The following is a 72,089-nucleotide window of genomic DNA, read 5'->3' as shown; positions in this document are numbered from 1 at the left end:
TATCTTTCTAATGATACCTAACAAGCCAGGTTATATTCAAAAACAAGCTCAGTAGATAACTTATAAGAAGACAGTTTTAACAAAAATGCATGCAAATCTGCTACACTGTGATTTTGCGGTACCCTTCAAAATATGACTGTTACAGCTGTAGATTCCCAATATTTTTTCTGTTAAAAGTCTATTTCATATTTCTGACATGTCCCTGTACCAAATAAAACAGATTTAATAGCAAAAACGGCCAGATTTTTTGTGTCAAGCTAAAAAAATTGTAGAATTTGGTTTTAGCTATGACAGAAATTTTCAATGTAAACTTTGGGGTATGGGGTAAGTTTTGGTTATATATCATGAAAACTATAGAAGATATTGCATGTTACAATATGTCATTTCAAAGATTAGTGATTTATCTTTCTAATGATACCTAACAAAGCAGGTTATATTCAAAATAAGCTCAGTAGATAACTTATAAGAAGACAAATTTAACAAAAGTGCATGCAAATCTGCATACACTGTTATTTTGCGGTACCCTTCAAAATATGACTGTTACAGCTGTAGATTCCCAATATTTTTTCTGTTAAAAGTCTATTTCATATTCTAACATGTCCTGTACCAAATAAAATAGATTAAATAGCAAAAACGGCCAGATTTTTGTGTCAAGCTAAAAAATTGTAGAATTTGGTTTTAGCTTTGACTGCAATTTTCAATGTAAACTTTGGGGTAAGGGGTAAGATTTGGTTATATATCATGAAAACTATAGAAGATATTGCATGTTACAATATGTGTCATTTCAAAGATTAGTAAATTCCCTTTCTAATGATACCAAACAAGCCAGGTTATATTCAAAAACAGCTCAGTAGATAACTTATAAGAAGACAGTTTTAACAAAAATGCATGCAAATCTGCTACACTGTGATTTTGCGGTACCCTTCAAAATATGACTGTTACAGCTGTAGATTCCCAATATTTTTCTGTTAAAAGTCTATTTCATATTTCTGACATGTCCCTGTACCAAATAAAACAGATTTCATAGCAAAAACGGCCAGATTTTTTGTGTCAAGCTAAAAAAATTGTAGAATTTGGTTTTAGCTATGACAGAAATTTTCAATGTAAACTTTGGGGTATGGGGTAAGTTTTGGTTACATATCATGAAAACTATAGAAGATATTGCATGTTACAATATGTCATTCTAAAGATTAGTAAATTATCTTTCTAATGATACCTAACAAGCCAGGTTATATTCAAAAATAAGCTCAGTAGATAACTTATAAGAAGACAAATTTAACAAAAATGCATGCAAATCTGCTACACTGTTATTTTGCGGTACCCTTCAAAATATGACTGTTACAGCTGTAGATTCCCAATATTTTTTTCTTTAAAAGTCTATTTCATATTTCTAACATGTCCCTGTACCAAATAAAATAGATTTAATAGCAAAAACGGCCAGATTGTATGTGTCAAGCTAAAAAAAATTGTAGAATTTGGTTTTAGCTATGACTGAAATTTTCAATGTAAACTTTGGGGTAAGGGGTAAGATTTGGTTATATATCATGAAAACTATAGAAGATATTGCATGTTGCAATATGTCATTCTGAAGATTAGTAAATTCCCTTTCTAATGATACTAAACAAGCCAGGTTATATTCAAAAACAAGCTCAGTAGATAACTTATAAGAAGACAGTTTTAACAAAAATGCATGCAAATCTGCTACACTGTTATTTTGCGGTACCCTTCAAAATATGACTGTTACAGCTGTAGATTCCCAATATTTTTTCTGTTAAAAGTCTATTTCATATTTCTGACATGTCCCTGTATCAAATAAAACAGATTTCAGACAAACATTGCATTTTTTATTATGCCTAGCTAAAAAATTGGTAGAATTTGAGATTTACTGTAATTTGCAATGTTAAATATTGGGGTAAGGGGTAAGTTTTGGTTATATTTGCAAAAAACCGTAGAAGATATTGCATAGTGCAATATGTCATCTTAAAGAAGAATAAATTCTCTTTCTAATGATACCAAACAAGTGAGGTTATGTTAAAAAATGAGCTCAGCACATGACTTACAAGAAGACAGATTTGACGAAAACGCATTTGGCTTGGAAAATCGTGATTTTGCGGTACCCTTCAAAACATGACCATAACAGCTATTCCATCCCTATATTTTTTCTGTTAAAATTCCATTTCGTATTCTAGGGATCCCAAGGCTTCTGAAAAATACAGGTTTGTTATCCTGGGGGGGGGGGTGCACGTAGACCCCCTCTAGCCCCTATAGAACATTTTAACCATTCTCAGGGTGGAAAAAGAACCATTCCATCATTACGGATACTCCTTTTGAGGTAGGGCATTGGCCACATTTAGGCCAAACTCAGCCAATCTGTGGTCACCGTGTCTATTTATAATACATGGCATGAAAACATATGAGATTGGACAAAATAGGAAAAACCGATGTTTACGTTGTTCTTTGCTGAAGCCTTTCCATTCGGTCTTCAACATTTCGAAGTTTCTGTCCGACGAAGTTCCACGTCTTCCTCTGTTTACAAAAGCAGTCTAATCTGAAGTGTCACACCAGGGATTCTTATCGTCGCTAGCCATGCATTTGATGATGTAGAACACACATACAGCTGTGGCCCGGCAAGACAACATCGTCAGTCTTTTTGCAGTGCATACCCCCCAAACCAATGTTGAAATACCACAATGAACTCTTCGTAAATTTGCATCCACAATCTTGTTTTTATTAAAATAATGGAATAATTACGGGACTAAATGTTATAATTGACTACTGTTGACATTCAAAAAAGTCTAAATGAACCGATTTCCATGGTAAATTGAAGAAAATCCCAACCCAGACTGCATGAGTTGACACATTATATCAACGATGTTCGACGACTGAGATGTCATTATTGTAGGATCAACTAAAATGTTTCAAACACTGTCATCTCCCAGTGCCCTCATAGGCGAATTTACTGTTTCTTTCTCTTTGCCTGCAAAGGAAAATATTGATCACATCTCACAGCGTTTTACAGGTATTTCGAAAATAAACTCTATTCGCTGCCTCGTAAAGGTATGTGATCTCCTGATAATAGTGTCAGTTACCATTGTTGGGAACCACTGTGCCATGAAAGGTGACTTGACTTATTTTTTCTCAAGGACATTTCCGCGTTGCAGTGTAACCATGAGTAGCTGCTAGAGGCTGTGCGCACTGAGCTGAGTGGAAACGTGCAGACGGCCAAATAGTTGTTGCATGGTCTTGTATTTACTAATTTTAGATATTCAAATAAATAAACTTACTTTGGCGTCCAATGATATATGGTGTTTTTAAGAGATATCGCTCAGCTAACCTCCTAAACGGATGCATTGTTGGTTCTATTTTAAATATCTGTGCAAGGTAGTGTTCATTGCAGAAATGTTGGGTCAGTTTATTTTAATATCACTGACCCATTTATTTAACATTAACAACATGTCATCCAGGTCGACAATTTAATGACCGGTAGCTTCGTATGAAAACAGCTTTCTTCGCGCCATTTACCAATTTATTACGAACTGCATAATCCACAAAATATTTACATGAAAGAGACCAACGAAAATTAGACAGCAAGACCGATATACGTATAATCCGAACATGGATGTTTTGAAATTCCAAGTTTTTGTAATAACAATTATAAGTATGTTTGCAGTCAGTGAACAACACGGAAGGTGGTCGGCTGTCGGATAAATATCACTAAATTAGCTCTTACTGGGTGACAACGCTTTTTGTTTGTTCAAGAGGTCATCTTCTCGGGCCTTCAAATCATCTTAATATACAATGTAATCTTTTTAGTAGAAACTCAGGCGTTGAAGCACTATCTGGAGCTACTTTTGACTTTTCTTGTCGCACTGGGTACCAATGCTTTCAGAGTTACCAACGCAGCTTTCGTTTTGGGGGATCGTTGTTGTTTTCGACAGCTTGTTCCTTATTCACATCTGAACGGTGTTCCAATGTCAATGGAGTTTTTTTCACTTGTTTGGCCTGCTTAGAAATGAACGTCTTCATGTGAGTAAACTTGTCTATGTGAATAAACACACGACAAGTTGGGCCTTTTAAGTGTAAACGTGTCATTGAAAGATTCCTGACGGTAGTCATCAGAATATTCAAAACCATTTCATTTCCCTCTACTTTGCTTAATTTTGAACCGTTTGCAAACGTACATTCTAAAAATATATATTGTACAAGTTACATACATTTTCGAAGAAATTCATGTACTTTCTTTCCAGGTAGGATAATTTTAACAAATTTCCACATTTTGCCTAAAGCTTTCAAAATTATCAGTATCCTAATGCAGTGTCAATTGTAAAAGAACATCGAAAATATAAGGACGTAACCTTTTAATTTAAGCATAATAATCGAACCTCGTACAATTTCCATTATCTAAAATACAAACATAATCCCATAAATGTTTGGCGCAGTTTATTAACTGAACTTCAGTTGTGTAAAAATCATAAATCTTATTCCTACTATGTGGGTTGCCAAACATAGAGGCAGATTACAGTTTAAGTTTGAGCAAATCTAATGTTGTCATGTTAAACATGGCAACATATATCAAGGTGGCCTAGATATATTTTATAGGTAGTTTTTTTCAGTGTATTTAGACACTAGCTAGGTGAGATTTCTTTTAATCATAAAATACTAATTTTACCCTCTATATTTATCCGGCTAATAAAGGGAAATGAATATATTTTATTGTAAAGTAATACAATTTTAATTTGTACCGTAAAAGCTAGAATATTGCTGGTTTAATGAAAGATGGTTTGTTGGTATATATTCGGATATAAAAAGTAAATCTTTACAAAATTATCCATGCGTCCTATAGTCATTTCTTTCGGTTCTGTATGTGCACCCTATTAACAAAAAATAGTTTCAATTTTCTACCAAGTACAACAAATATGATTGTGATAAAGAAAAGAAGGCAATGGTAGCACAGACAGCGATAATGATAACTACCGTGCTTGACTGTCCTGTATGAAAAGAAGTAAAACAAATATCAATTAAATGTGAAACTTTAAATCAGTAACGGGAGATACAACGAATTACAGACAGACAGACAGACAGACAGATAGATAGACACACAGATAGATAGACAGACACTGACAGTGACAATTCAAACTAGAAATAAGAGGATGCGAAATAAACAAGGGGTCAGACTGTGGCAATTGCAGGAAAATCAAAGTCACGGTGACGGACATGAATTTTCGCTTCGTATAGAGTCACGGACTATCAATCACTCTCAGTTTGTTTTCTTATATATCATGCAATGAAGAAAATTTACTATCGTCGTTCTACTGACTTTACATTTTTGCCTTCCATGCCCCTTCTTTTCACATCACAAAGTTTAAGAGATCAGTTATATTCGTCCAGTTGAACAGTCAAGTCACATTAAACGTTTGAGTGATATCGCCTTTGAGCTGAGGGATCGGGTATCGTACCAAGCTCGACTGTAAACAGATCTTATCACGTATTCAATTAGCAGACAGCGGGGGATTAGAGTCAGTCGGGCCTGTACCCCCTTCAGTTTATTGGGTATAGTTAATGCTTCAACGACTTCAAATTTCGTCTAAAATGTATTTCTGTGACAAATTCTGGTGTATAATTGTTTCCAAAATGTTCTGTTGAAATATAAGGCTACGGTTTCGATGCAAAAGATTTTCCTCTTATGTAACAAAAATTATGTTCAATGCGGTAGACGTGGGGGTCATAATGTTTTTTATCCGTCGTCTTGTACATCACACTGGTCGCCATTCAAGATGATGCATTCAAAATGATAGCGTAATAGTCTGTTTCTATGGAACTTACCTATTTCGTTAATGGTCATAAACTGGAAGTCGCTTGGTTTTATAAAGTTGTAAGCTTCACATATGTAGATACCGAAGGAGTTACTACCAATCTTTAGCGTCAACACACTTGTAATTTCACCAGCCTCGACGTTTTCTATTCTGATGTTGTCGTCACCGTTAGACAAGGTTTCGTTTCTATTGTTGAACCATCGAATCGTTGGACTTGGATTTCCGTCGGCTGTACATTCCATGCGTACGTCATCGCCCACGCTCGCTTCGTACACACTGAATTCTTCAGAAAAGATGCGAGCTGAGTCTGAAAATAATATACCATCAGTGTCTTTTCTGTGACAAACGAACAGTTTGACAGTTTTACAATTTGTTTTCTCACAGTAAAAGTGGTCATATGAGTTTTCCTATGTGCTAACATATTAGGTGACTATACTGAGCTCGCAACCTCAAGGTTGGAAAGGGAAGTAGATGCTTTCCAGAACGTAACGCATTGATAACGCATGATAATTTTTCGTTCATGTTGTTGCATATGAATATTTCAACAAATACCAGTATTGGTACATCTCAGTCATCAAAGAACAATAAAGTGCAAACAAACACAACTGGACAATAAAAAGAAGACTTTATTGTCCTTTTATCCTGCGACCAACGTCAAACAATGATATATGACAAGTCTCAATTATTTTCCTCAACTCATAACTCAAACTGGTGGGGAGGGACCTGACATCGCCGCCCAGTATAAGATTGAAACATGGAGTCTCGTAATACCTGAGTACTTACAAAACACTGTGATTTGCATTGCGTCAGTAGACAAGTCTTCTCTCTGGTCGTAAAATTGTGTCATTGCATTGCACTGGTAGTTGCCATCTTGTGCTCTGGAAATACTGCTGAGGTCATGGTACAACGCAAGTCTATTCGACTCTGCAATGATTTCGCCTTCAAATGTTAGATAGACTTTGTAAGGGTTCGGGTTCCCATTGACAGCCTGACAGTAGATGGTGACGTCACTTCCTTCTGTGATGTTGTACAATGGAGTGGTTGCCATTGTGACGTCTGACAAATCTGGAAGAAGAATTATGGTAACATCTAGCTTGAGTCGTTTTCATAAAACGGTATTCCAACCAAATGAATCTCAATCTTAAACCCTACAATCTGATAGTCTCATGCACAGTATTTCCAATGTACACGGTGCATTAAAGGCATTGTCGGCTGACATACTGAGATTGCATTACGTTTTATGTTTAATTTTCTATGGTTTTCTACGGCGCGTTTTCTAAAAAAATATTGAACAGCAATATACAGCAAGTGAACAATTGAAGGATTCCATTTGATAAAATTCACTCTCGTCCTCTTTCCTCCCTTGACAGCAGGATGCAGGAAACGACACAACATCACTTTCTCCCTGAGCTCGTATCATGTTCCTGATGATGTCACGCATTTCCATGTCCTTTTGCATTTTGTTCCAACAATTTTATTAAAATCAGTAACAGATGGCATGTTCAAATATCGCTTCTTTGAGCAGCCGATCGGGTTACGTTTTAAATGCTATAGTCGATGGATCGGTGTTCTTGCTGATGCAAGAGATTTGAATATAGTCTCCTTTTAGTGTGAAATCAATTAGTTAGCCTGATTATATTTTCGTTTAGGTCAAAACAAGACGTTTGGTATCAAGGGTCACCGCTTTCAAGTTGCCAATTACATACATTACAAGCTGCCGGACTTACGTTGAACTGTGAGTTCTGTAACACCGCTGTCAGTGGCATTAGTTTAATCATAGAACACACTTGTTGCTCTACAGGTGTAATTGCCAGAATCGGATCGATTCGCTTTGTTGATGACATAGGTGTGTTCATGTACGAGCAAATCGCCATTCCTTAACCACGCGTAAAATGAAGGCGAAGGATTCGAATTTACATCACAAGACAATCTGACATCTAAGTCGTGTTCGACACAGAACACAGTCTGCTCGTTTACAGAAGGCGGATCTGCAAAACAATAAATGGGGAAATGAGTTGTTAGTGAGGACAAATTCTATTTGTAAGACCTGTCCTCAATAAACCAATATATCATTTGTGCAGACACAGATATACTGCAAACTGCTTTACTCATGTTATGCTCATATTCAACGTTTAACTGTACAAGTACAACGAAATAAACGCCGCCGGGTACGGCCCCTTAAAGTTTACTTTAAAAATACTTTGACTTCCATCTTTGCTGAGACTGACAGCCGCCTTTAAACACTTTTATCAACATAGTTCAAACACTGTTGTATACTTTTTTGCATGTTCTGAGTTAATGTGTGCATTCCAAGGGGTATCATAAATTGATTTCAACCGTAATTCATTCAGTAAAGGAGTGATTCTAAATAAAGCCAGCAAATATCAGCTCAGCTTGATCCCCGAACTTTGTTGCAATCTCGCGCAAAAAGTAATCTCGGTTGTCATGATTCAAATTGAATAAAAGTCTTAGCGTGTAACTAACATATGAGTCTGTCTCTCAGAAAACAAAAGATATTATATAAAAAAGTCTGCTTCTTACACTCTACATCAACATTCATGATAGCAGTACCAGTTCCAGTGCGTCCATCCCAGAAAGTGTTTGTTGCAACGCATGTATAATTGCCTGACTGACCCCTGCTGACGTCATTGAACTTCACCAATTCATCCAGGGAAACAACAGTACGATCACTGTCGAACCATGTTACATTGTTGTGCAATGGATTAGACTCTAGGACCTCACACTCAGCCACAAACGAATGACCTTCAATGGCCGTTCCTGTTGAACTAGCATTGTCTGTAAAAGTCACTTTCACCTCAGGAATATCTATGGAAAATGATTAAAAATTAACTGACAATGGTCAACAAGCAAAAACCCATGTGATAATCTTGATTGTTTCGAATCATTTAAGAAATGTTAGCGTGAAGTTTTATTCAAAAAAGCATTGAAAGTTATCAAAATAATCCCGAAAATATACGAGTTACCCTGCTCTTACTTTGGAACAATTACTTGAACCGTTATTATGTGATTTATAACTGTCGGTGCAATCTGCAATTCCAAATATTTTGTGCGATCTGGTCAGAGGTGGGACTTTGGTCGCCCAGGAGGGGATTTAATCATGGTATCGTTTGAATTTGTTCAGACAATAACAACGCAAAGCTGATAAACAGCTGTCCTTCCTCTGTAAAATGTGTATGGAGAAAGCAAGTAGTCAGGGTCAATAATGTGAGATTTGTTGAGTCCAAAGGTCCGAAAACACAATTGGAAATAACTTTGAATTTGGATAATTTGAATACTTGGATCTTTATATTTTTCTTTTTTTTCAAAAATGATAGGTGCCCTATAGCTGAATGTTGCAATATTACATTTTACTCATAAAACAATTACTGAAAAAAGCAGATGAGCTTATATTTTCAGATTCAACAGACATCACTTCACCATACAATTATCACAACCGTACAACAATTATCAAAAGTTAATGTCAAAATACAATTTTCCCTTTGAGGTGACACACCCTGGTTTGTATCTGACGATAAATAACTTTTTTGCTATAGAGTTTTTAATCTAATACTTACATTGCACAAATATTGAAATTCGGTCGTTGCGTTTCCCATCGTTCCATCCCAGAATGAATTCGTCGCTTCACAAGTATAGTTACCACTTTGATTTCGCTGTACTGCATTGAATTCAACCACTTCGTTTGAGCTGACCTTTGTTCCCTCCCAGTCAAACCACGATATGACGTGTGGTTGTGGGTTAGCGTCTGTAACTATGCACTCGACTGTGAGTGAGTCTCCCTCAACTGTCAATCCATCTTCGCTCGCCATCCCGTGGTTTTTCATATCGAGGGACGGGGAGTCTGAAAAGCCAGGAAATAAGATTGAAATATAGGCGGTATGTAATGGCAACCTCGCTATGACGTCACATTTTGTTATAAAAAGTTTAAGAACTAAAAAAAAATTATAAAGAACACGTGAAACAATCGTCACACCTTACTTAATTGTGGGCAAATGATTACAAAATTTTATCTCAACTGCCGGTTAAAAATGAGAAATTTGCTTACATTGCACGTCTAATAATAGCGGAGCCGATCCTTCACCCATCCGTCCATCTGCATATTCATTACTTGCTATGCAAGTATAATTGACGTCAAGTTCTCTGGTGATGTTTTCCAGCGTCAAAGTATTTGTATTATATATTCATTATTTGGACCACGCCAATAAAAATCTATGATTTCCGGGGGATAGCCAATTTCTTCTACCTTACATGCTGCTGCTAAACTTTCTCCTTCAAAGACGACATTCCCAGTTGCAAAAATTATTTTCACTGTCGGTGGATCTGGAAACAAAGACGATCACTTTTAGTAAAGCCAAGCCAAGGCCTCACTATAGGACATGTTGGTTTTGTAGACACTGAAAGTGTAAACGGCAACGCAACGTTTCGTTGTCTTTTTTTCGTGTTACTTGTTGATTTCAAAACTGTGATGATGATAGCATTTTTTTCCGCCAAACATCCGCTTTCAAAAATATTGCTTTTATATAAGTGTATAAGTGTGATTTGTACATTCTTGATCGCAGAGAGGTTACTCACAAGTCCACATGAGATTTTGTGTAAACTCAAAAGCTCAATTTAATCTGTTGTGTTGTAAAATTTAGACTTTGGAAAAGGCAAATTGTACTTGAATGTTGACGTTTTACGGACAACAATTTGAAGCTTTCACTTGAATCATGTGCTATAATATAGCGTTCTAAATATTACAAAGATTATATTGTGGTCACATATCAATAAGCAGCTGAATCACCTTAAAGATTTTTTTGATCGTAAAGTGTAGATCGAAAACCAATATTCGTGACTTATTCGTAATTCATGATTTCACGCACCCCAATATCTTGTAGCAGAGTCTACATTTCTACAGTTTATCTCTTACTGTCCGGCTCTCCTAATGATGTGTGCTAAGAGACTGAGACTATACAAATCAAATCGGTAACTCACATTGTACGACTATAATTATATCTTCGCCACAGTCTGCAGCTTCTTCGGCTGAAGGCAAAATCGATTCATGTTCAATGTGACAGTTTACTGCTGTTCCGTTGTCTTCTATACGGAAAATAGGATACCACAGATTACTCGACGAATCCTTTTCTCGCTTCTTTTGTTTTTCGTCAGCATACCATACAAGTTCACCAGGTGGGACTTCCATTTTCTACATAACAGTTAAATGTGGCTTCTTCATCAGCAACGACATAGTTGACGGTGTCAATTCACAAAGTGGACCATGGGCTATGAGGAAGGGGATCATGCATTCATTGTAGCTTATTTTAGTATTTTTTACCTTATCCACGCCAACTGTTACTAATGTAAATACACTGGTTACGCTTATTTCATTAACTAACTCGATGATCAAAAATATAATTTGCTTAAAAATAGTTGACAGTGGTTAAAAGTCATTTGGTACTTTTGTTAATAAACACGAAATATATACACATCAACACTTACAACACTTCTTTCTAATTTGCTTAATCACGTTCTCATCTAACAATATCTTACCCAGTCTTATGGATATTTTTGCTTTGAAAAGTATGGTATCTGATGACAAATAGCTGGACTTATTGAAATAAGCTTAGGGATATATGCTTCGAGATAACGAGTAGGAAAGACTGAGAGACAGACAGACTTGTACCTAGAACGTGTAACATTGCCTCTGCATTTTCTGTTGTTATAAGTACGTCACAGCGATGAGTTGTGTTCAAAGAAATCGTCACGTTCGCCATATAGATATTGTACATGAATTCATCACTGGTCTGACTGTGGGTAATGTTATATATATCCTTGTAAGGGTTGAACACCGTAGTCCCAATGGATATAGAGAGCCAATCCGTATCTTTAGTAAACTGCCATGCCAGTGTAAATACTTGAAGTTCATCTGTAGATAGAGTACAGTTCATTGAGATGGGTAGCCTACAAACGATATCGTGTCGATAGGCCCACTCTTGATCTTATCAGAATAACCTGGAATAAATACAAAAATATGCCTTCTTTATAAACTGTGAATAGCTGTACATGCTCAAGTTAGAAGCATAAGCTCCCTATGAAAACTGTAATGACTGTTTAACTTCTCATAACCAAACTTACCAACTTGAAAGTGAGTAACACACATAAACTATCATATAGACTGCCACTCCTTGTTGTTCTTGGTATCTGCACATGCCATAGTCATAGCGGATTTCAAATAACCAGACTGGACAAGGAAGTTCCGCAGAGCAACGTAGTACTTGTCAGTCATAGCCCGGATAGAACATGAACTACACGGAAAACTCAACACAATGAGGGCTTGTCCGAGGGCGCTTTTCATGATAAAAGCATTCGCCATTCCCTTTCCGTGCGATCACTTCATGTGATGGGATTGTCATTTATGTGTACTGTGCTGAGTAATAGAAAACATTGGAAACAAATGGAATGTTACTCTGGAAACGCAGGCTAATTACCGTTGACCAATAATTCAAACTATTCAAAAACATCACTTCTTAATTTTCGTTTTGATCTAATTTGATCATATTGCATTCATTTCGTCACACAACTAAAAAAATGAAGATTGTTATCGTTATACCTGCCAGTAAGCTAACACGATTGAGGTCAGTCCAATGATTTTGCCATACGACGTTGATCTCAGCCTACGTGAATCGGCATTTCAGGAATTTGAAAGTGTAAGCTTACACGCAGAATTTGAAATTTAAAAACACCATTCGAAAAGTGAGGCATGCGTAAACTTGAGATTTGAAGCTTCTTTCCCTGCAAATGACAAAAGCAAAACAAAACAAAACTGCGTGAAATCTAAAGTCAATCATAATAGATGCAGGAATACAAAGAGCAATATATGCATGTATAAAATCTTGTAAAGTCGAGCTATGAACGAAAAAGCAATATTATAAGGTCTCTCCATTTACAAAAACATCACCATTAACCCTTCAAGCACACATAATATCATTACACGTAACATTTTATTAATGGTAACCACCAAAATTACTCTTTGTAAAGTAAAGCTATTACATATGACAATGATCAGTTGTCGTGGTTTTATCTTTGTCATCTTACATCTTTTGGTCAATACGTGACCAAAAGACACCGATTTAATTTGGAAAGAAATCGCAAACATACTTAATTTCATATGGTTTGAATATGAAAGAAGCTACATGGAACAGTGACATTTTGACGACTGTGCGTGATCAAACAGGTGGGATTGCGCATTTCGAATCCCAATTTCTTTATGAAGGGCGCCATTTGCAACACTCTCGTTTGTTAGCCTTACCTTTCTCGAAGATAGATATTTACGACTGCAGAATTAAGTTTACAAGATGAAACTAAGTTGGTTGCAATAAATTAAATATAGTGCTACTGACTACCGAATGATAACAGATGAAGGCTACGACTACTGCTGCGTTGAACTAAAACCAGTTGTCAAAATCAAGCGATTTTGGTTATCATACCTTTTCTCATTTTTCCTATAGCGCTTGATAACAGTGAATTTTGTTCATATCAATAGCTCTTTCTGTCAACTATATTGAAAAAGTATACGCCCTGTCCCTGTGAAAAAGTGTGAGTCCACTTTGATTTATATTTGAGTAAATTACGAGTTGCCAACGGTAACTTAGAACTACTGTAGACAACAGAATGTTTGGCCAGTACATAGGCCTAGGGGTAATTACAAATGCTCAGAACAGCCATTTTATCCAATCACATACGCACTTCGTGAAAGGTGTCAAAACATTGGGCTGATCTAACATTTGTAGATAAACATCGAGAACAATAGTATTATGCATGTATTATAATCCCAAGCTGGACAGTTTCTTTGTGGGGAAATGTTGGAAAATTAAACGTATGCTAACGGTAACCGATCTTGCTGTGCTTAAATACCGCCCTCAACTTTACTTCACTTACATATACCTCGTTTGTTGGAGTTATCATATAGTTTTACGATTCATTAATACATAGATAGATATTTGAAATAGATTGCCAGGAGTTCGGCTAAATGTACTTGACACAATATGCCTATAGATGCAGATATATTAATTTAATATCGATGTCGAAGTGCTCAGAACTGAACATGTAATTGCAATCAGAGATTAACTGCCATTGTTCTTCTCAAACTTATCACCTTTTATCGGTGTTGAAACATTGGTAGTTACATAATGCGATTTAAATTACCATTCTGAGAATGTGTGATAAGATAAAAATATCGGGAGATAGTCCAGGTTATAACCCTTATATCTGTTCTACATTAGATACCTTTCCACTGCGAAAAACACATTTTAATTTTTACTTTAAAAAAAAGTATCTCAGCAACATTAATTAAGTACGTTAAGATCGGAGTGATATGTATCTCCGACATTTAATTTAATAATTGTCAGGACGTCGGACGAGCAAAAATGTCATATCCTCATTTGTCATTTATTTATCTCTGTCACAAGATTCACCGAGCCATCCCTTGCTGATATGCATTAAATACGTATCAGATACCCTTTGCAATCACCAACCTGTATGTCTACGCTAATTGTGGTCAGATATCACCTGGCTATCAGTGCATGGCATGTGACTAACGTATATTTGCGTTGAGAGAGCACCCTTCATATGGTACACTCAATCTGTAAAAATGAATATTGGCTGAGGAACGTTAGTGAGTCAAGCTTGGAAGTTTCCATCTTTATCAGGAACTTCTTACAGTGTCTAAGTGTTAGGCATAATTGCAATAAAACAGTCACTGCTGGTCAAACACAGTTTTTTTGAAATGCATGTTTGGCACCAGTTTTGATTAATGATGTCATTTTTTCATTTTGTCATCTTGAGTATGTTCGCATTTGATCTCAGATCGCATCGAGGCCAACATGTGCTAGGTACCTTAGATCTTATTAACGTTTTAGCCTTTGTCAATGTACTAGAAGAAGCCACCAGTTGCAAGATTCGAAACTGTTCTCTGTTTACTAGCTCGCTCGTCTTTTTGTTTGCTTTTTTCATTTCACCGCATATATCTTTGTCTCTGTCATATATTCAAGTTTGACAACACATTATAGAAGAGACCCAAAGGTTATCATATCGATATAAGGAAACTTTAGCTACTTTGATTTCGGTTAACGGATATCACATCTATTTATTATGCATTTGATCTTATGCAACAAACTTTTGTGTATCTGCATAATTTTGTGCACGAAGATTTGTGCCATTGTTTCTCTACATCTCTCTCTTTCGCTTACGGCACGTTTTCATGTCTCCCCACGGTTTTTGTCTTGCGCTTCCCAATACGGTATGATGTAATATCTCACAAATTACTCCCTCGCTTGATCAAAACTTAGCCACAATACCTGTACAATGGGTGGTAAAATTAAAGAATATCGGTATGTCAATGTGTTATCTATGAAACAAGATTAGTCGTGGCGTTCCCAGCTGACATACGTTGAATACATAGCAGGCATTCGTCACAATCATCACACACTAAGACTTTTATTGAGTGTCTAAATTTAGAGCAGTATTTCACTCAGATATCATTAGGTTATCACAAGTCTTGTGACAATGAAATCTTGTTGGAAATGTTCCATCTTTGTGTTGCTTACTCCCCTTTTTCATTTTTTAGTTTTATTTGATCATGTCATTCACAGTATTTCCACAGGATTTCTATATATCTGCTAAGGGTGTGACGTGCCATAGCTGGTGGGTTTTGTCTTATTGAGCAGGTGGACATAAATCTTGGATCATATCGAAGCTAAGGTATGCAAGATACAAGTAATCTTATCGACACATATAACCTGTGTAAGGATAAGTTGGCAGAAACCAACGGTTGCACGTTTCGAATCTGATCCCAGTTACATAAGTGTTCCTTTTTTAGTTTGCCGTAAGTAATATGATAGAACTCTCATCTTTGTCGGGTTTGACAAAACGAAGCATAATTATTTTTAAAAGGGGTATTACTAGGGTGTGGAGGGTGTCGGGGAAATTTTTGTAGCATGCGTATTTGCTCGTGTGTAGGTTAAGTGCCCGATAACCAATATTAGTAAACACATTTCTGCATTCATTGAATAAGTTTATTTTCTCATGTGGGTTTACACAATTTGTTTGCATCATTTAGTAGTGCAGCCCTGTCGATATTTGAAAATAAAAATGGTTGTCATCCCGGTGTCAATTCCATCCAGGAAATTATTTTTTTTTATTGATAAACGAAATAAGACTTTGGAAGGTTTTCTCACACCAAATGAACCCCAACAAGTGGTATATCGTAAACAAATTGTAAAACTTTGAGAGTCCGAATATCTGTACCAGAAGCGCATTCAACCTTAACGAGATACCGGTTCATAGTAATAAGGCGCCTGGTTACATCTATCTAGTACCACACTCTGGTGCTACTTCAACAGGAGACGCGCATCAAAACTAACGAAATATTTTAACACAGATGCGCTATCCCGTTGACATGCATTGGTAAAGATTCGTTCCCAGATCATACAGTGTACATTAACAAGAAAATCAATTAATATGAGATACATTTGTCAGACCTAAAGATCACTCTTTGACCTAATGACAGACACGCCTCCCCCGTCGTTATAAACATACACACACACACTCTCTCTCTCTCTCTCTCTCTCTCTCTCTCTCTCTCTCTCTCTCTCTCTCTCTCTCTCTCTCTCTCTCTCTCTCTCTCGGCACTACCATTTGCCTTCGCTACCGTAAACCCATCGTTTGACCATAAATTCACCGCATTGCTTTAATGATATATCGCTCAAGATATTTATAAGTCTTAGCTAGTGTATGGAACCATGTCATATCATAAAGTAATTGCTGATAGAACAAGAATGGCATGCCAATCAACTGGGAATAAAATATTCCTGACAAATAAAATGTACACGTAAATGTAAGTATAGGTCTAAATTTCTGAACACAAATAAGATCGTTCCTGTCAAACTGTCTTCTCCAGATTCATGACAAAAATAAACAGCAGACTTTTTAACTCACATTGTACAACTTAAATTACATCTTCTCCATGGAATACAGCTTCTTCAGTTGAATCCAGAATCGAAGTGATAGTTTACTGATGTACCAGTGTCTTCTTTAACATTGTCTTCTTTGCCTAAACACGATACAAACTGCTACCCGATGAATGATATTCCCTGCTTACATCAGTTCCGTCTGCATACCAGACAAGTTTGCCAAGGTAATTCCATTTCCTATTCTTCAGATAAGTCTAATATTTCTTAAGCATAGAGGGCAACTGACAGTTGTTGTCTCGAACCCTACCACCTGTTATGGTACTGTAACACAGATAATTACATAATGCGATTTTAATTATCATTATCAGGTGTGATAAGATATAACTATCGGGAAATAGCCCCTGGTTATCAGACCGCAGGGATAAGGCAAGTTAGTTTTCGAAGCTTCCGTTGTCATACTTGTAAAGCGTGAAGAATTACAACTCATTAAATTATGTTTAAATTTTAACTTTTATCGTATTAGTCATTCTTCATTGCGTTCCTCGACCTATATATTTGCATCTATATACCCATCACTGTAAACCTTAGTTGATCTCTGTCTCTGATCATGACTTTGTGTTTGTCTTGTCTCCTCACCCTTATTTCTGTCGTTGCATTGTGTACATATCCACAGCGAAAAAAAACATTTTTAATCTTTAGGTTTACAACAACATCTAAGCAACTTTTATTAGGGCATGGTACATAAAGATCAGGGTAACTTTTATGTATCTCAATTCCCCTTTTGTAATATCAGATTTAGTAATTGTCATGGCAACAGGCGAACAGAAATAAGATATACTTGTCACAAGATTCATCGTGCTATCCTTAACTGACATGGATTAGATACCTATCAGACACTCTGATCTCTGCAATCATCACGCTGAAAAAGTGTAAGCTTATCTTGCATATTTGACCTCATGATTGATGATGTTCAGGTATCATCAGGTACTCACAAGATATGTGAAATGACTTTCTGCGTTTAAAGAGCAGTCGTTACATGATACACTCAGGCAGTACGAAAATTGAATATTTGCTGAGCAACGTTAGTGAAACAAGTTTTCGAGTTTTTTTATCACAATATGGTCCCCTCTTACAGCGGGTAACTGTGCAGCACTATTGCAATAAATAGTCACCGGTCAAACAATATATCCAAGTTTATAATTTTAATTTCCTGTGTGATTGCAGTTTGATTTTATCATCATGATGTTGCTTTTTAGTATTTCCGCATGCTTCAAAAGTTAGCATGTTTTGCTATGGCCTATTAAAGGTTATGGTTTAGTGACATTTGTCAACTTGAGCATGTGTACATCTTTATGCCAGATTACATCTAGGTCAACATGAACCAGATACCTGTAGGATCATCGAGATTTATGACCCGTGGCAATGTAATGGAGGGAGCAACCAGTTACGAGCTTCGAAAGTGCTCTCTGTTTACAAGTGCGTTCGAATTTCTATTCGTCGTTTTCATTTTGCAACAAATCAATTTTGTCTCTGTCGTTCATTTAGCTTTGACAGGACAAATTTTAAGAGACCCAAAGCTTATCAAAGAGATGTGAGAGTAGGTTTGCGGCTTGAATGTTGTTATGTATTCATGATGATTATGTTGATTGTCTGAAGCATGTGTTATGTGTTTCTGATTTAGTTTGTACATCTAGGTCTGTATCTTTGTTTGTTTTACTTCAATCTCTCTCCTCCGCTTACTCCGTGATTTTTACATTTCTCCATGTTTTCTGTATTTCACTTCCCAATACTGTCGGTATGTGATTTTTCACAGCTTAAACCAACCCTTGATCATAACATAGCCACAATACCGGAACGACGGTGATAAATTAAAGAACGTGTATGTCAATTTGGTATCTATAAAACAAGATTAATTGTGGTGTTCCCAGCTGACGTCTATTAAACACATATACATTCGCCGCAATCATTAGAGGTTACAGATGAATTCTGGGTGTCTTAATTCGTGGCGAATTTACTCAGATATCATTAGTTATAATAACAAGGAAGTTATTCGAATTTTTCCATATTGATGTGCTACATGTAAATCATAAAATTCCCCTTTTATTTAATTTCGTGTTTACAATTGGTTTAATTTCATTATGTCAGTCACATTATATCCACCCGCATTCAGTATTAGTATATTTGTGCTACGGTTGTGACACTGCCATGGCTAAAGGGAACTTGTCTTATTGAGCAGGTGAACATAAATCCAGGATTATTACGTCAAAGCTGACTATTCCACTGCTCTGATACCCTTTCTGTGATACATGATTGAGTTGTGCCATGGCTAAACCAGAAATAAGCTAAGTTTGCCCCTTATCTGTTTATGTCTGTCATTAGATTTTCCGTGCCATCCCTGTGTGACTCGACCATCTATCGCATCCTCGTTGCAACCATTACTCTGTACAGATGTAACTTGATGTGTGAGCTCTGTTGGGTTATCACATGGCCAATGAAATATCACATATCTGTTTGAAATTTGAAAGTTTTACAATCTGATGTAGTACCTCTTACTGCGAGAAATCGCTACGCATAACTTGATTGCAGTGAAAAGTCCAGTGTAGGTCAAACACCTCACACCATTTTTATATTAATTTTTAATTACATGTGTGATTGTACTTTACATACATTATTATATCGTTATTATTATTCCATATACAAGTGGACCAAAACAAGTGTATATTTCTCGTATGTATCCTTTCTATGGTTACGGATTCATTAGATTTATCATCTTTGGTATGTGTGCATTCGTATCCCAGATCGTATCGAGGCCAGGATGTGCAAGGTACCTGTTGGCGCATCAACATTTATAATCTGAATCTATCTGACATAATGGAACAAACGGTTACACTTTTCGAAACTGATCTCTGCTTACGTGTTCATTCATCTTTGTTTGTTCGTCTTTCTTAAACTTTGCCGCGTAAAGCATTTGTCTCTATTCTATATGCTGACTTGAAAAGACAAATTATCGAAAAAAAAAGATCAGCAAGTTATCACATGACTGTAAGGGGACCTTTGCGGCTTGAATTCTGTCGCCCTTGATTATGAATATTTCCCAACTCTTCATTGCAGTTATGACCTCATCCATGTTTGCGAACATCTGTGTTTCTGCAACATTCACATCAGTGCCTTCGTTTAGCCGCATCCTCTCCTTTGCCTACATACTCCATAGTTACAAATCTTTAACAAGTTTCTGTCTTTCACTTCCCCCTACTGTTTTCATGTCATTCAATTCACAATTTAATCAATCATTTGATAATACTTCGCCACAATTCCTCCCAGTGAACGACAGGTGATAGAATTTAAGAATATGTGTATGAATGTATGTCTGTTTTATTCCTAAAATAAGATCATTAATCGTGGCATCCCTAGCTCGCTTGCATTGAATACATACCAAACATACTTTCCGGTCATTACAGATTACAAATGACTACTAGGTTCCAATTTAGGCTGAATTGTAGATATCATTAGCTTATCACAGTCCTCTCCGCGACAGCAGAGGCTGAGCTGGAAATGCTCAATCTTGATGCTGTCAATCTTAGAGCAGATAGTTTCGCTTCTTTATGATTTTGAATGCCTGTGTGGCTGTGGTTTGAATTTCTCATGTCATTCGCATTATTTCCACTCGCATCAATCAGTGTATAGATTTGATAAGGCTGAGTCAGCGCTCTTGCTAAGCAAACTTTTGTCTTGTTGCGCATACAGACATTACTCCCCGACTGGGGTCGTATCGCTGCCAACATGTGCAAAGAATAATTTAATCTAATCTCCAGCTGTGTCAGTATGATTTACGAGAACCACCGATTGCACGTGCCGAACTGACCTCCATAGGGCAATATTGACTTACACATTTGGCGATTATATACCATGAGATATTTTGTTTGCAACACTCAGTACTCGCAGTCCTAATTAAGTAGGTTTGTTTGTCTCTCTGTCAGTCTGCCCCCTATTTTCATGTGTCATATAAGACACAGTGTGTGACTTTGACCATGCCACCTTTTTGACGAAGATCGAAACAAGGCCATAACAACCAAGTAAAAATTCACAATTTCACTGGAAATATTCTCTCTCTCCCTCTCCCTCCCCCCCTCTCTCTCTCTCTCTCTCTCTCTCTCTCTCTCCTCTCTCTCTCTCTCTCTCTCTCTCTCTCTCTCTCCTCTCTCTCTCTCTCTCTCTGCACTATAGCATTCCCCTCACTGTCTTTGAATTTATTATTTGTCAAATAAATCCATCGTTTCATTATAACTTCACCACAATACCTGAATGATTTGTCCCACACATGCATCAGACTACATTTTTATGTCTTTGCTAATATTCGGAACCATGTTAATTCTCTAAAATCTTCATAGCAGAAATTCCAAGTAGGGAGTTAGATTTAGTCCGGCTGGTGATTATAATTTCATTGGGACTTTGTGCTTTAATTTACTATTAAAGGTAAAGTAGGTGCCTCGAAAGTGAAAGACTTAAAATTTTGCTCACTTTAAGGAAGCGTTCGTCAATTCATATCTTTCCAAGTCAATAGAAACGGGGGATTAAGGTACAAAGTGTTAAGCCACGTCAAATAACCATTTTCCCCCTGTGACATGCCCTGTACAGACCCTTGACACAACCCTGTGGCACAGGTCTGTGTCAGCAAAGACGTCCCATTGCTGTTACAGGGGCTGATGTACGGGTCTGTGGCCAGTGCTGTGATGTAACCAGTGCTGTAGACACAGTAATGTGACAGGTCCCGAAATTTCTGCCTGTCCAAACACTGTCTTTACAGGACTGTACACGGCAATGTGAATACAGACCTGTAATTCTCTTAATGTGCATACAATTTTGCCTGTACTCATAATCGGCTCATTTATCTGGAAATTTATACCTCTGAAATCACTGTTTCTACACCAGTATTTCGGCCATGAGGTCACAGCAATGTATACAATCACAATTACATCACTGTATACATTCCTGTTATACCAGTCCTGACACGGACTTGTTCATAAACCCCTGATATCTGACCAATTTTGAAGGTCCTGTGACAGAGATTATTTCTCGGGGACTGTTACAGGTACTGATCAGACCCTGTTACAGGCATGTTCCGAATTCTGCCTGTAGTTTTCTTGCTGTGTAAAGAAACAAATTACCAAACATTTTGCGATATTTGACATTCAAAATGCCCGCCAGCAAATTAAATTAAAGTAATCGAATTTTGGATTGACGGAAAACAAAGGCAATGATTTTTTTTTCTTTTTCAGAGAGTTTTAAAATGAGCGCCAACAAGTGGTAGATCAGAAAAGAACTGTAGAAATTTGAGAGTTCAAATATCTCTACCCGAGACGCTTTCTGCCTCACCATCGTCCTTGATTAAACAAATATGAAACGTAATTTGTTTTGTGACAGGCTTTATGCTGTTCCTATGGACCTAGTTTATAACGTAAGAAAATCCTACACCATATTACACCGAAAATCATTTCACGTGGTGCCATGGTTTTTGTCTTTCTTTAAGGTCTTGATAAGGTAAAACGTGACTACTGTTAACATTATATCGATTGAGCCATGTATTCTTAATTACAGACAAAAGATTTATTCAAAATACACAAAATTACATGTTCCGGAACAAAGACTGGCTAAACGGCTCTTTCATACGCTTTTGTTACTTCAAAATGTCTATTGTTCTCCCATGTCGGTGTGGTCTCTAGGTTGTCAACATAGCAATATTGATTATTCAGTCAAAGTTCGAAATTCATTTTGTATTTGGATATACTTGGGACCACTGCTGGACTGGGGCTTCAGCCCAAAATTTAAAAATATAAAGCACCAAACCAAAAAATGTCCATCTTATATAACATATGTACATAAAACAGTGAACTGTTATTTAGCCTCACAAATACACCCATTCTTGTTCTCGTGGAATACATTCGAAAGATATTATTTTAAAAAGGTTCATGTCCAAATTCATGGTGCAGTTTTTAATAAAAGATGTTCAGTAACTGTATAAGGGTTTACAGTCTGATATATCACTCAATTAAAGAACTGCGTCCCATACTCTGATAATTTACCTGTCACGTCATCAGGTCAAGCGAATGCTATTCTCAGTCATTTCATCATTTTTACAGCACTCAATTTTGTACATGATGGGGAATAATTAACTTGATAAACGAATATAAGTAACATATTTCTATTTCAGACTCTCAGACTCTTTAAGATTGCTCTCTTCACCAATGCTCATTTCTTGGTCTTCATAGATAATGAAGCATGTTTACCCAATGTACATGTTAATGCTTACATAATCATAGCTAGGCAGTTTCTAAACTCTTCTAACTTCACATAATTCCAATCTATTTATAGCTTCGTACATCGGATTTTTCATGTATCTTACAATCGATTTCCAACACACTTGACGAAAACAAAACAAAACAAAACAACATGTATTCTTCAATTCGAGCGTCTTACTCCACTGAACTTTTGTTAAAATTCTCGTCCGTTGGCTTTGCCGAGCTCTCTGCCTTTTCTGCACTTGTCTGGCCATCACTGTAGGAAAAGTAAGTGGCGTGTTATGTAACTATCGCAAAGATAGATTGACTTTTGTGTGTTAAAAATGAAGCAATATTTGTATTGTTATGGTCCATGAGTAGCTATTAGGCAAAAACTGCACACCACTGGCATCTTCGGCATAATACCGGGAAAGTACATTTGATAATCGACCAATGACAAAATAACGAAATTGTAACAATATTTCCGCAAAAACTCATCAGTTGTTATTAGCGATTAGTTGCATCTTTCGCAGACCAATCAAGGCAGAGGGTACATGTACATAAACATTAACATAACGGAATTTGGGATAATTGGATCTTCACATTTTCAGATTTCTCAAAACTGTAAGGTATCACATATCTGAGCATTGCTATATAATTACAAATTACTCGGTGAACAAGTGTATAACTTAACAAGCGACCTAGCGGCCGATATAGTTCCGCTGTATTTACGTAGAAAATACTATTTTTGACACATGTTGATGACGAAGGTGGAAATCTTTGACAGCTCATTTAAGTGAGCAGAAAAAGTGGCTAAAATAGCTGCAAAAATACACAATTGAAGATTTCATCATAATTTGAAAATATCACATCGGATCATCCCTAAGAACACGTCAACCAAAGCTATCTGATGAGTAATGTTTTTGAGCATAAAATATTTTGACCAAAAAATGGCAAAAATTGCCCCAAAAATACAAAATTGCAGATTTCATCAGAAATTCAATATATTACTTAGTTTATCTGTAGAAAGCTGTATACCAAATTTCAAAGCTAGTAGAGCAGTACCTTTTAAGAAATACATTTTTTGACCAAAAATGGCAAAAATTGCCTTAAAAATGCAAATTTGCATATTTCTGCACAAATTGAACAAATCTTATATAGATCATCCCTAGGGACATATGTACCAAATATCAAAGCTATCTGACGGGTAGTTTTGAAGTAGAAGATGTTTAAATATTTTTTTACCAAAAACGACAAAAATTGCCTTAAAATGCAAATATGCAAAATTCACAACGATTTGAACAAAATCTGACTGAAGTCACCCTAAGTAAACTGCATATCAAATTTCAAGCAAGCGGACAAGCGGTTTTAGAGAAGAAGATTTTTTACTATAAACGGCGAAAATACAAATATGCAAATTTCACCATGATTTGAACAAACTTAAGTGAGGTCACCCCTAGTAAACTGCATGTAAAATTTCAAAGCAATTGGACTTGCGGTTTCAGAGGAGAAGGTAATTGTTGACGGACGACGGACGACGACGACGACGATGGAAGACGACGGACGACGACAGAAAATCAATCTATTTAATAAGCTCCGCGTCGCTGACAGCGGAGCTAAAAAACAAAGCATATTTGCAGATTAAGCCGACGTAATTTACACTCATATTATCCCGAATTCGTTACAATCGTGTTTCATATTAATTTCTGGTTTTCAAGATGCAGCAAAAAGATATAGGAGCCAATCCTAATAATTTTCAAAGGCACAAAACACCTTCATTACCTGACTGGCATGTTTTCTCTCCATGTTGTCCTCCGGCGGTAGACATAGATTGCAATAATAATTATAATCACTGCTATTGCAATTACCACGCAGAAACGGTCCCTGCTACCGCACCGGCGTTCACTCCATCTGCATGGGATAGAATAGCGGAAAGGTAACAACACTAAAATTGATATCGGTAAAAAAATAACTAAAAGAAAATTTAGAAGCTCGGTAAAACGATGTCATTATTATTATCATTATCGCCATCATCATCATCATCATCATCATCATCATCATCGTCATCATCATTATCGTCATCTTCTTCTTCTTCTTGAAGGTCGTTATCAACGTCTTCGTTGTCGTCGCCATCGTTGTCGACACCAAAGCAATAAGAGCAATAACGTAATTATGCACTGCCACCACGACTACCTGATACGACCTGCTCCTACATGTAAATCTACGTAGTCTATGATCACATGCACAGCAATCTATTTCAGTGGCAGCACTACATATTCATCGGTCAAATAGACTCACAATGAACAATACACAGATATATTTCCTTTAAGCAAAATGTATCATTTTCCCACCCTTGAAAATCTCTCACTACATTTCAGTGGTTTATCGTCTGACTGATTAGCAGAAACGTTTCAGTTTCATTTGTGTTAAAGAAGAGTAATAAGGACAACAGTGTGAACCTAACGTCACCGAAGATTCTTATAGATCAAAATCGAGGTATGGGCGCACGTTGAGTTCTATGTATAATTCCTGGCTTACCATCAGGCTTTCTGATTTCAAATTCCCGCTGATCTTCTGGCGGGACCCAATTCGACGCTTCGCATGTGTAAGTGCCATAATAGTCGTCGTCGGCGACAGTAACAGACAGTGTACTGGTCGAGCTGGTATCCCTCGTCGTAGTCCCGCTAATCACGAGATTGTCGTCCTCGCCCGTTATTTCCTCATCGTTGACATCTAACCAGATAATATCCGGGGTAGGCAACCCTTCAGCTGTACAGCCAAGGGACTGCGTATCTCCGATACCGACTGTAAATTCAGTGGTGCTTTCTGGCAATATGCTTGCAGAATCTTGAGAGAAAGACCAAGAGAGACAGACAGACAGACAGACAGACAAGCAGACAGACAGAGAAGGGAGATGGAGTGAGAGACAATGACAGACAGACAGACAGACAGAGTATTAAGTGAAATTGCCCATTGCTGATTGGTTGCTATTGCCTTATTTCGATCTTTGCCAAAATGTGGAATAGTAATGAAACATTAAGTGTCATTTCAATGACAAATGAAAATATCGTAAATGAAGAATGGCATCTACTGTTAACTTTGCCTACATCGAAAAGGACCGAGCCTTGGCTCATTGTTGAAGTCAAGAGTCAAAGTCAAGTAGTGAAAAGCTGATGCGAGGGCTCTCTCTCTCTCTCTCTCTCTCTCTCTCTCTCTCTCTCTCTCTCTCTCTCTCTCTCTCTCTCTCTCTCTCTCTCTCTCTCTCTCTCTCTCTCTCTCTCTCTCTCTCTCTCTCTCTCATATTCTACGTACTTACAATGCACGACTATATCTTCCAATCATGCCTAACGTCTTCGTTATCATCGTAAAATTTCGTGTAGAAAGTGCATGTATAAACTCCGGCGTCTGATGTACGGATATTGGTTATTTCGTGCGTTAACTTGGTACCAGTATCCTCCTCGATGATTGATTCGCCATAGGTCAAAGTTGACCTGTACGGGTCTGGATTGCCCTCCCCCGCATTGCACTCAATGATGACATCGTCCCCTTCTGCGATATCGGATGGTGTTGTCGTTATGGTGACGGGTGAGGAGTCTGAACAAAAGAAGACAGTCGTATGAGAAGTCACTTCCTATATTACGTTTTTGAATATTATTCAAACAATTACAAAACACATACTATAATCTTTTTATTATTGGTGAAATATAAGTTTCTATGCTTAGGAATTGCTCCCTGTCCAAATCATATCAAGGTACAAAAACCATACTAACACTGGACATCAACTTGAGTCGAACCACTATCACTCTCTTCTGTACCGTCATATAACACATTGGTAGCTGTACAGATGTAGTCCCCCGAGTCGGATCGATCCACAGCGGGGATGTTGTAACTAGATTCACTCGAGAGTTCACGTTCGTCTTTTGTCCACGTGTAACTTGACGGTGCTGGGTTAGCATCAACCTCACAGGTCAGGGTAATGCCGTCACCTTCCTTGCACACGATTTGTCCATCTTTGACGCTCGGCGAATCTGGGAACAGAAAGAAGACGCGATAGCAGCTGGCTGAAATGTTACCAGTGATTAAATTGGACAGAAAGAATTGCAACACGCCTCATCTAAAAAATCTGTCCCCATTCGTACATTAACTGTTCCTTGGTCTAGACTTATTGTGGGTTGAAACGCCGGAAGAGACAGATGACGGCTGACCGATTAGCAGACTATTCTGTGGCTAATAGTCCAGAATAGCTGTTGACTGGATAAGTTTTAAAGTATTGTCTACGCTCGCACTCGCCCTAGAGCGCACTGAAAAGACGAGCGGTGTGGGCGCCTGAGGAACTCTGTATTTTTTTGTGAGAAAAGACGATACAGTGCGTTACAATCTGAAAGCATATTTTCTGGCTGTATTTAGGTAACATAATGCGTTCTCAGGCTTGAGAGTCAAACATAACACTGTTTCCCATAGTGTATGATATAGTGAAGGAGACGGTGTCGGGCTAACCTCAGGCCCTAGGACAAGTAACGTATGCCTTTACCCTAATTACCAGTCATTATATATTGATGCCATTACACAAAATGAAAGCATTCGTCTATGTATATTGATTTCTGTGAAACAGGGCTTCGTGTATATTGTATAATCCGACACCTTTTTAACCCGAAGATATACAACAACGACTCCATACATTTGTCAAAAGTGTTAAATGAAACAAGAAACTCGATATTGTTATTTCAAAAGCGATCAATTTATTCAACAGTTAGAATTGGGAAGAATTTCGTGTGAATATAATTTTTTTTCATCTTGTTATGTTTAACATTCATTTCTACATTTTTGCTGATCTAAAGCTTTACGATTCCAGAAGTGATTAATTCGTTGTTTACAAACGTTGTTTTGCCAGGCTGCATACTGGCGCCGCTGAGATAAGGTCTTGTCTCAGAGCAAACATAATTATGCTATCCCACACTGGGCGCACAAGCGATAAGTCAGTTGCTAGGGGCAGTGAGTCCTTGTTAAATCATTTCAATAAACTCTGACTTCTGTTTTTATTAAGTCTTTTTGTCACTCACGGCTCTCACGTTGCTATGTTTATACGTATGGCGTAGCTGATCACAGTTACCTAGGTCGAAACTTCATAATCAAGCTTTCATTTCTTGAGCAAGGCTTTTAAGCTGCATTTTTTCCGAGCGCGACAATAATGTCAACCTGAATGATGTTCACTGAACGCAGAAAGCTTCAGGTTTTTCCATGAATCAAAATATATTATGTCTGCTTTTATGTCGGCACAACCCATGGTGTCGTTCATCCGTAATCTGAGTTCGTGTCTTGAATAGAGACCACAATGCGGAAGACAATTCTTGCGAGATCGTATTGTAGATGTCCAAAGCACATTTGCCCTGCAATGTTCCTTCATCACTTCTTCTTTCGATGGGATCGCCAGTTACCTCAAAGTGTATTTTTGTTGGACTACTCAAATGTGTATCAGATGCTTTTGATTATCATCTTGACATGTGAGGTACCTGCCTACCGCCATATTGTGCTCTTTTGAGCGACGTTCGGTTTAACCCTTTTGTCAAAGCCAACTTGCGTTCTATAACTTGCACGTGGCTCTTAGTTGTGTAACACCATAGGCCAGTGGTTTTGGTACAGTCTTAGAACATATTGGTGGCAAAACAAGTGTAGTTCCCGGTATCGGCTGGATTAACCTTGTCGATGTGGTAAGTGCGTCTGTTTGACAACAACGATGCCACATTATGACCTACAATGAAACACTCGAAACACAATTCAGAGTAAACGATTCGTCTTCCTTCTGTATGACGTAAGTATTTCCACAGTAGGGGTATCTGAAATGAGAGGACAATATTACTGTCTTTTTGTCGAGTTTCAGTCCTGGACCGGGTCCGAGTAATTCGACAGCCTGCTAAAGCAAATTTTTACGTGTGATTCAATGTTTCTAAACGTCCGTACAGATACCAAAAGCGCCAATTTTCATTTTTGTCACGGCAGGGGCACTAAACTTGGTCTTGCAATAAAGGTTTTCATACACAAAGGGCATACAGTACTTTTTTTCCCTCAAACGTTTGCCCTGAATAGAAAACGTCCATCGAATGAGAAATGGACAGAGAATGAAAAACCAGAATGTCATGGTGATTGCAGTGAAATGCAAAGTACATTACAGAAGGCTTATACTCACCCTGAAGTTAAAACACAAATAACACCACCAAGCTAATATAAAATGTGTTCTTCTTGCTCTGTATCAAGGGTTAACCATCACTGCCGGCCGGGGTCTCCTGAGTTTTGCGTGCCAGGTCAGAGTAACATTTTTGGCGGTCTTGCACAGAACTGTCTGGAGTACTTCGACTTCTGAGGGGAACTGCGGAGTAAAATGCAGAGCACATTTTTATTCTAGGCAATGATTAGTAAAGCGTGTTGAATTAACGAGAAAAAATAAGAGATAGAAGTGTATGCACTTACGCTTTACGTCAAGATAAAATTATACATTTGAGGATACGAGGTAGTCGTCAGAAAACGTGTTTTTCGTAAAGCAAAGGTAGACACCAGCTTCAGTTCTCAAGATGTCGTGAGCTGTTTCAATGCCGTCCAATATGTTTACACTGTAAGTCCGGCAGGTCTTGTCGGAAGACTAAATTCTTTGTAACATGCGATCTTTCTACGAGCAATCATGCATAGCTGAAAGGACTAACACAATTTTAGAACTGACAACCCTTGATACATTTCAGATGGAGACATTGTTGCTGTAAAAAAGTGCAGATTTTAAAAACTAACGTGTCACCGTGTCGACACGGTGGCAGAGCAAAAAGAACACATTTTATATTAGCTTGGTGGTGTTATCTTGTGTTTTAACTTTAGGGTGAGTATGAGCCTTCTGTGATGTACTTTGCATTCTAATGCAATCACCATGACATTCCGTCTGTTATTATCTGTCCATTTCCCGTTCGATGGACGTTTTCTATTCACTGCAAAAAATTGGGGGAAAAAGAACTGTATGCCATCGTCGTTGTTATCGTCGTTGTCGTCGTCGTCTTCGTCGCCGATGCTGTTGTTGTTGTTGTTGTTTAATACCGCCATTGAATTATGCCGACCATATACAATTCACATTTATCGCGAGATTAGCTTTTATTTTGATTGATACTTCTTAGCTCAAGTAGTCGCATCAGACTGAAATATTGTCTTATTTTCAGGGTCAAATGAAAACGATGGCTGTAACGAATCCAACATTCATTAGCCGTATACAATAAGCGAAGTCACCGGAACCAGCTGTATTTTGCGCTTTTGCAAGATGCCAGGCCCTCCACCACCCTACACCATGAAATATATATTGATGTGTGATCCCACGGAAATATGTTTCCTTCATCGCTTAAACTATTGAAAAAAATTCGACCACCGAAACTTGGTATCAATATTAGCAAACGTCATAGTATCAAAGGTCTGACTCTGGCTATTTATTTAAAATTTATCTTATCACGTTTCAGACACATTTCGACCCTCGGTGGAAGACCTATCAAAGTATTTGATAACATTTCAATTACTCAACGTCATATTCCATTCGCCTAAGTAACTGTGACATATGACAAGACCAGAGTTCGAGTTTTGTGTTTCGTCTTCTTTCTTTCTATAGGTTTCAGCGAATGTCGCAGCAAGTGTATAAGCCCTTATTTTTGTCATTTGATCCCCTCCACAATCAGTGTAAATATACAAAAAAATAAATCAAATTCGCATGGGGTTAAATTTGAGACCCCCTGGTAATGTATTTGCGAGCTTTAAAGTGCATGATTACAATATCTTTAAAAAGGCATTGTTCATTACACCTACGTAAGATGGTTATATGATTTACTAAGTGTGACGCACACCGCACCGTAAATATATGAAATTCCTCGGAGTTATAAGATCAGAAGGAATTTTAAATAGCATACAATGACAGCATTTACATCCGGGGAACACAACACTTCGTACGTAGGAACCTTACGCTGATAGAAACAAGAAGATTGGCAGACAGGAATTCAACAGAGTACCCTAATCATACGATGTCATCTATTCGTAAACTTATCGACTTAATAGCAAATTGGGATATATCTACTTGTCTATCTCTTAATCAATCAGTCAATCAATCAATCAATTATCTATCTATCTATATCTATCTATCTATCTATCTATCTATCTATCTATCTATCTATCTATCTATCTATCTATCTATTTATCTATCTTTGTATCTATGTATGCATGTATCTATCTAGCTAGCTAGCTATCTACCTACCTACCTACCTATCTAGTCACCAAGTCACCTACCCACCTACCTACAAATACCTACCTATCTATCTACCTGTCTGTCTACCTACCTACCTACCTACCTACCTACCTACCTACTGGGCCATTTAAACAGCGTCAGAGATAATCTAAAGACATCAAAACCCAGTGAGAATGCAGATTAACATTGCACCGTTTCTCAAGTAAGCAATACTTCGCGACACAAAAATACTGGTTATCGCAGATATCAAAAATAACACATGGTGTAAACACTTAGTCATTCGGTAAAATACTTACACTGAACGTCAAGGTAAGCAACGTCATGGCCAGAACCGCTTGTGTCATCGTAGAATTCATTGGTAGCTGTACAGTTGTAGTCTCCTGAGTCCAATCGATTCACATTCTCTATGAAGTGAGTAGATTCATCAGAGACAACTTCATCGTTTCTATACCACTCGTATAGCGAAGGCATAGGGTTGGCGTCCGCATGACACTGCAAAGTGACCGACTCGGTTTCCTTGCAAACTGCGTCATCACTCTTGACAACGGGAGGATCTGCAATGGAATGGTAAATTATTGACATGCCGATTTAGGTGTTTTATGTAGCCTGACTTCTTCTGAACGATCGGTGCATTACTAACAGAATGAACTGAGGCCAAAGGCCTGAGTGTTTTACTCAATCACATGACAAGCGTATTCAGCATATACAGCATGTTAGATTAGTTCAATAGAAAGATCTTCAAAATAGTGAAAAGAAAGATAAACTCACACTGTACGTCTAGGAACAGCGTCTCGCTGTCAATTCCTCTTGACTCATCGTAAAAAGTGTTAATAGCTGTACAATTTTGTTCGCCATGTAAATCTAATGTCACGTCAGGTATATCTACGATGTAATCGTTAATGATGTCTCCATTGACAAGATACCAGGTGTAGTCGACTTCTTCCGGGTTTGCATCAGTGACCCCGCAGGTCAGTGTGACCTCTTCGCCAACCTTGCGTGTCACAGTGTCAGCTAATACCACTTCCGGGGGAACTGTGGTGTACAATATAGTACAATATCATTTCCACAAATTACAGTAGTTTGGGTATCGAAAGGCTGAGACAGAAATGTATTAATAAGGTAGTATGCGCCTCTGTAGTAGAAGACTTAAACTTTTGCTCAAACTTTTCAGAAGGAATCTTTCAATAATTCTTTTTCACAATCAATAATAAAAATCGGCAACAATTTTGCAACTCGAGAAATAAATCATCCAAAATGTACCCGTACTTTAAATTCAAAATGGCCACCATCCGCCATGGTATTTTCGTTTTTCGAAAAACAAAAGCCGTTGAAATGTTGGGGTTTTTTTTTCGCCAGAAGCTTTAAAATGAGTCCCAACAAGAGCAAGATCAGAAAAGATAATAATTTTTGAGTGTCCAAAATTTTGTCTCCGAGGCTAGTTCTACATTTATAACAAATATTTAAGCAAGCCGTATAAAGAGGCAATATGAAATTTTTGAACTTACATTGTACGTCAAGATAAAATGAATCAATGGATGATCCAACCGAACCGTCCCAATATGTGTTATTCGCAAAACAACTGTAGTTACCATCGTCGCTCCTGAGTACATTTACGAGCAAAAGATCACGTCCAATAACCGGGCCACCGTTCGGGTATTCCCAGTGTACAAACGCTTCTGGATTTGCGTCAACTTCACAAAAGGCTCGGTATGTCCTGAACTCGACCGTGGTATACCCCGTGTCGTCGACAATTGTAATGTCTGGTCCGTCTTTTGAAGAAAACACATGCAATACCATAATAACTTTTTTGACGTGTAACCAAAACGTCCCCGGATTTTCTGTGGCTGCATCGAAATGAACTAAATTTGTTTTGAGAAAGCCCACTCACACCTCCTTGAATAGATATCTCGTCGAATAGATTTTTGTTTCGTTCAAAAGCTCATATGGTTTGAATAATATATAAGTGTCATCTTTTAAGGTATGTAAAGATGTAATTCGTTAGTCGAGATTTTCTTTTGACATTAATTTTTGCTCAAAGACTTTGTAAGAGACCATTCTTTTTTTAAAAAAATCAAAGAATTAAATATCAGTGGCATCAGTGTTAAATTTGGCAGTAGAGAAAAAAATAACTGATTGAAATTCAAAAAAACCGCCATTCATTTGTTAACTCTATTGAAAAAAAATTGTTTGCAGCAAAATAAATCACTGAACGTTGTGTTATTGCTTGGTACTTCTGCTCATATGCAAATGTTATACTTATTTGCCTTCCGTGCATTTACGGCGTAAGTGATATATCAACTCACTCCATAACACTTACATTGGACATCAAGCTGTGTGACACCGTAGCCAGTGGCGCGTGAGCCGTCAAAGAACACAGTGGTAGCTGCGCACGTGTAGTTCCCTGAATCAGAGCGACCGAGGCTGTCGACGACATAGGTAGATTCAGTCCCAATGACGTCACCATTTTTAGTCCAACTGTACTCCGATGGTGTCGGATTAGAATCCGTTTCACAAGTTAAAGTGACGGATTCGCTTTCTTTTTCTACTATTTCTGCGTTATCTACCAAAGGCGGATCTACGATGGAACGAGATACGTGAACTATTATTGATGCCTGCCAAAAATAGCAGAAAGCTTGTCGTACAACTTATATGACAAGACTTCGTTCGTTCCGGGCAAAACAGGCTAATAAACCTTACTGTTTGTTCTCCGCGCAGACAACTTCAAATTTTAGTTATTCTATCTAATTCCTACATACACGAAATCATTTTAAAAGGGGCAATTTTGTCAAATACTGGTAGAGTACTGTATGTGAGGCTTCTAGTCAGCGTCACGTGTTCTGAGACCAAGAAAATAAGATGGCGGTTGTCTTACAACATTACGGACAGTTATTTGCATTGTTAAAGTCAAAAATTCTTTAACTTCAGAAAGTTAAGAGACAGGCGGTAAAAATAATTGATTGACGGACACAAAATTGAAGATCAACTTACACTGTACGTCTAGGTAAAATGATTCGTTTGAAGATCCCTCAAATCCGTCCCAAAGTGTGTTATTAGCGAAACACGTATACACCCCACTTTCGATGCGAGTTACTTCTTCAAGTAGAACTTCACTGCTGACAACGATGGAATCATCCGGGTACTCCCAGTACACGGAAGCTTCCGGATTCGCGTCTACGTCACAGGAAGCCCGGTAGTTCATTCCTTCGATTGTGAAATGATCTGTCTCGTCAACGATGGTTATGTCAGGCCCATCTTTGTAATAGACGAACAGAGGCAACCATGTGTAAGATGGATTACTCCTAAACGATTCTCACCATCAACAAAGACGCCCTCATTCGACATCTTTTTTTCTTATTCAACATATTTACTATAGGAAAATATTGGAGCTGGAGCGAGAAAGAGACGCTTTCTCGCAATTGGTGAGAGTCACTTGTTATTCTCATCGCTATCAGTGAGAATTCATTGCTCACTGGTAACAAGTAAAAATATACACTCCTTGGTTAGAATCCAGTATGGTAACATATTCTCACGGTTAGACTGGAAAATTCTCACCAAGCACAGTGAGAATGACAGTACGAAAAATATCAGACTCACCATTTCACTTGTGACAATCAACCAGACTCGCCGTTCATTGGTGAAATTCAGCCAATCTTCTGCTCCGCCGCTGGTGAGAATTGGTCTGCCTAATTTTCACCAGTGAAAGACGAGGGAGGCTACCCTATTCTCACCAATGAACGGCAAGTCTGGTTAATTCTCGCCTGTAAATGAGGAGTATGATACATTCTCACCGTGAAATTGTGCTCGGTGAGAACTTCCAGTTTCACCGGTGATAATCTGTTATAACTTGATTCTCACCGATGAGTGCATTTCTCACAATGTACCAGCGAGAATTTAAATAATTCTGTCTGATTGCTGTGGGAATAATAAGATTTCCTCAATTTCTCGCTCCAGTCGCGCAATTTATTTTACCTGTACGCATCTGTCCTCTTGATCTTTATCTCCTACCATTGCCTGCATTGAAGCAAGGCTCCAAGCATTACCTCAAATACAACCTTATGCTAAGTTCAATTGCACCTTTGCACTTACACTGAATGTCAAGATGCACGACACCATATCCAGTAGCATCTGTACCATCATAGAAGATATTGGTAGCTTCACAGACGTAATCCCCCATATGAGAACGATCGACGTTTTCGATGACAAAACTAGACTCGCTAGATACTGTGTCGCCATCTTTTGTCCATGTGTACTCGCTCGGTGCGGGGTTAGAATCCACCACGCAACTCAACGTCACCGTTTCACCCTCCCTGTGTATGAGATGACCATCCTCAACGATTGGTGGATCTTAGAATTATCAAAAATAACATGCAAAAAAGTATAACAATAAAGCACAGCGTGCAATTTTAGCGATACTGTATTAAGTTCAAATGCAATGTTTGGATTTGTCGAGCATTTTGAAATTTTTGCAAGATTTTCATGATTATTGTTTTTAGGAAAATCCGAATACTAAAAAAAACCCCACAATTATGACATAATACCGAGAATGTCAAAAGTTAGACATACTTTTGCTCGAAAAAGGACAGAACTGACAGAGTGAAAGATAATTAAACCTACACTGCACATCCAAAAATGTGGTACTTCCTCCAATGCCCACCGATCCGTCATAGAACGTATTCCTAGCCGTGCAGTTATGTTCGCCGTGCCAGTGTACTGTTACGTTGTCAGTCTCAACCCTGTTACTGTGGATAACGTCTCCGTTCGCCAGGTACCAGGTGTAATCGACTTCCGCCGGGTTCGCGTCCGCGACCTCGCACAGCAGCGTCACAGACTCGCCTACTATGCACGGGAGCGTTTCATTCGTAACCGCTTCCGGCCGATCTGTAATTTAAAATTACATTTTTTTTTTTAAATCACGCCATTGCATAAATAATGGAAATGGAAAAATCATGAAATGCAAAACAAAATTATATATACCACTTACACTGTACATCAAAATAAAACGAGCTACTCGAAGACTTGACCGAGTCATCCAAAAGCGTATTGTTTGCGAAGCACGTGTAGTTGCCATATTGGTTTCTGTGAACGTCGTCGAGGTGAAGATCATTTCCGATGGCTACCACGTCACCTTGATACTCCCAGTGTACGAATGCTTCCGGATTAGCGTCGACAATGCAGTTGGCCCGGTAGAATTCGCCCTCGACGGCGACATGTCCGGAGTCGTCTTGGATGGTAATGATGGGACCATCTTTGTAATAGATAGACACAAGTTTGAACTTTGCTACTGCCCTTTAAATAAAGTCTGTTGTCGCAACTGAGCGGAATTCGGAGAACTCTTTATATTGTAGACTTCACCTCGGGGACAAACATTTAACAACCGCTTAATATACTTTGGGTTTCGCTCGTTTAGTTTCGTTGATAGGGATCATCAAAATCAAAAAATAGGGACAAGAAAAAAATGCATCGCAGCACGGGTGCATATACAAATAAGTCGAGCAAATATACCGTTGCAATATTAATTTGCATTGTTTTTTGCATTTAATCATACTTCAGGTTAGATGGCTCTGAAAAAATCTATGTGAGCGAAACCAATTTGAAAATAATCGAGCGGTTGATATGTGCGCTCTCAAACGAATACAGTAACTTTTCGGTCTGTAACTTGTAGCGGGGGTCATTTTGAAACTCATGAAGTACACGTATATAACGTTTTCTCCGACTTAGTTTTGTGTAAATCGAAAATTCTTTTTCCCATCGAGTAATCAGGGGATGGCCGCACTTATGAATTCCTAATGTCGGTAAACATTTGGTGCATTGTTTTTCTTGCACAAAAAAAGTGCATGGGACACCCGATTTTTATTCTTGATTTCAACAGGTAGTGATTTACAATTTTTATGCTGACAGATTCAATAAAATGTAAGTTTAAGTATGTTAATATCGATGCACGTACAACCGTCAGTTTACTATTGTTGTGCTTGGAACTCGAAGGTACAACGGTTAGAAGCTTAAATCGCCGATCTTATAAACAAATCGGCTAAGTCGCAGTGAGAGAGAGAGAAAGACAGACAGACAGACAGAGAGAGAGAGAGAGAGAGAGAGAGAGAGAGAGAGAGCCGCATTGGATGCGATAAAGTTATAGTTTGGGAATATTTATGGTACTTACAGTGGACACTGATGACGATCGTTTCTCCACAGGCGAGTTCAGGCCACTTCCACGGAGGGAGAGTGTGGTGTTCCAGTCGACAGTGGAAAAAGGCGTCGTTGTCACCGCTGTACAGTGTAGTCGTCCACGTGTTCACGTGTCCGTCGATTCGGTAACCTTCCAGACCGTCGTTGTACCAAACCAGTTCACCAGGACGTTGTCGTCCAACATATGGTACAATTGAAGACGACTTCGTCTCCGGTAATGACAGTGAAATTTGTCGTCCCGTCGACGGAGCACTCTGGTATAGTATCTGCAAAGAATGCGAGTTTTTAGGGTCACCAGACTAACAAAACGATCGACCACAATGTACGTAGCCATATTACGGTACTAAAACCTAAACGATGGACCGCTTGCAATATATCGAGTCTCATATTTTATTAGAAGGCTCACATTTACCGACCCGCTGACATACTACAATTCTTTAATTTTAGAGCACAATGCTCCTATTACAGTAGGCAACAGCCCGCACCAGGCGTGTCATGATTGCACTCTTGATCTTCTGAGCGCAATATCCAATGGGCAACATGTTAATTTGTCTCATATTCAATGTCTAAGGTTAGAGTTTACGTTTTCTGATCCAAATATCAGATTGCTTTTCCTAAATTCAATGCACCAATTACAGTCAGCAACGACCGGCACCAGGCATGTCACTGCAGTCTAAATCTACGGACCGCAATATCCATAGCTGTATAGCTTCACCATTTGCATACAGCACCTGCTGTACTCACCTATCACAAAGACTAGAGCAGTATCACTGAAGTGTGGTCGATCAACATCCATACACTCGTACATGTCCTCCGATGTCTCTGTTGTGTTTAAAATCCTGAGGTTATATTCATGACTATCTATGTCACCGATAACTTCATATTCACGCGGCCATGGGAAGTTCTCCCCGTCCGTTTCCGCTGCTGTGCCTCTCCAACACCTACATACCACGATGTGCCAGGTCGTCTTCGGTAAAACTACAGTTCAGCTGAGTGCTATCGCCAAGGATGACTAGTGTATCGTTCGGTTTCGTAACCCATTGCGCGTTCGCTGTCGCCATTGAAGGGTGCCGGATATATGAGAGAGAGAGAGAGAGAGAGAGAGAGAGAGAGAGAGAGAGAGAGAGAGAGAGAGAGAGAGAGAGAGAGAGAGAGAGAGAATTTAACAGATGGTTTACATTGTTATGCTTGTTTGTGTAAGAAATGGACTATACTAACTCTACCTTAACTTACTGTGTAAGTCATAAATCCGTGGCTCCCGCACAGGCTGTGGAGTTGTATATAGTATTTTTCTTTAGCACATGAAGTCCTTAAACAACATCAAACTAATGTGTTAGAAAACATTCTGGTATCCAATAGAATGGCATAATGTCATCATATTCTATACTCAAGTACAGTTTTCGCCTTTACATGTACAGAACCTTGTGGCTTAAATGTCTCTTTCCGTCCTTAAAGGTACAGAGGCAGCAAAGCTAAACTCGCGTCCATATATGCTATTTGAGGAATGTCTTTAAATGTTTCAACCTAGCGCACCGATAAAGTAAGGATATATCAGACATGAAAAGTCTGGTCGACCAAAACACAGTCATACAAATGCGCAGTACGAACGACACTTTGCAACAGGTTCCAGTATGCCATTCGGCAACGAGCAGGTTATTTTAAATTGTTCGTGTCTATCGTGCGTATTTTCAATGGCAACTCACCCGTATGCACAGCCAACAAAAGCAGTAGTAGTTCAAACATGCGAGACAGTAACATCATGGCATCCGAATCGGCTTTTCTTGAACAGCGTTTTTGACGTCAACACCCCTCTTAGCCGATTTTATGTCCTTACAGCGACCTGAGAGACTCCCAACACAGCTGCTTATTGCGTGCCCTCCACACGCTGAATGGAGCGCTTTGGATATTATAGAGGCAGGTGATATTTTATTCTAGGAATTTTGCAATATTTCATTAAAGATGAGATAACCTTAAGGTTACATGATAACATAGTAATACGACGGCGGTAGCTGCAATTCCCACCCCCGTAATAGAAACACGGCAACTTCTGACCAGGTTCCAGGTACTCGTCACATAATCCCATTGATGTCTGCCCAGCACATTACAAAATTGAATCAATACGATGAAGGACCGTTAAGTAACATTCAAATTAGCGTGAAACTTAGCGACAAAGGGGGATTCATAAGAGTTCATTAGTCTGGTTATGAAATTGCAGTTTCGGGGCTACGGAACGGTACTGACGTTATGCAGTTCTCAAGCTATTAGCCAATGGGATTGCTGAAACTCAGCAATGTCGTTCTGTTGAATGATTTCCAAAATCAGGAAGAGAACAGCTTCGGATTCAGACTCTTTAAGATCCCGTACAATGGTAATTTGCCAAATAGTTATAACCCTTCACAGCCAACGCACATTGCAGAACGAAATAAGCGCACCGCAGACTTCATTAGAAAATGCGATTTTGAGTGAATGTTGAAATAGTTTGAATTGATTTAGATAAACTTGTAATGCATATTACCAACTCAACGCCACCGTAAGATGTCGGCAAAAGGCAAGATGCTACCCTTGGGGTGTGTATGAATCGTACAAGGCCAGTAGAACAAAAATTAGGTGAGGGAATTCTAAGAGTTTCGGTAAGGTTAATCAACAACAATGCAATAGTGATGTCACCATAGATAAAGAATGTAAGAGCGAGAATTTGAAACCATTCTGGAATATTTTACCCTGCCGTTCTATTTTAAACAAATTGCAGATCGTGTTATAACAAATGATTTGCTTTTAACGTTGTGTGTTTTTACTACTTTGACAGAACCATTTATTTGTCTCTTGTTAAATTTCATCTCGAATCACTTCATTGCCAATTAAAGAGTGTGTATGTGTTACAGGTTCAGGCAGTTAATTTTGGCAAAATGAATCAAATAATATCATTTTGCTAATCGAGTTTGGCTCAGTGAAGGTGGATTCAGCCATTGTCGCGGGCATTTGTTCAAATGCACTCAGAATCTATAGAACCAAAAATTATAACGATTTAGCGATGTATTGAACATCATGCGTGACCTAATTTTTAAGCAGAGATTGTCGTCTTTTTGGGGTCTCTCGTTCTTTTTATATACAGTGATAGACATACCGTAAATTAGAATACCTCGCACTCACATGCTGTGTCTATCTGCAGAGGGCTAAAGGTGTCTAGGTGACAATGCAACCATCATGTTTGAACATGAAAAAAAGTAACTATGAGTATCTTTGATAAGAATATACAAGCTAATCTTTATCTATCAGCCGCGGTAACAGACAATCAGGTCACCTCTACAGTCACCTTTTCACCCGATGGGGTGACAAGGGTGCACAGTTCTGTCGATTGCCAGCACATCTCATTTAGCATGTGGAACAGATATAATCAAATATTTGTTAAACATTTAACAAAAATTACATAAATACATATTGTAAGCGCAACAATGGCTGTTTATTATCGCTTTATTCGCTTCCACTACTGGGCACTGGCAGAGAGAGAGAGAGAGAGAGAGAGAGAGAGAGAGAGAGAGAGAGAGAGAGAGAGAGAGAGAGAGAGAGAGAGAGAGAGAGAGAGAGAGTATATTTGTATGTTTGTAATTCAAAGGCCCGGTTGCCAAGAGGTCAAAGAGTGATCATTAGGTCTTAAAAAGTATCGCATTTTAATTTGTTTTCTTCTTTGATCTACACTGTATGATCTGTCGGCGAATCTTTGCAAATGCATGTCACTAGGACAGCGCATATATGTGAAACTATTTCATTAATTTGGATGCCCGTTTCCGTGCCTTTGAGAGTAGCGGTAGAGGTGAACATGATAACTGTGACACCGTGTTACCGTGAACACTCAAACCTCTGTAATTTGTAAGATCTACCATTTGTGTGTATTCATTTTAAAGCTCTTTGTACAGTCACTTATTTTTCTCGATTGACTTAACAATGGGATGGCGACCATTTTTATTTTCAAATATTGGTAAAGCCCGGTAATGTTTTTTCTCCAGTATCTAAAAAATCTGTACTGTGACCACCGATTTTTATTCATGAATTTGAAAGAGAAGGGTTTAAATATTCCTATAAGTTTGGGCAAAAAAATTAAGTGTTCTACCTTCGAGGTGCATACTACCTTAACATGAAGTGTTCAAGTGAACAGTCAACAAATTGATTCGGTCATTAGAAAGTTAGATGCTTTTCAAAACAAAATTTCTGGTTTCTATAAACAAAAGCAAAGCCGCAAACTCAACAATCTGATACATAAACAAGGTAAAGATATAAATAACACTTGTAAATCTAATAGGCGATACAGAACACATCGCCGTAACAATAGAGGTCATAAAAACAAAATTATCTCAGATCCTAAAATTGTTTTCAACATTTCTTCCAAACAACTTACTGATTGTGAAACACGTGTTCTCTCCAAGGGGCTTTCTTTTTGCCCAACCCCAAATAATATAAATATGGTTACTTTAAAATCAGACATACACGAGTTCAAAAGGAGATGCAGATTAGCATATTTATTTCGTGATGAAAATTCATCAGAACAGATAGACACCCCTCCCGGCCCATTTCCCAAAGAAAAAACGGAGTACAACCCTCCGCCCTGCTCCAATCCTAACTTAGAAAGATTTCTTAATATGGTTGAAGGGGATATTCTCAATTCTCATAATTGGAATAATTGTTGGCCCAATTTACCTGAACAAGAAAGAATTTCACTTCAGAAAATTCGTAACAGAGATGATATCGTTATCAAACCAGCTGACAAAGGGGGCAGCATTGTGGTAATGGATAGCGATTGGTACATATCTGAGTGTAAGAAACAACTCAATGACACAAAATTCTACGAGAAACTCGCATCTGATCCCACAGAAGAATACACTCTTAAATTACAAAAGAAAATTACCCGCTGGAGAAGGAAAAACTGGATCTCGAATAAAACTGCTCGGAAATTACTACCCCAAGAACCCAAACCAGGCCATTTTTACGGCTTGCCCAAAATACATAAAAAGGACAACCCTCTCCGACCAATAGTTCCCCAATGCCAATCCCTCACCACCCCTCTTTCCATGTACGTCGACTATTACCTTCAACCCATTGTTCAATCACTCCCCTCCTATATCAAGGACACTAATCACCATTTACAAGATATCAATCAGATCAATATCCCCGACAATACCCTCCTGGTCACCCTTGATGCTAAATCCCTCTATACTAACATTCCGCATGATTTTGGTATCAACTCTGTCAGAGAATTTCTTACAATGCACAAACGTCGAAAATACAGATCTATTTATTGAAATGCTCCAATTCATTCTTGAACACAACTTCTTCACTTTCCAAGGCAATTTCTACCTTCAAAAACATGGAACGGCTATGGGTTCTAAAGTAGCCCCGTCATATGCTAACCTCGCGATGGGCAAAATTGAAAATACGATCCTTCATAACACACCCCTTCAGCCCACACAATGGCGTAGATTTATTGACGACGTCCGCTTTATCTGGATCCATGGCCTCTCCACCCTCCTGAAATTCCACCAGCACTGCAATGAAGTACACCCAACCATCAAATTTACCATAGAACATAGCTCCAAACACATTGCTTTCCTAGACACTGATATGTCGATACAAAACAACTCTATTCATACTTCGATCTACAGCAAACCCACAGATAAACATCCCTATCTCTGGCCACATCCTGCCATCCTAATCACACGTTCATTCAGTCATTTGGAGCCAAACTCTCCGTTATCGACGTATCTGTTCAGACAATTCAACTTATGACAAAGCAACCAAAGAAATGACCCATCACTTTGCGAAACGAGGCTACAAACCCCAAACTGTCAAAACTTACATTGAAAAAGCCAGAAACATAGAAAGAAACCACTTACTTACCACAAAACCCACTGATAAGCCCCAGCACAAGAGAATCCCCTTTGTCACCACCTTTAACCCCACTCTCCCTAAGATTTCCAACATTATCCCAGACACTGGGGTATCATCTCCGAGGACAAAGAAATAAACAAAGCCATTCCGGAAGTACCTATCACAGCCTTCAGACAACCTCCAAATCTTAGAAAAATTCTTGTAAAGCAGACCTCAAAAAAATACCTCATCAGCCCACAACAGGTGAAACTAAACGCTGCGGCAAGTGCAATCAATGCCAATTCATTACAGAAACAAACACAATCACCAGCTCCACAACAGGTAAAACCCACAACATCATCGGTAAAATCTCATGCAACACCTGTAACCTCATTTACATTATCACCTGCCAAAATGTTCAAAACAATACCTTGGGGAGACGAAAAGGGAACTCAAAAGACGAATATACGAACACATATACACAATCCGCAGTCGTAAACCCACCCCAGTCTCAGAACATTTCAATCAACTCGACCACAGTCCATCACACTTCCAAGCTACTGGTTTACACAAAGTTCACACCACAAATACCCGAAAAAGAAGACTATGTGAACAAAAATACATTGCAGATATTGACACACTCACACCCAAGGGCATTAACCAAAGAGAAGGATAAAGCTACTTTCCCGCGTTTCAACTCTTCCCCTTTTCCAACCACTTAGGGGACCCCTTAGTTCAGACTATTTTTTCCGTCTTAGGAGTCCCTTCACCATGAACTTGCCCATTCCGACCCTCCCCTTCAGCTGGTACAGTTCCACTCTCCGCACCCAGGTCAGTTTCAGTCCATTGTTCCTTTGTTTCAACCACCATTCTTGTTTCAAAGGCTTATTGATCTTTAATTTTTATAGTCATAGCGCTTTTCACTGTTTTTTTATCACTACTGGTTTTTAATTTCGCCTTACAACTGTAGTTGTGGTTTTTTCACTCACTGTAATTCCAGTTTTCACAAGTATTGTAATTCTCATTTTATTTCGTTTTTACTCTCAGTTTACTTTTTATCAGCCCGATTTTTACTTCTGTTTGTGCTCATTTTTATTTGTCAGCTTTTGCCCTGAAGAAGGCAACTTGTGTGTTGCCGAAACGTCGGTATTTTTAAATAAAGATCATTAGAAGACAAGGAGTACTGGTTGAACTGCCTTCTTTATTAATTTATCTATGCCATGATCCTGGTGTGTTCCCGCACTCTACGTGTTGCTTCTATGGTTGTAGTTGGACTGACTCTTTTGAGAACACTCTGTTATTTTAATTAATACATTTGATTGTGACCAACGCCAGAAGGAGAATTGTATGTACAGATCGGCAGGTATGTTCAAAATATTGAGTCTGGGGCAAACCATTTCAAAATTGGATATGGTCCAAACTCGATGAATGAGTTTAAAGAAGTTAGAAGAGTTGCCTGCGACCCTTTTAACACCGAATTTTATCCGGACCAAAGTAACAGAGTTCCTGATTGAGCAACTAGTCAGTTATTGCCACACTGAAGGATTAACATTACATCACATATAGGCTGATAAAATACCAGTCTTGGCATGATTATTAATGAATTGCATATCTTGGTGTTATCGGATTTTTTTTACAGAATTTGATCGTTTCACCTATAATCGCCATCTAATTATTCGCTTATAGTTCCTTTCATCTTATTTAATTGGAGTTTTTGTAACACTATATGGCCTGAGAGAGAGAGAGAGAGAGAGAGAGAGAGAGAGAGAGAGAGAGAGAGAGAGAGAGAGAGAGAGAGAGAGAGAGAGAGAGAGAGAGAGAGAGAGAGAGAGAGTGAGTGAGTGAGTGAAAGAAGAGAGAGAGAGAGAGAGAGAGAGAGTGAGTGAGAGAAAAAGAGAGAGAGAGAGAGAGAGAGAGAGAGAGAGAGAGAGAGAGAGAGACGAGAGAGAGAGAGAGAGAGAGAGAGAGAGGTTATTTTATGTCAAAGCTAAATCCTAAATTATACTTGTCGTACAAATGAAACGTTTTGTCAGTATAGCACACCATAAATAACCGTCGCCACAATATTTAAAGTGCGATGACTGACACAGAAATTCTTTATTAAAAAATCCTTTAACAGTTTGAAAACACCCCACAAAAGAGGCAAGGTATCTGCATACTCGGAGGAAAGGAGCGACAGATTGACAGGCCGTCAGAGGGAAACATACAGAGAACATTAGATGACCTTGCTGTAATAGTTCTTGTGAATCATGCCAGTTTATGAAATATGTCGGTCTTCAAGTAAGAGTACTACCAACATAAAGTAGAAGATTTCAAAAAAATGTTTCAGATTACACTGACTGAACAGCTTGAGACGAATCTCATTGTTGTTAAGTAAAATGGACAACGGAGGTATGTAACAACAACTAATTAGTGTACGATTCTCTACAATATATTAACAGATGCCATTCCAACGGTCGTTTTACTGGCCAGACAGAATTTGTGAATGTCACGCAATCTGCAGGTTTCGACTTTTTGAGAATCTCAGCACATAAGCCGGATGTGCAATAACTGCCATGCAGTTGCACTTGTGACGATTGTGTGACATCAAACAGCAAGTGAAGCAGTTACCTCCAAAGTCTTCGCAGGCTAGTTAATAATCACACAAGTTTGATGAAACAATACGTTTCGCTGGCGAGTAAGTCAGTAAAATTGACAGCAATGAGCTGCTGAATGGAATGTCTTAAATAAGATATGAAACACTACTTCAACTTTTTCAGGGATATTTTTAGCAGACTACCAGATTTCGAAATAAAAAAAATCTTGGAAAAAGACCTAGCCTTGAAAAGTATGAGAACCTTTGATTGTAACCGTGTCAACGTAACTAGCTATCAGCTATGTCCCAGGAACCGGGTTACTGCTGGCAACAAGCCTGGGGCTTGATTTGGTATCCCATGGAATTTCCAAATACCGGTCAAAAAGTCAGATAAAAGTATCATCAAAATGTTTGAGGATGCGTGCTTTACTACTTAATTAATAACGTTAACAGACAAAATGGCCCAGGTTGACTGTACATGTTGTATCGGCAAGTATTCGAGTTTAAGGCCACTTTGCTTGCTTTGAAACATAAATATATCTCAGCAATATCAAAGGTTTCATCTTTGCAGCACTTTCCATCCGTGTCAACGGAATGCTCTATTTGACTGGATTTAGGATGGTCTAAATAGTTTTGTTGGTGTGGCTGTACGTCAGGTACCCTAGGAAATGAGATGTGCAAAGAGGTTTAGACTTTGACAAATGCACTGTTTACGCTGAGAGGTCGCAGAATACGGTTTCTCAGTGCCGATGAAATAAAGTGGCACATTTTCAAAGGTAATCCAGTCGGGTCACCCAAAGAGTTGATTAATTTAAGAGTTTGCTTTTGCCATAGTGACCTTTCGCTCCTGTTACCTAATGGTATAGTCTAAAATTATTAAATCGTTACTGGGGTTTCTTGACAGAAAAAAGAAGACGTGACCATAGGGTTCTTCCTCTCATAGTTATAAAAGTTTGCCTTTGGAGGGATGGTCAAGGACAATAGGAATCCCCTGACGATTCAATGCTGTCGTGCGAACCCTACAGTGTGTTAGCATTGGATCTGAAAAGTAAATACAATATTACCTGTAGGGGAGAAAAGTGTACTGACTGTATAACGCTGTCTTCTGTCCATTTTCCGGGAATAATTCAAAGACATTGTACCAATTTGTAAATGGCAGTCGTTCGCATCATTGTTCATCACTTAACCTCGTGTTAAAATTGAAAACAAAAAAGGACAGGTTCTAAATATATCATTGTCGTCGACACAACAAGCAAGGTAACGGGGATCCAGAAGTCGCCGCATAGGTTTTAGCTATCATTTGACCCGTAACGGTGTCCCAGAGCCATGTCGTCGGCTCTGTGGACATATTTCATTATTGAAGAAACGTATACGTAACGTGGCTGAGATCCGGGGATTCTCACTGCAGGAAAATGTATCGTTTCAGTGGTACCATTGCCCTCCATGGCTAAGTTTTAATGACACTTCAGGTATCATGCAGTCAACACTGTTAACAAGACTCATGTTGATCGGAGAGTACCTTGACCTTGCCATTGACCATTGCCATTGACCATGAATAGACGATCGACTTTCGTTGGTAATGGGATATTTAAGTTTGGGAAGTATGCACAGGGTATGCATGTTATCAACGTAGGTCTACTCATGCTTCAAATAAATAAAAAAGGCTTTAAAATGGTTGAATTTGAAAAGAATGCATACGCTTATTATTGCAAATGAATATTTAAGTTTTCGAGTACACGTGCTTGTTGTTTACTTGTACACGCGTACAGGGACGTCGAAGCCGAATGTTGATTGACACACACTCGATGGCAAAGCTTATGAAGTGTCAGGGGTTACCGTGCATTGAGACTTCAGCGGTTCATTAAGTTCATGTTGTACAGATGTTGCGACTTCAATGTGTGAGTACAATTTCTGTCGACCATATACCAGATTCAGATTTATTTATTTCGATACAAGGCCTCGGCCCATCGTACATTTGAATTGAAAGTAATATGAGAAAGAGACTGTCATTTACAAGACATCATACAATAAAAATTAAAAAAAAAAACAAATTACAATGATGAACATACAATATTTAAGACAAAAACCAGGTATTATTACTCCAAGTTAGATACCGTTTCCTCCCTTCTCTTAAAGGCTTTCCTTAGATAAATTGCTAAATTTCTAATTACGTGAATATTTTCTGTGGCTAGTATATGGATAACCTTTCTTTCAGATGGATTTTCGATGTATGACCTTGAAATATACTGTGATCGTATGTCTTTATACAACGGACATATTAATACAAAATGAAATTCATTTTCAACAATATCAACACCACGAGCATTTTTACAGTATAGACAGATCCTGTGTTCACGTGATATCTTTAAATGGCGACCAACCTCAACATTAAGTTTGTGACTTGAACAACGGAAATTTGCAAGAATGATTTTATGAATACCTGTGAGATGATTTAAATATCTTTCTGGTTCAAGTTGTGACTTAAATTGACAATACAGACTTAATCTTGATGAATGTGTAATATCAAAATGCCATTCTTGTCGATAACAATCCTGTACTCTCTGAGAAAAAACATATAAAAATAGTTCTGTATTCCCAACCTGCTGTTCTATCCAAACTATACCGAATCCATATCTGAAAAGCAGATTTTTTACATGAGTAGCCCACGTTGTTCTACCAGCATCATCCAGTCTTTTTAACAAATTATAGCAAGCTTTTGATTGTCTATTTTCTCCCATTTGTAATAATTTTAACCAGTACGAAATACATTTCTTAAAATAGAAACAACATAAAGGTAACCTGCCACATTCACCAAGAACTGCTTGTGTGTTTACACTACTGTTCACACCAAGTAAGTATCTACAAAATTTTAAATGTACCCGTTCAATTACATCTGAATATTCATATCCCCACAATTCACTGCCATAACAGATGGCTGGGGCAATAACAGAATCAAACAATTTGAATGAATTTTGTATTGAAAAACCGCCGAGTTTTCTAATAATTGCTTGTAATGAAAAAAGACCCTTTAAACCCTTTGCTGCAAGATTTTTCTTGGCGGGGGACCAGGACAACCTTGAAGAAATTAAAAGACCCAGGTAATTGTAATGTTTAACTACATCCACTTTCTTTCCACCAAAGACCCACTTTTCGTAATTCTCAAAATACCCCCGTTTCTAAATACTATAATTTTTGACTTGGATAAATTTATTTGCATAGCCCATTGCTTACAGAACTTCTCCAATTGATTTAATTTGCGTTGTAATCGAATGGGCGAGTCAGCAGCATCTGCAACGTCATCTGCATACATTAGCATGCCAACCATAGGAAATTCCTCGTTTATGTAGATACCACTTGATTCACTCCCCATGTAAGTTGAAAGTTCATTTATAAAAAGCGTAAATAAAAATGGGCTCAGCATACACCTTGTCTGGTACCAATATTACAATCGAAATAATCTGTAAGGCCTTCCTTGCATCTTACACAGGATTTACTATGTGAATACATAGAGCGTAAAACCCTCAATACTTTGCCATGGATTCCATATGTGATTAATCTGTGCCATAATAGTTCATGATTCACTCTGTCAAACGCTTTCGAAAAATCGATAAAGATTACATAAAACCGACCACCTCTGACAGTTATATATTTTTGGACGAAAGACTGCAGACAAAAGATTTGATCAATTGTAGAGTACCCTTTTCTGAAACCAGCTTGTGCTTCAACAATTTTGTTATTTTCAGATGCCCAGGTCACCAATCTGGTGTTTAAGATTTTAGTGAAAAATTTACTGCACACAGATAACAATGTGATTCCCCTGTAGTTATTCACATCTGTGGTTGGCCCTTTCTTGTGTAGAAGACAAATAACCCCTCTGCACCAATCTGTGGGAAATATACCAGTGTCAAGAATAGCATTGAAAAATTGACAAAGATGAGGTGCAAAAATATCACAAAACTCTTTAAAAATTTCAGCTACAAAACCGTCTGATCCCGGGGCTTTACCATTTGGGAAGCTTTTGATGGCTTTCTGAACCTCATGAATGGTAATAACACTATTTACAGTTGTAGGATTATCATTTGTACACAATAAACAATCTTGATCATGTCTATATACTTCTCTACAAATACAATTTCCAAATTCGACAACTTTTTCAATGTCACCATCATTATTTAACAGATTTTTAAAGTAATTATACCATTGTGTTGGTGATATACTAGGATGATCACAAGATGTACCCCGTAACTTCTTTATTATTGCCCAGAAACTTTTAGGATCATTGCATTTTGCCACCAAGAAATCTCTCTGTTGATCCTTGTAGGACTTTAACTTGGCTGTACAGACAGTTTTATAATGATTTCGAAATAATTTATAGTTGTTTAAGTCTTGAACGGAATTAGAGAAGCGAAATTTCTGAAGCAAATCAAATTTTTTCTTCCTCATAGCAGTGCATTCATCATCCCACCAAGGTTCAACAGTATTTCTTATGTTTCTGGGATTACTACCTCCTGCACGTGATTTCATATCTTTACATGTTTCGGAAATAATATCATTCAATACATTAAGTGCCTTATTTACATTTCCATTTTCAACTTCAAATGAATAATTATGAAACTTATGCTGGATGTTTTCACTAAACAAATTCATTCGAGCATTGTCAGCCAGTCAGGTTTCCATATGTATCTAATTTTGTGAAACCTTGATTTCACTCTCATTGACAGTGTTCGGATTTATCTTAAACGATAGCTCACAGTGTACAGGAAAATGGTCTGAGAGGTCAAATGTATTAACCATGAAGTTTTCAATATTGTCAAAAAGTGTACCTGATGCGATTATATAATCTACAATACTTGCTCCTTGATTTGCGGTGCATGTGTATTCACCATTTTTATCCCCTTCAAAGCGACCATTCAACAAATGCATACCAAATTTACAACAACATTCAACAAGACTTCTACCAAAATTGTTAATATTGTCATCTTTAGCAATTCTTTCTAAATTAAAGTAATCTACCCCACAATCAAATAAAGCGTGCTCATTTACATCAGAATCATCGATTACATAATCCTGTAGATTTCCAACTCTGGCATTAAAATCCCCCGCCAAAATAATATCACGCGTGTTACAAGTATCAAAAATCTCTTCAAGACAATTTTCTAAACGCGTGATACCGTTGGTTTCCTCAGTTCTATAAACTGGAGATCCTTCAGGTGGAACATAGACAAAACCAATTAACACATCACGTGTAAGATTGAATATATTCTTGTTTAGGACTAAAAACACCGTATCATCAATACTTCGAATTCTTTTAACGTGTGATGATAAATGTGATTTAACAAAGACACTTACACCACCTGGAAATTTGCCTACATTTGATCGCCGTTCTCGGCATGTTGAGAAAGCGACATAGCCTGTTAAAAAAGAATCAAATTCAGAAACAGATTTCGCAAATGTTTCGCAAATACCAATTACATCGAACTTTAACAGAAATTTCTTTACTTCGGTGTTAAAAAGGTATTTTTAAGGCCATTTGCATTCCATGACACTGTTGACAATGTTTCTGTCTTTTGCTCATCTTCTTGAATTTGACGTCCTACAGTCCGAGCCTGGCCAGTTCCCTATAGTTTAATAATGGTCTGTTTAACGTCGTCAAACTTGTATCTTTCGCCGTCTATCAGCAGAGTGTCGTAAATCAAAGTTGCCTTCTTTCCCTTGCTGATAGCTTCCTGTAGTCGTGGTACTAATTACGGCGTTTAGCACGAACCAGAGGTGAAAAGTCTTCTTTATTTTGAAACTTGAGTTTTTGAGCAACCTTCTACCTTTCTGTAACAGGGACGAACGGACCTTGTACGACATAAATTTGACAATGACACGTCGCGGGTTATTAGCGTCAGCACGGTCGGGCAGCCTGTGGGCTCTTTCGATTCTAATTTCAGTTTCGTCGAGGGCGTTCTCAATATTAAGTTCATCTCTTAGCATGTTACGAACCTTTTCTTCGCATTCTTCCCATGTCTCATGACCACCTTCACTTTCGGGTATACCTTGGAAGATTAAATTATTTCTACTGCTATGACCTCTTAATTTATCACAACTTCCTTCCAATCGTTCTATTCTCCTCGTTAAATTTTTATTTTCTTCAACTAGTTTCTGATGACTTTCACGGAGTGCTGAGACAGAGTCGTTTATGTTACTTATCTCTTTTCTTGCATCTTTCAAGTCTGCTTTCAGTTCGCGTCTCAACGTTTTCATTTCATTTTGGATTTCCATCAGTAAAGTTAATACTTGGCTGTTTTCTGGCTCAGACCTACCGGGACCATGTACAGGACTTGCCGTTGAACTCTTTGGTGGGATGACTGTACCACTTGCAGACAATGTAGCTTGTTTTCTGGTTTCAGGCCCGGGATTCAATTCAATGTCCCCACACAACTGAAGCAGTCGGACGACTCGTGGTTCGGTCATGTCTTCACAGAATGCCTCCTCACCATATTCAAAATGAGAATTGGAAAAGTAGAAACCAGTATTCCGACCATCACATGTAGCTGCTTTCATTTCAATGTTTCCAGTGGCTTCCAACCATGCTTGTGTGCCATATAACAACGCAACTATGCCACGTGTAGCAAAGAGCACATAGCTATGGACAATGAAGCAGCACAACCACCTGTAGAATAACTCATTAGCATGGGACCATTCCGTGTGTGACATGTACAGTTCCGTTGCAACAACTCGCCAACTTTTCGGTTGAAAAAACCTGCCAATGGCTGCTCTCCACTCTGCGACACCGACACACATTGTTCCAATGTAGCTTACGCTTGTCTCATGTACAGTATGAAACCAAAAACATACATTTATGTGAAAATAAACTTGGTTTTCGTAGAGCGACGGGATCGACCTTCCGTACGTGACAGCCTCTCTGCTCAGGTCTGTTTGTATTTACCTAAATAAGTGATTCATTCATTCTGTGGATTTTGTTAAATTGAATTAACGATAGGGTATTCTATTCTCAGTGATTTTCATTGGGCAGGCATCTTGATACATTCCAATCTCGTCAGATTGCTTCTGCATCCTCAGGGACAGAGAGTCGAGCTCTCAAACTTATACCATATTTTTGACCTAACATATGTTAGGGCTCATTATCTCCTTATGGGATAAATACAAATTTCACCAGCTTAGATTTACAAAAATAAGGAATTTCACCCCTTCCCCCTAAGCGATAACACAGAGATGACGGCCATTTTGAATTTCAAATATCAGTAAATATTGGGTAATGTTTCTCTTTTTCCAAACTTTGCAGGGTGACTCCCGATTTTTATTCTTGATTTTTTTAAAATGATGGTAAGAGGTTGCTTTCGGAAAGTTTAGTAAAGTTTAGAGTCTGTCAAATTCGAGGCGTGAACTACCTGAAATTTCTAAATATCGAATACCACCCAGCACGATTAAACGCCCTTGTAACATGATCTCTTGGTCACGAAGTCTCACCCTGTAGCATACACAAATAAAATGATACATTGTTGGTGACTCTAAATTTAAGGAACAATTCACCATGACGACGCTGAGATTTTCTGAATCTTTAAGTGCTGGTATTGTGTAATTATGGTACGACGTTTGCCTCTGTGGACTCATTTTAAGTTCCTGGAGAAAATGGAATGTTCACCGTTTGTGAAACTCGAAATTTAGCTTGCTCCTAAATGCTCCTATCACATATGTTGGGAAATATTTGGTATATTTTGTTATAGTGGAATTTTTCACGGAGCCCCTTGATTTTTACTGTTTTTTGTGTTTTTGGTGTGTTTTTTTGTGCTTTTTTAAGAAATAAGAATTAAATATTCCATTAGGCACGTCAAACCACTATGTGAAATGTTCTGTATTAAGAGAGCTATAATTATAACATCCATTTGAATGGATTCTACAATATACAGTAGAATACAAAACGTATCCATATGCATGCAGCATTTGGGATACAGAACTATGTTACATAATATATTCCCTCAGTATCAAGCACAACTACATATTATTATCAGTTTGGTAGAACTCAAAATTGAAGCAAGCATAAGTCTTTGTGAGTTCAAATCTCTTGGCATAGTGAACGTGTTAAGTCTTTCGGTTTGAAGGGGCATTTTACATTCAATCGCACATTTGTCCCGAGACACCTTTCTTAGTCAATTATAAAATGTTGCCTTTCTTACATATCAGGTCTCGTGTCCGAAGAGAGTTTTGAAATATTTGCGCCGCGACGTGCATCGATCAACACTAACAGAATCTGGTTTATATGTTTGCTGTATTTTCAACATCAGACAGAGCGTGCGTTCTTTGGATTTCATCCATGAAAGGACATAAAACAGTGTTTCCTAGTTCCTTCTTCGGATGTTCTTTGCTCGGTTAGTCCTAACAACAGGTTTACATATGAAGGCGCTGCGGTTGTAAATACGCATCGGTACACAGAGGAGGGTTTTTGAGCAACAACGGGGTCATTATGTTGTCTGCACGGACCGCATCGGAAGTTTCCATTCATGCAGATCAGTATCATTATTGGCTAGGTTGAACTCTAAAACTTACTCGTAAACCTAACCATTTCGGCCTAACTTCTTTGGGCATTATGAAGCTTATCGGGTAAACACAAATTCAATTCATCATCTTAGATTTGCTAATGTCGGGGATTTTAACCTCTCCCTCTTTGAGATAAACATAGGGATGGTTGCCATTTTGAATTTCAAATATCAGTAAATATTGCGAATTGTTTCTGTAGTTCAATTTATATTTCGAAAGAAAATGGTTAAAAGTTTACGTTTGGAAAATGTTAGCAAAGTTTAAGGCTTTAAATGCGAGGTGCAAACTTACCTGAAATTTCAAAAATATTGACTCCGATCAAGCATGATTGAATGTACCTGTAACATACTGTCTTGTATTCAAAGTCGCACCCTGGAGCATACACACAAAATGAGACATTCCTTATGAGTTTAAATTTTAGGAAGAATGCATCACGGGGACAGATTTTGTGAATCTCAAATGTTAAGGATATATGTTTATGGTACGATGCTTGTCCGGGTTGATTTTAAGTCCTTCTGGAATATGGTATCAAGAGAGCCGTGTGGTAGAATGCATTTTGATAGATTCGTACAATATTAAATGGACTCAATTTTTGGCATAGTGAACGTTTTAAGCCTTTCGTTTGAAGGGGCAGTTTACATTAAATTTACTTTCGACTGGAAAACCTTTCTTTATTGATAATAAAAATATTTGTCTTGAGTACATATCAGGTCTCATTTTCCCAGAGGGTTTAGAAATATTGCGCAGTGACGTACACCGATCAAACACGTCAGACAGATTTATATGTTTACCGTGTTATCGGCATCAGGTATTGCGTATTTCCCTCGGATTTTACCCGTGAAGGGACATAAAGCATTAGCTATTTATCAATAACCTTCTTCGGAATGTTTTTGCTCGGTAAGTACTAGGGACTGATTGACTTATGAAGGCGCTGCGGTTGTACTAAATGCATTGGTACGCCGGGAGGGTTTTGGGGCAACGGGGTCATTGTGTGTGGTCAGCATCAGGACGGACTGCATCGGAAGTTTCCATTCATGCTGATCAGAATCACCATTAGCTATGGTCGAACTCCCAAACTTATTATACCATATTTCTTGGCCTAACACTTGTTGGGGCTCATTATAAAGCTTATAGAGTAAATACAAATTTTACCAGCTAAGATTAGCAAAATTTGGGAATGTCACCTACTCCGATCCGCCTAGAGATAACAAAGTTATGAAGGCCATTTTTGAATTTCAAATATCGTTATACGTAAATGTTGGGTAATTGTTTGTCTACTTACAAAATTTGCACGGTGACCCCCCGATTTTCATTCTTGATTTTTAAGAGGTTGGTAAAAGTTCATTTTCGGAAGGTTTTGCGCAGTTTAAGTCTACCTGAAATTTCAAAATATTGAATACAATTCAGCACGATTGAACTATCTTGCTAACATGTTATCTTGCTAAAAGTAACGCATCCTGTAGAGCACACTGACAAAACGAGACATTTCTGATGACTCTCAATCTAAGACAGAACGCACCACGAGGACATATTTTGTGAAACTCAAAATGTTGAGGATATATGTTTATGGCACGACGCTTGTCTGGGTTCAATTTTAAGTTCCTGGGGAGAATGAAATGTTCACAGGTTGTGATAATCTAATCTAACTCTCCACTTAACATATGTACAGTTTTTGTGGCCATTTTGAATGTCAAATGGATGTCGGGAAATGTTCAATGATTATTGTAAGAATTGAAATTTGCACGGTGCCCCTTAATTTTAACTTTTTTGAAAAACAAAAAATTCAAATATTCCCTGAGGAAAATCAAACCACCATGTAAAATGTTCCGTATCAAGAGTAGAATCCATAATTTGATAGATTATTACCATATAACAGTAAAATCCGCGGGCGTATCCGTCTGCATCCAGAACTGGGATTGAGAACGGATAAAAAATATATTTCCAGAGTATCCAGCAAAAGTGACGAGTATTTACGGTTTGTAGACTCCGAAATAGAAGCAAGCATAATTCTTTGTGGGTTCAACTCTTTGGCATAGTGAACGTTTTAAGTCTTTCGGTTTTTGAGGGCATGACCCAAGATACCTTCCTCTGCTGTTATAAAAAAAATGTTTGTATATGTCTTGGTTATATATCAGGGCTCGTGTCCCCAGAGAATTTTGAAATATTGCGCCGTAGCGTGTACCGATCAAAATGAACAAGTGCTTTGCTGTGGTCTCATCATTGGACAATGAGAAAGTTCCTCGGATTTGGCCCTTGAAAGACGATACAACTGTGACTATATCTTGACTATCTTCTTCGAAAGTTTTTTTTCTCGGTTAGTCCTAACAACACGTTAACAAATGAAGGCGCTGCGGTTGTAAAAATGCATCTGTACGCCGAGAAGTGGTTTAGGGGCAACGAGGGTCAATCTGTGGTCAGCATCTGGACGGACCGCATCGGAAGTTTCCGTTCACGCAGATCAGTATCACCTCTTAGCTTTGTAGAAAAAAATGAAAACGTCTCAAGAGTTAATTCAGACTTGTGATCTTTCATCTTTGTACACGAATTTACTTATCTCGGGGCGTGTTTCCCAGGCATATATGTCATATCTTCACATAACTATATTTTTATATGTTGTTCCCGCTTAAAAAAAACAAACAAACAAACAAACAAATATACAGACACCACCAGCTTCTTTGTTGCCTGTGTCAATTATATCCCTATGATGTGAGATCATATATGACTTTCAGTCTCACGTTCCGACGCATTGCTCCCTTGAATCGATAGGCGAAAAGTCGCCATGTGTTACGATACGAGTACGTTCTGTTTGAGCTAGATCCCTTAAAACTAGTCAAATATTAACATTTCAATTTGTCATAAAGCAATATAAAGCTGACGGTGATCTAGGGGTCGTTACAAACAGGGTCAAGATGGGGTCATACGCAAGGTTTACACAGTCTTGACTGTTTTCATTTTACATGCTATCACTGAAAAAATAATCAGAGCAGAAATGTGTCTTTCACTTCCACAATTTACACCAGTGTGAAATTCTGCAATGATGCAGTCTTTTTATGTATTTTTTTTCAAAAATAGTAAACAGACATGTGTAAGCTAGAAGGCTTCGCGTTGAAGTCTATTCAATTGCGTATTATTATATGTGTTTTTTTTAATGAAAGCGGTCAAGTAATTGGAAAACTTGCATATGTAAAACTACTTTTTGAACCGCTCACTACTTATATCTTTGAAAATTTTGAGTGGGCGCGAAACCAAGGATTGAATTTTTATGGCCAGGCCTGACGAGTCATGGGCCAATGATGTCTGTACAGTTTACAACACCGTATTTGAATGGTTTATGGTCCCGCGGGCATAATTTCTAGCAGTAGATATACCTCATCAGCCGAAAGGTTCTGCGCGCCTCTGCGGTTATTGCTTGTCTTTGAAATCGAAAAAATAAAACGTTTGGAACGTCTTGGTCTGCTAATTATAGTTTTCAACCATTAAAACAGCTCCATGGGCAAAGCAAAGCTATGTTCATTGGAGTAAACTATGTAGTTCATTACATTGTGTTGGTCTTTCTGAAGTATGTCCAAGGTGTTGAATATCGACACAAAGGACCTAGGATATCATGATAAAGATGCTACCCAAGTCGGATTTTCCATGATGTCGCGTAACGAACATTCTCTCATGAATTGTCAGGCATGACACCAAAGTGTTTTCCTTAGAGAGTATATCTGCCTCAATCTTTTAACACCAATATAATATTTGCATTTATTGTACTTGTTAAAAAGCAATATATATGTCTAAGCTGGTAAGTGTTTTAGGGCATAACTAGAAACGGGGTCATCACCGGGTTAAGTTAGCATCTGTACTGCACATTTAAACTGTTCCTGATTCAATGAAGGCCCGAAGCCGATCTCTGTCAAACTTAATACCCAACTTTAACAGGGAGATGGGGGTAGGGGAGTTTGAGGTTGAATCGCATCGAAGGTGTTGAATGACTCATCGCAATATACATAATTCCTCAAACAAGAACCACACATTCTGCAACATAATGTAAAATAATATAAGTTGAACGATAACGTTAATGGCTCATAATAGGCAAGCATTTTAAAACCCTATGGAAATATGGTAAAGTTTTACGATCAATCAGTCACATGGCTACGGCTCACTGCCGATATCTACACTCACTGAGCAATAAAATGGATGTAACGCAGCAGGCGTGCCCTTGTCCGCGATCATCGTTGCAGGTCTTGTTCATAATGGGGCTAGATCTCCTCAGGCGTCAGTGGGCTATGTACTCTGCCAGATCGATCGATTTTCTGCCCGTCCTATCGATCCGATACTCGATCTGCCCGCCACTGAAACCTAAATACTCTAAGGTGTGGAACAGAATCACTCAATTTACACATAACCCTGGTTTTCATTAATCCGCCCTCTCACACAAAACATTCAGAAATAGATTCTAGTATACCTTGTTGAATCACAAATTTAAATATTTTAGAAAATCACGCCAATGAAAGTGTTGCTTGCATCGTCTTCAAGAAATCGGTCGTGTTTTAAGGCCAAACGTAGTGAAACACGGCATGCAGGACAATTCTACGATACATGACGACGTTGCTTTATTGACTTATGCGGTTACGTCGCGTAAGATTGGTTCAATTATACAGCACCAGTGACGAATTGCAATGACCTTCGTTTTGGTCGACAGAGTTGCTACCCGTATTAGTTGATTAACCAATCAGCAGTAGAATAAATTACGTCATTATGGTAGAATCGTAGAATCATATGGTAGAATTTGTAAGCAGTTTGCAATGCCGTCAATCCCTCTGGAGCGGTGACTTGCTCGCACTGTGGACGTTTTGAACATATCATATTTCTTTATAAAAATTCCGATGAAAATTGACTTTCCATAGAGAAATATGGTCTCCGCTGCTGTATAAATTGACAGTTATAGGTCAGACGTCTGAATTTAAATTTATTGTTTAGAACGACCCAAAACCATAACCAATAGGCGGCTTTCATCGAACAGTTTACACTTCAAAACATCGATTTTTGATGATTCAGTACAATGGCAAGATAGGGTTCGGGATGAAGTGATCTCTAATAAGTGACACGTGGTTCGATGTGGTTTTGAGAAGAGAAAGTAAAGCGAAGGGTTGGAGGACTAAGAGGCCTAGCCTCTAAAAAGCAGTTACAAGCAACTGCCTGAACCTAAATGCATTCCCCACTATTATAAAGGCATAGCGAGGGTAAGATCTATTTATTTCAGTGGGTCTCTGGATTTACGAGATATGGTTGAAAATTAGTTCTTTCGAGATTGTGTCTTAAATCACATTGCTTGTCTAAGAAAGGTCACTTGAGGTCTTAAAAACATCACGTGAAAGACCTAGTAAATCGATACCAACTGTTTATGATATCGCTTAATAACCTTTTCAGGGCACTGCCGGTATTGTGCAGAGTCCAAGAAAACAACTCGCTTGAATTCAAAATGGATAAACACTTGCACAAGGGTACACTTTCTTTCTTTATATACATTGCTTTGGCTTTTTCCTTTTTTCTCATGTGTTGCAGCTCTTTGTTCATTGCTATGTAAAACGCTGGATTCCTCACGAATTCCAATCCAGTTTCAACTGCCGGAAAATTGTGACATGCATGAAAAACAAAACAATCAATACTGTGAGCTCATATTTTATCAATAAAATTACTCGATAAAAATCAGGTCGTATTTTTTTTTCATTTTTTTCAATCACAGTCGATGAAGTGTATCCATCCATTCATCAATCCAACCTACCTACCCACACTCCCACCTACCAGGCTGCCCGCCTGCACGTACAAGACAATGTCGGGGAAGAAAAATCTAAGTATGCAAGAAATCCAGGCGAACACCACGACCACTGCGGCAGCAAACTGGGCGATATATGAACGTTGACGGTGTGGTGATGTTTTCAAAATGTTCGCATCCTCGAAGGTGATATTTCAACAACAATGAACTTGATCCGACTCAGTACAAAACGATCCTTTCAGCTAGTTTTTCCTTCACGATCCACCCAAAGAGATAGGCCCCACTGGCGCACTCTTTCTGACAAATAAGTCTAACATGCTACGTTTCTAACGTTATATCTTCTCTGTTTTGACCCATCGGAAAATCCTGAAACGAATCAACGTCTTTTCAAACACTCTACTTTTTTCCATGATTGCCTGTGACCAATACAAGGTTACCAAACCTGCTTATGACAAAAATGCCCGCCTGCCCTCCAACCGAGTTCCAAAACCCCAGCTACCAGAGGAATCTATATGAGATATGTTAAAGATGATCAAACTTGTTCATATCGGCGATAGACGACGCGACACTCAGTAAACATGTAAAAAATTGTTTATTTATTACAACAATTATGGACTGTATGTCAATAGTAAATGTGTTGTGGTAGGGACAACTCTTGTAAAGTACTTCATCTGTAAAAGTTGGTGCATTATTTTTGGTTCACTATTTTTATGTGCATTTTTACATTTTCGCATCATAATTACTGTCTGGAAAATTACAACGTTAAATTTAGGACCATCATCGTATCTTTCACTGTTCACTGATGTCACGAATCATATATATGTCTGCGTCACAGGGAGTCACTGCATTTATAAGATGTGTACCGTTTTCAGCCCTAATAATCACACAAAACAATCAGTGACCGTTCCAGAAAAGGTAAAGTGAATTTTCTAGATTTTCACAATGGCAATCCTTTAAGTAAGCATTGTCTCTGAATTTTTTTACATATTTTAGAGGGACTTCAAAGCTGTCAACAGCTTTGCTTTGCATTCTGATTGTAACCGGAAGCTTGTTTGACATATCTGAAATAAAATATTGCAGTCTAATAATAAACCTGTGCAACGAAATTAATATTTTATCAGCGGCATTATAGAAGGAGCAATAAATATTGCCCACTGAATTGCGATAAGAACGGATGCCTCATCTCTCTTCCGATACTAATACACCCTGAGCAGGTGCCGCCGACTGAGCTGAGCTGTTCGTGCAAAAAAGGTGTTCGTGCGCAGTTTTTCAGCGGGCGGGTAATTTTCAAAACTAATCAGCGGACGGGGAGAAAAAAATCAATATTTACTGTGGGCGGGGAAGAAATTTCATTATTTTCAGCGGGCGGGGAGAAAATTTTAGACAGTTGGTACGGGAGAATACGGAGAGGGAGGGGAAAGCAGTGGTTCATAGAATTTAAGGGGAGATTAAGCGTCTAAATTAGAGGGAGCAATGTTCCAAGGTTTACTGCTAGCTGCTGGCACGGTTTTAAGTTGATCTGTGTTGCCTAATGGGCATCTAGTAAGCAATGGGGAATTTCAGTAGTGGGGAGACGGCAGTGGGGAGCTTGAATTGTTGTGGGGAGTGGGGAGCGGACAGACAATAGATACTAGAGGAGAGTTGGCACCAATGTTCAGTGGGCGAGCATATTTTCGTGTATGCCAGTGGGAGGGCAGTAACGAACAGCTCTACTTTCCCCTCCAAATTTTAGGACAAGATCAAAAATAAGTAAAAATCGGTATATCACCCTTCAAAACATGTTTAGTGATGATTTTTGCGAAATTGATGAAATTTACCAGTTGGCCGCCCCTGTCTGTGTGACATATGTAATCTTCAGACTGACATCAGCTTAGCACTCCTTATCAGCAACACTGTGTTCTGTAAAAGTGATTTCTTCACATGATATCGATAACGTTCTTAGAAGAGTCCGACTGCCTTGTGCGATGGCATATTGGTAGTCAGTAGCATGGTTCTGTTCACCTTATGCGATTTCATTTACTCACACTATCATGACCGAGACATATTACTTTGAAGAGTTTTGAACTGTTTTACTTATTTAATATCACGACTCTAGTCCCCAGAGAGATTTGAAATATTGCGCCTTGACTTGCACTGGTCGAACACACTCAGGTGCCTCCTGTGCTATCAGCATTAGATATTGAGCATGTTCCGCGGATTCGCCTTCTGCAAGAGCACAAAATGATTTTACTGGACTATTTTTTTCGGATGTTTTTTTCCCTCGGATAATCCGAACGAGAGGTTAACATATTAGGCACTGCAGTTGTAAATATGCATCTGTACGCCGGCAAGGTTTTGGCGGCAATGGGGTCATTTAGGGGTCATACAATAATGATAGACCGGTGCCTCAGCTGGTCCTTATCGCAAGCTTCTGTTCGAGTAGATCGGTATCATATTTATAGCTTTGAAAAAAGTTGCAAAAGTTAATCCAGATACGTGATCTTTCCTTTTTACACCAATTTGCTTTTAAGGTAGTATGCGCCTCGAAAGTGAAAGACTTACACTTTTGCTCTAACTTTCCTCAAGGAATCTTTCAATCATTCTCTTTCAAAATCAAGAATAAAAATAGGGGGTCACCGTGCAAATTTTGGTACTAGAGAAACAAATTACCCAAGATTTACCGATATTAGAAATTCAAAATGGCCGCCATCCCTGTGTTAGCTCTATGGAGAAAAAAAATTCGAATTTCGAAAAACTAAGCCGGTGAAAGTTTTTTTTCACCGAGAGCTTTAAAATGAACCCCCACATGTGGTATATCAGAAGAGAATTGTAAAAGGTTGAGGGTCAGAATGTCTGTCCCCGAGGTGCGTTCTACCTTATGTCGTGTTTACTATGTATATTTGACATAAATTCACGTTGCCACATTTTTATAAATTGATCCCGCTGAATAACTACCAAGACGATGAGCTTCTCTAGTTGCCTGTCTCATTTATATTTTGTGTAGGAGATCAACTATGACTTTCAGTCAGAGAGTCTTAGTTGCCTCGTCAAGTGACGACCAGCATGCTCTCTTGAATCGACAGGCGAGAAGTCACCATGTGTTACGATACTCAGAATGTTCTGTTAGATCTAATCCTGTAAAACTAATTAAATATTAACGTTTCAAGTTGTTATAAAGCAATATAAAGCCTAGGAATGCTCTCGGCATCTTTACAAACGGGTCACGATGAGGTAATACGCAAGGTTTACACTTAGTAAACTTAACTGTCGGTTTCTGTGTTACATGCGCACCAATAAAGAATGAAAGCAGATTTTAGGCAAATCGGCTATACCCACCACATCTATTAAAATTCATGAGTTTTAATTTTCTTGTTTACGCACACACTTATAGCTTGGAAATCAAGAAAATGGCCATTACCTCAGGTCGACCGAATAAAGCAACGCAAATTTCCCTACATATGCAACTCTATCGTTCATCAAACAGAAAAAAAACCTTATGCAGACCTACTAAAGCCGTTTGCAACGACATTCCAAACACAGTAAGTAGGTAATGACTAAGATATTCCACAGTGCTTGCCAATATAGCATGGGGTACTCCGCTCTTGGTTCCATGATCGTAGCGAGAGACTAACCAAAGGGGGTAGAAGAGGACTTGTTTATCTCCATGGACGACTAACGCTCGCGTGACTGAAAAAATAAAACGGAGGAGTTTACTACTAGGATTAACCGAAAGTATTTTTGTCATGGTATCAGCCGATATGCGATGGTCAGCTGTTACCCTACGGCCAGTATGAGTCAAGAGTGCTGGCCTATGACTACGCAGTAGCCGTATTATAGCCCTGTGACGCGAAGCGGTCCAACGCGCGTGTAGACGCCAGACTAATAGCCGAGGCCCACCTGCTCTGGTCCGCGATCACGGTTTCAAGTAAGAACGGTTTATAGATCTAGGGTTCAATCAGGGGTTGAGCAAAGTGGGCTTACGTGTGTATTTTTGGCAAGTCTTCCTCACGAAATAGTTTACTGTCGTAGCCAAGGTGAGGTTCTCCCGAAGGAAAAATAAACGTCAGAGTTGGTCCAATTACAAATTAACATGGCATTTCATCCAAAGAAAAGACTCGTCGATCTTTTGTCACTGTAGCACATACTAGATTTCGAATTACGACTGTAGAAAATACGGATCACTTATTGTTCATTCAAGTGAAAATGTTTAGACTATATTTTTCATAGATAAAATACAGTATTAACAAAACATAGGCAAAATGCTAAAACTTTGGTATGTTCAGCGACAAACACGTTCCATTACATAGGGTTAGGGTAAATGTTATAATTGATTCTAGTCGAGTCACCTGAAAATAATCTGTCTCGTCCGTAAATATCTCGTCTGGACAAAAACTGCACTAGCTCTGCTGTTTGTGTAAAGATGAAACATTACTCTCAATACTTTATATGTCAATAAATTACGTTACGTCACCGAAGCACAAATCAATAACATACTTGTTACGACTTGAAGTAAAACAACAGTTTTGATAAAATGCCCCTCCCCCTACGCAAAACGCGTGCTGTGTAGTAAATCATATTCATGTAGATTATATTGTCATTAACCATTGTTCTCGGTTGGTACAATAATTTGCTATAGAACGTCTACCTGTATGCAAATTGCCCTAGGAAAACGTTTAGCCGCACTCGTGGGACAACGAACGACTGAAATCAGCGGCCAACAGTGAAAGTCACCTCGTCGGAACACTAAAGATATCGTTGAATTCTAAATTCACTCTGTCCATGAAGATTCGTCATCCCAAAAAACAGTGCCACCAGTAATTTAGTTCGTCCTAGTACAAATTACTGTGAACTGTAGGGGTTAAATGGTTAACACTTAATCATAAATTATCATTCATTTTTTTTTTATTCTGAAACTAATTCTAAAGTAAGTTGAAACTAGACTTCCATAAAGAACCATGATAACTGCAAAGCGTACACAGAGAATGCACATCTTCGCTCAAGTATGAATTGAAGGCGAAAGGTCAAACGACAGAACTAAAACTTATCGTAGGGAAAGACACTTAACCCATTATCTGCGGTTTTCCACTGAACAGTTTACACATCGGAACAATTGTTTGAGTTTGGATGGATCAGATGTTGAACATGATGGCAACGATGAGGTGGGTTTGACGTCAAGTGATGTCGGATGAAGTGGCACGCGGAGGGATGTGTTTTTTGAAAAGAAAACATAGGGAGTGGTTGGTTTATGTGGTTTGGGGACTGAGGGTCCGAGCCTCCAGAAGCAGTTACAAGTGAATACTACTGCCTGAATCTGTATGTACTCCCCACTATTAAAATGCATAGCGATCGAGGGTAAGATTGATTTATTTCAGTGGGTCTCTGGCGTTTAATCGAGTTAAGGTTGAAAATTAGTTCATGAGAGATTGTGTCTTCAATCACATCTCTTGTCGGTGAAAGGTCACTTGAGGTCTTAAAAACATCACGTGGGAGACCTGATATATTTTTACCACCCTAATGTTAACGTCATTGCATAATAAAGTTTTCAAGGCATCGCCGATATTGCACAGTTGTAAATTAAGTCGGACAAACCAGCTGGCTTGCGTTCAAAATGAACATAAAATTTGCAGAAATTACAGCTTTATGTTTCTGCATTTACATTGTAATTATTTTCTTTATGTTTTAATTTGCTTCAGCTCATTGTTCACTCCTATGTAAAACACTAAATTCCACACAAATTTAAACCTATTTCTACAGCTTGAATATTACTGAAATGTATAAAAATAAACAATACTTTGTACTCATATTTGACAGCCGATCCCTACTTCAGCCATAATATTATTTCAGTAGACTTTTGGAAAGAGGTTTATCACGTCTTGTTTCTAAGAAACTTATGTCAATATAACTCTACTTGAACAATTTTCAGCGACAATTATCTCCAGCCTGTTTTTTTTTTCATATGTCCCTATCACAGATGATGAAGGGTCTGACCAATTATTTATGTAAAAGAAAAGCAAATTACAATGTTTCTTTTGAACGGCTTGATACAAAACATACGAACATTCTACTTTTAAACAGGCATGTGTTTGTTACTGAACGAAGTCAGGGAATAAAAATTAAAGTATCCAATAAGCAATATAGGTAAACAGAATGACATCCGTTGCAGTAAACGGGCTGATACAAAGAAGTGAGAAATGTGACGGGTTTTAAACTCTGAACATACATGTATTCTATATTTCAACAGCATCGATATTAATCGTCCCCTGCAATTTTGGTTTCATAAAAGATCCTATTTTGCTGTTTTTTTCTCTTCAAAACCAACCAGTGAGAGGCCCAGTGAGACCCTTTCTGCCAAAAAAATCATACATGTTAAGTCTTTTACGCTATATCGACTCTCCGTTGACCAATTACGAAAAAAAACTCAAACAAATCAACTTACTGTCCATGAGCATTCGTGTAAAACGTTTATCGGCCCGCCAATGATAAAAACTGCCCTAAAGGTCTCAAACCGAAGACTAAAACATAATTTCCTAGGGCACCTACATCGGCTCTTTAAAGACGATAAAAACAGTAATCGGAGATAGATGACGCCAAACTCAGTAAATATTTATAAATAACAACTTTATTTATGGCAAAACTCATAATGAGTACACGAATAGTAAAGGTGTGTCATAGTAATTAAGGCGCATGTAATTTACCCCGTCTGCAAACTTTGGCACACTACTATTATCTGCAAATTTTACATTTTTGCATTATAAATATTGTCTAATAATTACAACGTTCAATTACCACAAGCCTACATCCTGTAGGACTGGCTTTGTAACTCTCGTTTCTTAGTGACGTCAAACAAATAGTCACGTTATCAATCCTCTACACAGCTGCGTTACAAGGTTGGATTCACTACAATTATCAGATGTCTACAGCTTTCAGCCCTGATCAACACGAAACACTCGATGTCCCTTTCAGAAAAGGTAAATTCCTTAACATTTCTATCGGCAAGCTGTTGAGTAAGCATTGCCTCTGATGTTGCTATTCTACTTTGTTGGAAGGATTAGCGAGCTGTCTATAACTTTGCCCATTAAACATAGTACCAAAGGTAACCGGAAGGTAGTTTGACATGTTTGAAATGAAACATTGCAGTACAACAATAAACCCATGCAACGAAATGAAACATTATATTGGCGTCATTATAAAAAGGGGCATCGAATATTGCCCTCGAAATTTCGATAAGAATTGATGCCCCACCTCTCTTCCGATACTGATACACTCTGTGTGACATAAGTCATCTTCAGACTTACATAGCCCTACTCATCAGCAACCCTGTGACCTGCCAAAGGGATATCTTCACATGATATCGATACCGTTCCTAGAAGTGTCCCACTACGTGTGTGCGATGACAGTTTTTGATTACGGCTATTCTGATGGTACGATGTTTCAGTCCACTTGACGGGGTCAGTTACCCTCCTTACTCATTTTAATCTTATCATGACATTTTCGCAACAGGTGGACCTGTCAATAAAGAGGAAAAAACAAATAAACAAAAACCATCAAAAAAACCCCAAAACAATAATTTGATAAAGTTTATTCCTCGAGCAAACCATTGAGCTTGGTCCTTATAAGCCAACTCTTCAGAACACGCCAGTTGGCACACATTCGTGCAGTATACATCAATTTATCCAATCGGTTTATCGTATTCGCTATTGACTTGCTTTATCAACAAAACCCTGTGAATCCTCGGGGTTAATCCCCACTTGATGCTACTGGTCAACTAGGGGTCAATGTCCATCTAGACCTTATTTAAAATTCCGAATGAACATGGTGTATGAGAGACGTTTCGTGAATGAATAGTAAAGTTTCGTTCGGGTTCGAACTCATATGCAGTCACCTAGCGAAGACGCCACAGTCAAAACCACTCGAACAAACCCCCTGCCTCAAAAAGATTGGTTTCAGTAACCGAGCTAAGTTCTAACAATTCTTCTGGCTGCAACCCCTCCACAGCCGTGGAGTTCACGAAGCACTCACATACACTTACTCGCTATCACACATCACACAGAACCTTTAACTTGGAAAAAGACAGCCTCGAGGACGATTCTGTCCATGCCCATAACCTAGGTAAGAAAATACAGTAAATTTCCGATCAGGTTTGAACACACACCTAGCTGCACCTAGAAACCAAGCGAAGACGCCACAGTCAAAACCGCTTGGCCATATCTCCTTCCTTAATAAGAGAAATTCAATAACTGAGCCAAGTTACAATTTTTTTACTGCGACCCCTCCAGGCGCCCTGGAGTTCACGAAGCACTCGCACTCACAATAACATTGTTTGCGGCCTATCGTGGCAAAAGAAGCCATCCATTGTAACTGAAATAAAAAAATATAACCAATTTTACTTTGAGCGCTTGTAACTATTTCAACAAAAGATGATTGATTTTTTCCTATATAAAAGAAATTACAACAAAATAGTACTTAAACCGTATGGCGAGATTTAGATCAAAAGTTTTCTGTTGACGATTGGCCTATGTCATCCGTTATGAATGGAAAGTTTGGCACCTATGGAGTAAATATCTCTAAACTTTTGGACAATGAATCGAACAAAATCATTTTTAAGCTTGTAGAGAAATTACAAATTTTACGGAAATCGAAGTTTTTCCCATAGAGATAACATAGGGAAAGCGGCCATTTTGAATTTTAAGTTTCGCAAAATATTGCGTATGTGGTTTCTCTGGTACCAATATATATATATGACTTTCACTCTTACAGTCCGGCTTTCCTTGTAAGGTATTCTCCCTGGAATTGTCAGGCGTGATGCCAACGTGTGTTCCTCCAAATGTTAATCCACCTCAGTAATATTACAACATTAAAATAATGGCATTAAATTTTGTTAACAAGTAATATACATCCATACTGTGGCCAGCCTTTTAGCCATAAAATAGTTTGTCATGCTAAGCCATGTAAAATATATGCTTAAGCTGTTTTTGATTGAATTACTGACCTAAGCCGATCACTGTCAATCTGAATACCTAACAGGAGTGGTTTTATCGCAGTGAAGGTGTTGACTTCTTCACCGCAATACAAACAAGAAACACACACTTGCAACCTACATGGAAAACAAAATATAGACCGATATGGTTTATAGTTCATAATAGGCTATAATTTTTAAAATTCCCTGGGGATGTGACAAATAATTTACGACTAATCAGTCAATCTTTACAGCCAATAGCCAATATCTACACTTGCTGTGAAGATATATGAAATGCTGAGAGTACTTAGCAGGTTAGCTTTTGTCCAAGATCACGGTTTCAGGACCGGTTATCTGGTTGGATCTAAGGTTGAGCCAATTTGGCTGCATGTGCAATCTGTGGTACGTCTTCATGAAAAACCTAGTACTGTTTACATTCATCGTCAAGGTGACGGTCTCCCGAAGAAAACATGTACTTTACAATTGACCCATATAGATCGCTTATGCTAACAACTAAGAATTCTTCAAGTGTCTGGTAAATTAGAAAACATTTACAGACGAAAGACCTTATACTAAGCTGAACAACACATTCTTAAAGCTTATTACGATGACTTTTCAATGAACAATAATACTTGTTTTATTGTAGTTTAAAGGGGCCGGGTTCGAGGCTGTGAGTGGAACGGTCTCCGGACGAGGCCATCTAATCGTTAATCAGTATTGGCTTCTACCTCAGAGCGTTCCCCACCCTCCCTCCCTATCCTACTAGCTTGCAATTGATTTTTTTCATCTTCTTCTTTCTTTCTGCTTTTTCGTCTTTAGAATATGTACCTTATTACGCCTAGAGTGGCGATAATCGGCTCATAGCCTGTCAACATCGGAATAAAGTTGTTGACCTTGACCCCCAACACTTGTGTCTGTCTTTATGTTGTCAGTATAGGCATTATTTAATCATGGAAAAACGACCGATTTTTTGTCGCTGTGGCATGTGCTACACTTGTGGTTGCTTCGGTTAGTTTAAACTGTAGAAATTGTCCGATACTGATACACTCCGTTTGATATAAGTAATCTTCAGATTGACATAGCACACGTCATTAGAAACACTTATGGTCTGCAAAAGTGATATCTTCACATGATATTGATAACGTTCTTAGAAGTGTCCGACTGCCTTGTGCGATGGCATATTGGTAGTCGGTAGCACCGTTGTGCCATTGCATTTACTCACACTATCATAACCGAAACACATTCCTATGAAGGCTATTGGAATATTTGACTCGCTTACATATCACGACTCAAGTCCCCCGAGAGTTTCGAAATATTGCGCTGTGACTTGCACCGATGAGTCGAACAAACTCAGGTGACTGCTGTGTTAGCAGCATCAGATACTGAGCATGTTCCGTGGATTTGCCTCGTGCAAGAGCACAGGATGACTTTTTTGGACAATTTTTTTGCAGTTGTACATGCACATCGGTAAGCCAGCAAGGTTTTGGGGCAATGGGGTCATTTTGGGGTCATACAATAATGATAGACCAATGCCTCAGCTGGACTTTATCGCAAGCTTCTGTTCGCGCAGATCGGTATCATGTTTATCGCTTTGAAAAAAGTTGCAAAAGTTAATCCAGATACGTGATCTTGTCGCTGTGGCATGTGCTACACTTGTGCTACACTTTTCTCTTTTTACACCAATTTGCTTTCCAGTTGTATTTCTTATGCATATTTGTCATAAGTTCACGTTTTCAAATTTTTATAAATCACATATGATTTGTTTTGTCACGTGACGTTCAGCATTTTTTATTAAATCGACAGGCCAGATGTCACCATGTGTTACCATACTCAGAATGTTCTGTTTGATCTAATCCTTTAAAACTGATCAAACATTAACATTTCAAATTGTTACAAAAAATATAAAGCCTAGGAATGTTCTTGGCATCGTTACAAACTGGGTCAAGATGGGGTCATACGCAAGCTTTACACTTACTTAATTGTTTCAATGTTACATGCGTACTCATGAAGAATGAAAGCAGATTTTAGGCAAATCGGCTTTACCAATCACATTTATTAAAATTCGTGAGTTTACTTTTCTTGTTTACGCATACACTGATATCGATTGGAAACAAAGGAAATGGCTATTACATCAGGTTCGCAACCCGAATACGTGGGTGGCGAATTAACTGTACACTCTTTGTAAGACAGATACGATTCCGAATAAAGCAAAGCAAATTTATTGGTCACGCAAATTTCTCTATATACAACTCTAGCGTTCATCAAACAGATAAAATTATGCAGACCTTACTAAAGCCGTTTGTAACGACATTCCAAACACAGTAAGCATGTAATGACCAAGATATTCCACAATCCTTGCCCATATAGCATGGAGGTACTCCGCTCTTGGTTCCATGACCGTAGCGAGCGACTTACCATGGAGGTAGAAGAAAACTTGTTTATCTCATTGGACGACTAACGCTCGCGTGACTGAAAAAATCAAATGAAGGAGTTTATTACCAGGATTAACTGAAATTATTTTTGTCATGGTATCAGCCGATATGCGATGGTCAGCGCAGCTATTACCCCTACGGCTGGTATGAGTTATGAGTCAAGAGTGGTGGCCTATGACTATGCCATAACCGTATTGTAGCCCTGCGACGCGGAGTGGTCAATCGCGTGTGTAGACGCTAGAGTAGTAGCCGAGTAGTAGTGCTCCTGTCCGCGATCACGGTTTCAAGTCCGAACGGTTTATAGATCTAGAGTTCGATCTGGAGTTGAGCAAAGTGGGCGTAGGTGTGTATTTTGGCAAGTCTTCCTCACGAAATAGTTTACTGTCATAGCCAAGGTGAGGTCTTCCCGAAGAAAAACTACACGTCAGAGTTCGACCATGCAAAGTTAATTCCGCAAAGAACTTAGAGAAATCTACAAGTTTATGTTA

At 38.4% G+C, this 72,089-nt stretch overlaps 3 protein-coding genes across 3 annotated transcripts; all 3 read right to left on the bottom strand.

The window, feature by feature from the left end:
• Window positions 1–4,980: 4,980 nt before the first annotated feature.
• Window positions 4,981–7,578, bottom strand: LOC139125883 (opioid-binding protein/cell adhesion molecule homolog). Its single transcript, XM_070691971.1, has 3 exons — window positions 7,541–7,578; window positions 6,597–6,878; window positions 4,981–6,120 (listed from the first exon to the last, which is right to left on the bottom strand). Exons 2-3 carry the CDS (start codon window positions 6,859–6,861, stop codon window positions 5,735–5,737), a joined length of 651 nt encoding a protein of 216 aa, XP_070548072.1. The 5' UTR covers window positions 6,862–6,878; window positions 7,541–7,578; the 3' UTR covers window positions 4,981–5,734.
• A 5-nt stretch (window positions 7,579–7,583) lies between these two features.
• Window positions 7,584–9,640, bottom strand: LOC139128720 (B-cell receptor CD22-like). Its single transcript, XM_070694453.1, has 3 exons — window positions 9,472–9,640; window positions 8,355–8,639; window positions 7,584–7,801 (listed from the first exon to the last, which is right to left on the bottom strand). Exons 1-3 carry the CDS (start codon window positions 9,638–9,640, stop codon window positions 7,584–7,586), a joined length of 672 nt encoding a protein of 223 aa, XP_070550554.1.
• Window positions 9,641–22,367: 12,727 nt separating this feature from the next.
• On the bottom strand, window positions 22,368–44,224 carry LOC139128708 (cell adhesion molecule CEACAM5-like). The gene is made up of 14 exons (XM_070694442.1): window positions 44,136–44,224; window positions 43,385–43,452; window positions 42,899–43,032; window positions 37,470–37,761; window positions 36,294–36,557; window positions 35,927–36,190; window positions 35,399–35,656; window positions 34,301–34,564; window positions 33,630–33,887; window positions 26,826–27,083; window positions 26,372–26,649; window positions 25,594–25,902; window positions 24,838–24,966; window positions 22,368–23,332 (listed from the first exon to the last, which is right to left on the bottom strand). Exons 1-11 carry the CDS (start codon window positions 44,222–44,224, stop codon window positions 26,381–26,383), a joined length of 2,418 nt encoding a protein of 805 aa, XP_070550543.1. The 3' UTR covers window positions 22,368–23,332; window positions 24,838–24,966; window positions 25,594–25,902; window positions 26,372–26,380.
• Between the last annotated feature and the right edge of the window lie 27,865 nt (window positions 44,225–72,089).

The sequence above is a fragment of the Ptychodera flava genome, chromosome 3 (genome assembly GCF_041260155.1).
Source record: "Ptychodera flava strain L36383 chromosome 3, AS_Pfla_20210202, whole genome shotgun sequence".
Classification (NCBI taxonomy): Eukaryota; Metazoa; Hemichordata; class Enteropneusta; family Ptychoderidae; genus Ptychodera; species Ptychodera flava.
This window is presented reverse-complemented; position numbering and strand designations above follow the sequence as displayed.

Bases quoted from the DNA above. Each gene is read 5' to 3' on its own strand.
- LOC139125883 (XM_070691971.1), bottom strand. From the start codon at position 6,861: ATGGCAACCACTCCATTGTACAACATCACAGAAGGAAGTGACGTCACC. The intron at 6,121-6,596 runs GTAAGTACTCAG...TATTATTTTCAG, and splicing joins AATGCAAATCACAGTGTTTT to ACTCAGCTCGCATCTTTTCT.
- LOC139128720 (XM_070694453.1), bottom strand. From the start codon at position 9,640: ATGGCGAGCGAAGATGGATTGACAGTTGAGGGAGACTCACTCACAGTC. The intron at 8,640-9,471 runs GTAACTATACTT...CATTTTCCATAG, and splicing joins AGTACAGCGAAATCAAAGTG to ATATTCCTGAGGTGAAAGTG. The intron at 7,802-8,354 runs GTAAGAAGCAGA...ATTGTTTTGCAG, and splicing joins CATGAATGTTGATGTAGAGT to ATCCGCCTTCTGTAAACGAG.
- LOC139128708 (XM_070694442.1), bottom strand. From the start codon at position 44,224: ATGGTGGTTGAAACAAAGGAACAATGGACTGAAACTGACCTGGGTGCG. The intron at 35,657-35,926 runs GTAGGTTTAATT...GATAATTCTAAG, and splicing joins CACATTTTTGGATGTGCAGT to ATCCACCAATCGTTGAGGAT. The intron at 26,650-26,825 runs GTTAGTATGGTT...TCTTTTGTTCAG, and splicing joins GACTCAAGTTGATGTCCAGT to ACTCCTCACCCGTCACCATA.